Source organism: Spinacia oleracea, chromosome 1, assembly GCF_020520425.1.
Source record: "Spinacia oleracea cultivar Varoflay chromosome 1, BTI_SOV_V1, whole genome shotgun sequence".
Lineage (NCBI taxonomy): Eukaryota > Viridiplantae > Streptophyta > Magnoliopsida > Caryophyllales > Amaranthaceae > Spinacia > Spinacia oleracea.
This window is the reverse complement of record NC_079487.1, coordinates 97576375-97639643: the sequence shown is the minus strand read 5'-3', so window position 1 is coordinate 97639643 and position 63269 is coordinate 97576375. Positions and strand designations below refer to the sequence as shown.

Sequence of the window (63269 nt, the reverse complement as noted above, 5' to 3'; positions counted from 1 at the left end):
TGTTAACAATTTACATTGGGGTTATTTTCATTAGAAATGTGTCTACACTTTTTGTTTTTATATACTTTTTCTTATTGATGTCTTCGTCCTTTTTCTTTTTGAAGCAAGTTCTCCATCGAGACTAAAAGTTGGAGAACACGTTACTGGATGGAGGTTCAGTTCCTTGCTTGAAGAATTGTGGTTTTGGGTACTCTAAGGTATATTTCTTTTGACATGTGTTCATGTTTATCTAGGGGGTGTAAGTGTGTAACTGGGTCAGAGATTGAAGTACACAACATTAAATTGATGTTCTTCCAGGTGTATTAAAACCTCAACTTCATATGATTTGTGTGCTGCATAACCTTACTCGGTTCCTCTGAATTGGTGTCGCTCGTGTATCCCTTGTCAGTGCAGCATTTATCATTTCTCAGACCTGATGGGTAACTTGCTACGCTCTATTTGTTTTCTTTTTGGATAATATTTGTCTATGTTGTTGCTCATGTATGTCTTTCTGCTGATAGTTGTTTATTCTCCATGGATATCAGATAAGTTGCTGCTGAGCCAGTCCTCACCTGTAGCTCAGCAAAGTAAACGGTTGAGAATTACTCAAGGCTTGTCACACATCGGTTCTCACAGGTAATCCATTTTTTTTAGAATTCTGTTTATTAGTGCAGCCTAGACTCGTCCTTATAAAACAAGACTATTGATTGGTTATGCAATGCGTAGTGGATCGACTGCCAGTAGACAATCCCAATCCAGTAACGCACCTACAAATTGCACATCGAGTTCTGCTCCGCCCTTGGACCTTCCATCAGAAACTATTTTCTCTCCATACCCACTGCAGGTTACACGCTGCAGTAAAGGTGCTAGAGCTGTTCAGGCCATATCTCACATTACTCCACCTAGGTAATCTCACTAACTGGACAATTTCTTTTAGCATTTCCCGCAACCAAGCTTATGCTTTATCTACACATACAGTGCAGTGGGTAAGGCCAACCAGCAGTCATCTGGGAAACCGAAGAAAAAACGCCAACCAAGAGCACAAAGTGAGTATACTTGTACCAAATCGTTTCCATCTTCTAAGTCTACCTGATTTCATAACACCCCATGCCTAATATTTTGGTTGTGAACCAGAGGTACCCCGGGCAATAATTGGTCAGCCATTGCCACCTGGCCCATTGAAATTAACTCCGCCTCAACATTGCCCAAAATGCAACGCTAAAAAATTTGCGTATGAATCACTACATTTTTTTGTGGCGATGGAGAGATAGAGATAGCTTCTAACGCATTTCCTGCTGAGCTTGCGAGGCTATACACTTATGAAGAGAAAGATGCCTTGCATTTCAGGAAATATGTCCGTCTCTACAACAATCTTTTTGCTTTTAGCTCCCTCGGAGGAACATTTGATGCCAAAACTCATAAAGGCATATATGTCTTTAAATTGCATGGCCAAATTTATCATTACATACCTGATTTGCTTCCTAATGACCAAAATCCTAAATATCGCCAACTATATTTCTACGATGGTCAGCATGAATCTGAAAACCGAGCAAACTGTTTCCCAGAGTTAAGAGAAGATATTATAGATAAACTAATCGAAATTACTCAACAAAATCCGTATGCTAGATTTTTTTCGATCTTTGAAAGAATTGACATTACTGAAAGTACACATATTGTTCTAAATAAAAACATGGTGCCTGATCAACGTGTTTATAATGCCCCTACATCAGATGAAGTTGCTGTCATATGGCCTGAAATAACCTCCTCAAGCGAGTCTAGCAGCCCACATATCCTTGTGTCAGGGAAATCTAACGAGTCGCATCGGATCATGCACTTTTATGGTTGCTATGATCCATTGCAGTACTCGTTGTTGTTCCCATACGGAGACTGTGGGTGGAACTAGAGGCTTAAAAAAATGCCTACTGGTGGCCGGCGGCAGCTGGATAGCCAACAGGATCCTATAATGTCCTGTGCGGTTCACACTGCCGAGAACCTTTGTCTCCGAGGAAGCTACACGTATGCCAGCCACATTTCTACTCACCTAATTTATATTGCCTTCTGTGTTTTTCCTTACCATTTTTTCCCTCTTTTCAGGTGCAACATCCAGCCATTCTAATGTGGACAAGCACATCTCTCCAAGGCAATACTACGCGTATAAGCTCCAGAGTCGTCCTAACAACTTGCTACTCAGAGCATGTTGTTGCTTTCAACAGTACATTGTGGACATGTACATGAAAATCGAAAATACTCGTCTAGATTTCTTCCTCAACAACCAGGAAAATATACGGCGGATCTCTACCAAGGAATTATGGATACCGTTGTGAGTGGGGAGAATAGGTGCAGCTAATGTTGGTCATCGCGTTATATTGCCTCCAACTTTCCTCGGGGGACCTCGGGATATGAAGAAATGGTACTTGAATGCAATGACGCTGGTTCAATGGTATGGAAAGCCTGATTTGTTCGTCACAATGACATGTAACGTTAATTGGCCAGAAATCCAGGCAGAATTGAATGCTGGGGAAGAGGCCCAGAACCGGCCGGACTTGGTCGCGAGGATTTTCCGTGCCAAGTTGCTTGCTTTGAAGAAGCAAATTATGGACAAGCATGTGTTCGGTGAAGTTGTTGCGATGATCTATGTTATTGAATTCCAAAAAAGGGGGTTGCCTCATGCTCACTTCCTCATCATTCTGAAGCCCGATTTCAAGATAAATCCCCTCCTGACTTCGACAAATTCGTCTATGCAGAGGTGCCTCCCCCAAGTGATATTCGTCTAAGAAAGATTATTCTAAAGCACATGGTTCATGGACCTTGTGGACACTTGAATCCTCAATTTCCTTGCATGACGCGTCGAGGCAACAAAAGTACTTGTAAATCTGGGTACCCGAAAAAATTCACCAATGAGAGGACAAATACAATTGATGTTATCCAATGTATAGAAGAAGAGATAGCGGTGAAGTATTTTCCATTCACAAGGCTACTTTGGATAATATATGGGTTATCCCGTATAATCTATACCTTCTTCACTGTTCGACTGCCATCTAAACGTAGAGATTTGCTCTTCAATTCAAGCGGTTAAGTATCTTTACAAATATGTCTACAAAGGCCATGATAGGGTAATGTTCAACGTATCGCAGGACAGTAGCACTGGCACTGTGAGTGTTAACAAAATAGATCAGTACCAATCAGGGAGATGGGTTTCCCCGTGTGAAGCTTCTTGGAGAATCTTTGGGTTCGACCTGTTTGAAATGCATCCATCTGTTCTGCCCCTTCCGGTTCACTTGCCTAATATGAAAACTGTTCAGGTCAGGCCTCATGAGCAGCTAGATGCAGTTATTGCAAGTGACAAAAGAGCACGTACTCCCCTGACAGAATTTTTTAAATTGAATGCTACTACACCTGGCGGGCCGAGATACCGGTATGGTCAGTTCCCAGAGCACTATAGATGGGATGCTTCTAACAAGCAGTGGCTAAAAAGGAAGAACAATGTGGTGGTTATCGGTAGGCTGGCATTTGTAGCCCCGGCTGAAGGAGAGCGGTACTATTTGAGATTTCTTCTTACCCATGTGTCTGGGCCAAAGTCTTTTACGGATCTGTTAACTGTTGATGGCCACAGGTGCACAACATTTCAAGAGGCAGCTCTTAAACTCAAACTTCTTGAAGAGGATAATGTAGTTGATCTATGCTTGGCTAAAGCATGTGAAGTCCAAATGCCCGCTGCTTTACGCCGCCTCTTTGCAACAGTTCTGATGTTCTGCCAAGCCAGTGACCCAACTGCAATGTGGTTTAAATACTATGCTGCCATTTCTCAATGTTACAGCCACCAGTTTCCGGAATCAGGAAATCGGGTAAAGCATCTCACAGTGAGATCCATTGAACAATATTTAGAGGCAATGGGTAAGTCTCTGAAAACATTCGGTTAGAACACTTGATCGGCTGTGAAGATGACGAGTTCACAAGAACAAAGGACATTATCGATGCACTTGATGCGCCAATACCTCAAGAATGTATTTATTGTCGTGATAGACTGAATCCGGCACAACAAGAGGCATTTGACTGTATCATTGACCATGTCGTAAGAGGGAAAGCTGGTGCATTCTTCATTGATGGCCCTGGTGGTACCGGAAAAACTTTCTTGTACAATTCACTTTATGCAGAGGTTCTCTTAATGAAGAAGGTCGTTCTTCCTACTGCCACATTAGGTATTGCCGCATCCAACATTCCTTTTGGAAGGACTGCCCATTCAAGGTTCAAAATACCGGTTGATTCAGAATCTTCCTTGGCTTGCGATGTTCCAAAACAAGGCAGCCTCGCCGCATTAATAAAAGAAACAACTTTAATCATCTGGGATGAAGCTTCAATGGCAAAGAAAGAAAATATCGAGTCCTTGGATTTGCTTCTCCGGGACTTGTGCAATCCAAATGCCCTCTTTGGCGGCAAGCTTGTTGTGTTTGGTGGAGACTTCCACCAGGTGTTACCTGTTTTTCCACGCAAAACACAACAAGAAGAAGTGGAAGCTAGCTTAGTGAACTCTTCCCTTTGGCCTCAATTCAAAAAAAATCGCCTCACTGAGAACATACGCGCACGAGAGGATCCGGAATTTTCAGCATTTCTCCTCGCCCTAGGAAATGGAGAGTTACAAACATCAGAAGATGGACTCGTGCGATTGCCGGAGCAGATTATCAAACATGTTGCCCCTGGTGAAGACCCGGTCACAGAACTAACGGGAGTTGCCTTTCCTGAGCTTGATTTAAATAGCTTCAACTCAGATATCTTTACAAAAAAAGCTATACTGACTCCTTTGAATGATGATGTTGATTCGATTAACACAACCCTCATTGAGAAGTTCCCTGGGCAGCCTGTTGTTTATAGGAGCTTTGATATAATGTTGGATGATAATTGCAACATATATCCTACATAATTCATTAACACTCTGTGCCCAGGAGGAATGAGCCCACACCAGCTTTTCCTGAAAGAAAACAGCCCCGTGATATTACTCCGTAATATATTACTGTCTTCTGGGTTGTGCAATGGTACAAGGTTAATATTCAAGCGCTTCTTTCCCAACCTTATTGAATGCGTTATCACAACTGGCCACCATAAAGGGGAGCATGTTCTCATACCACGCATTAAATTACGGCCCTCTACTTCTTCAAAGTATCCCTTCCAGTTCCAAAGGAAACAATTCCCTATCAAGCTCTGTTTTGCTATGACAATAAACAAGTCTCAAGGGCAGACATTAAGTCAAGTTGCAATCTATCTTCCTCGGCCATGTTTCTCACATGGGAAATTATATGTGGCTTTATCACGTGCCAAGAAAGCATCCAATGTAATACTCATTTCCACAGGTGACTTGCAACAGAAGTCAGGCGGCCACGTTCGGAACATCATGTCTTATATATGACGTACTACGAACGGCTGACACAACATAGCCTGCTGCCTCCACATATAGGTTTCTTCGTATGCCTTTTCAGCTTTTCAATTGCTTGTTACACTCATTTATAGATCTCTAACCTTATTCTACTTCTTTTTTGCAGGTTACTGGAACAGCACAGGGCTCAAACAAGCAACATGTGATCTGAATATTTTGTCTCTACTTGTTTTCTTTTTCGTTTCTTAAAAAAGTAACATGAATAATGCCATTGCTACTTGTAGACACCTACTTTTGTCCCCATTCCCGCAAGGGAAAGGTTCGATGATGAAAGCATAAAAACTCCACTTGACAACGCATCTCCTATAAAATAAACGAATCTCGATTCCCGATTTCATTTCACCCGAAACCTGCTATTTATGGAAACCTGCTAAAAATAGTAACTGCCGTAAAAAGTAGCTTCTAAAAGTGGCAAAATCATAAAAGATAGAAACCTGTCAGAATTAGGTGTTGCATTCCAACATAAATCCTAAATGAGATAGAAAACTGCGAGAATCCTATTCCTAATATGATTCGGAAATAAGAGTTACGTATTAATTGAAATCCTAACGAGCCTAGAGTTCGTAACGGGCCCAGACGCATTCCGTCACAAAATTAATACGCGCTAAAAGACTCGAATTAATCTCAAACTCTACAGATTTTAGGAATCCGAATCTGACAAAGAATTCGGCCCAGACATCACTTTCAACGCCCAGAGCTGGGCGCCGAAATCTTTGACGCCCAGCCCTGGGCGCTGAAATTGCATGGATCTCTATTTTCAACGCCCAGCCCTGGGCGCCGAAATCTTTGACGCCCAGAGCTGGGCGCCGAAATTACCTGGGACGTGTTTTTTCCTAATTCTTTGCGGATTAGAACTCTGCAATTCTATCTTTCCACAAACTCTCCCCTATAAATAGGCCGCTAGTTTCGACGTGAAACACACAACAACACATAATATATTCTGAGTATTGACTCTAAACCCCTTAGCCTAAGCCTCTCGCTGCGAAACTGTTCACGCGTTCTGTCGCAATCGATCCATAAATCGAACAGAACGTATCCTGTCCCATAATTGAGATTCGTTAAATAAAAAGGAGAAATAGCAAAGTCAAAGTGGTTAGTTTTCTGAGAACCGTGACGCACCTCTCAAGGGTGCGTCGTAATGTGTCCCTTTTCGATGATTTAACTGCTTTCCTCGCCCTTTTTATGAACTGTTAAACTAACCTAATTTGATTGTTTTATCACGCCTAATAAATATAATATTTTTGGGAAATCGGATTATCATGCTAGGTCCCTTAATGTTATTTAAATCAGATAATCACGATCGAATTAGTATTATATGCTGCATGTTGCTAAAATCAATTCATATTAGTTTAATAGTTAACGCATTCAATTATCTATGCTGAGCTAGTAAGGATATCCTGCCTCTGGAGTTATCGACGAGCGAATTACTCCTCTCGGTAGTTACAGTCCCCCGAACCCTCAATCTCTACCTTGCGGGTGTATATTGAGAGATCCCCACACCAGGGATCACAAGGGAACCTACGGCCGTCGTGGTCAAACATAATTGCACTCCCTTTATGTCACGATAACCGGGTTTTGTCAGTTTTTCTCATTGTCGTTAAAAACTGAATGGCGACTCCTATATTACTAGTCAATTGAGTGTATACTCACAGGGAATCCAATTACACTTGATTGAATAAAAATAATTGTCACACCCACGAGGGACAGGTCACGCATTAGCCTCGCGCTTTTTCGACCCCCTCACAGTGGCGACTCCACTGGGGATAGTGAAGGAAATACTCGTGCTTGTAGGTAATCAAAATAGCCGAAGGGTGAAACGATCCTACCCCGCGTTTATTATTCTGAGTATTGACTCTAAACCCCTAATCCTAAGCCTCACGCTGCAAAACTGATCACCCGTTCTGTCGCAATCGATCCATAAATCGAACAGAACGTATCCTGTCCTATAATTTGAGATTCGTTAAATAAAAGGAGAAATAGAAAAGTCAAAGTGGTTAGTTTTCTGAGAACCGTGACGCACCTCTCAAGGGTGCGTCGTAATGTGTCCCTTTTCTATGATTTAATTGCTTTCCTCGCCCTTTTATGAACTGTTAAACTAACTAAATCTGATTGTTCGATTACGCCTAATAAATATGATATTTTTGGGAAATTGGATTATCATGCTAGGTCCCTTAAAGAAATCTAAATCAGATAATCGCGCTCGATCTAGTACTATATGTTGCACATTGTTAAAATCAACTCAGATTAGTTTAATAGTTAACACATGTCCCTTCAATTATTTATGCTGAGCTAGTAAGGATATCCTGCCTCTGGAGTTATCGAAAAGCGAGTACTCCTCTCGGTAGTTACAGTCCCCCGAACCCTCAATCTCTACCTTGCGGGTTTATGTTGAGAGATCCCCACACCAGGGATCACAAGGGAACCTACGGCCGTCGTGGTCAAACATAATTGCACTCCCTTTATGTCACGATAACCGGGTTTTGTCAATTTTTCTCATGGTCGTTAAAAACTGAATGGCGACTCCTATATTATTAGTCAATTGGGTGTAAACTCACAGGAAATCCAATTACACTTGATTTGACAAAAAGAAACGTCACACCCACGAGGGACAAGGTCACGCATTAGCCTCGTGCTTTTTCGACCCCCTCACAGTGGCGACTCCACTGGGGATAGTGAAGGAAATACTTGTGCTTGTAGGTAATCAAAATAGCCGAAGGGTGAAACGATCCTACCCCGCGTTTATTTCCCCATCAAGTTGGGACGACCTGAAAATCGGCATATTAATGTGAACGGGCAGAACATCATAACGAATCTCGGCTCCCTCGGGAGTTGGGACTAAGGATACCTTTTTTCGCCAATAGGGGGGTGCATACTCCGCGCATGTTTCCCACTTGGTACTTGTGCAGGTAGTACACCTATCCCGAACCCAATCGCTCGCCCATTAGGTCCCTCTCGCCTGCACGCCCCCTTGGCTTGCACTTGCGGGTTGGCCTCTTGAGCGAAATTCGTCTGTTGAAGACACTACCTCGACCGGGGCATGTGTTGGATCTACGATAGAAGCGGTACCAAGCCAGGCGCAAATAAACTACCCATAGAAACCTATCATAAACTACGTGGCATATTTAATTTTCAAATCCATGTTTGTAATGTAGTTATGTGTAGCGAAATATGTGATTGTGTGTGACAAACTATCCTAGAAAACCAACGACCTTAAAAATTGCCCAAACATTCATAGACTAATTTGCCAAAGAGTTATACCAAAATACGTGTTCCGCAAGCCCGAACGATCGCCACAAAAATAAGCGACGCTCGGGATGGCCTGTAACGAATCCCACAAACGCTGCACAACGCGTAAAGGACGTTATAAGGCAAGCACGCAAAATTAAAGTCGCAAAAACAAAAGTAGAAAAAAACTGAAAACGAGTACCAGTCAGGGACGCATTTTCAGCGCCCCTGGCTGGGCGCCAAAATTTCTCACGCCCACTTCTGGGCGCCGAAGTTGCTGCCTGGTCTTTTGGTCAGGCACAGCAGCCTCGGTGCCCGCTCATAAAAAAATATGTACGTAGCAAAAAAAAAGACTTTTCGAAAAAATTGCTACGAGGGCGTAAGAAAAGCACTCGATTTCAAAAGCGACTCGTAAAAAATTAATAACTCTTTACGTCGTTGTTAGGCCTCCTACGACGACAATGCTCGGCACTAAAAACCGAACATGCTAATAATTATGAATGTCACATGGGCAAAATATTCAAAAAATAATGTTCGAATAAAGTCTTCAAGAAAAAAATAATATTCAAATAAAAAAAAAAAATCCGAGTCTAGACTAGGCTATGCCAAGGTACAATCTAAATCCTAAGTCCTAGTTGTCTTATCCATAGAACCGGTCCTAATACTTGGTGTCGTTATGCAAACTAAAAGGTTAAACCATATTGAGTCTCCCTTCCTAACATTTAAATCAATAAGCACCCATATGTAATTGTCATCCCTTGCTAAGAGTCTACGGCCTCAATACTTCTCACCCATAAAAAGAATATGTTATGTATTTGCAAAATGGAAACGGTCACATTCTGAAAATCATTCCCACATAGTCGCACAACCCCCAAAGTGAACCTAAGGTATCAACACCATTGGCAAAGAAAAAATTAATGGCCTCAAGTCTTATAATCACATTGGGTCACGACTATCATAGTCCTCTCGAGTCACTCGCTCCTTGAAATACTACTAAGTACGGACTAAAAGATTTTCCATGAATGCAACATGACCAACCATGAAAATATCCAAATCGGCATACCATAAGGCTACCATTGGGGTAAAAGCAATACACACTGAGAGAGAAGCCGCACTAATTATCCTAGTCTTGCAAAAATAAAAATTCGATCTCCTCAATTAACTACCTTGCCAACATTAAGCAAAATGGCGCATGACAAGTGAACACCCAAGGGTTAAAATCTAAAGTGTCAACCAACGAAAGTTATGGTCCAATTAGCCTAAGTCTGAGAGTTGCTTGGTCAAGTATTATAGGCTTACGCCACGTCATTATTTTGAGTCTAGGCCACCTCCTTGTATTCATACACGGGTTATAATCAGAAAGATTAATGAAAGTTTGAGTCTAAATCACAACTTCCAATTAAATCCCAGAAACTGGAATCTGAAAAGAAACAAAAAATTATTTTCAATGTAATTCTTTCGTTAAAATTCAATAAGGTAAAAACAACATTTTGAATCTACGCTATTTGCACATTTTAAGAAACGACTAAATACGCTTGCAAAGTAAGACAATTTAAAGGTCCACCCTAGGCCTACTAAAGTTAAAGGTCCACTATAGGCCTACCAAACGAGGCTCATTCAGTCTCGCCTCGTGACTCAAAGACCACAACCATCTACCTTTTAGCCCAAATAAAAAAAATTGATTAAAGGATTTATGTTGGGGAGAAATCCCGAGCAAAAAGAAAAAATAGAAAGAGAAAAGGGAGAGCGAAAAGAGCCATGAAATACTTAGCCCGTACCTCCCAAAGTGCGAAATCTACCCAAGTAAATGAAGGAAAAGAATTGAGTCAACCAATCCAAATCATAAAATTCTACGATGTCTACCCTTTCCAATCCTTATGCTCTTAGACGCCTTCGCTCTGGGGTCCATGTTCAGCTCATTTAACCCATCCATGTTCTCATTGCCATAACCCAAGAAACCATTACCTCAACTCTTGTTTTTGAACTTGTTATCAACCGCAAACCACGCACGGCCATTGACACGTGCGTCATGCCCACTCCAAAGCCCAAAACCTGTTCTTACACCACCATTAGCATAATGACCATATAAGTTGTGTGGATACATCCTGTTGATATACCTTTAAGCCGTCCCCATACTACTCATTGACCTTGGTTGATTTAAACTCATGACACTAGCTTGAGGCTGCAAATTGTGAGCCCTAGCAGGTGTAATCCTCATGCTCGACTAATACCTATACAACTTATCCTATCTCATTCAACCCGTCTTTCAAACCGTCTTGAGTCACGAATAAAAAAGAAGACAAATGAAAAGTACAGAACGAACTTTGCAAAGCGCCTCTAAAGAAAAAGAAGCATTTAGCGCACCAAAAAAGATCCGCCCAGAAAACATTTTCAGCGCCCAACGCTGGGCGCCGAAATCTTTAGCGCCCCAGCCTGGGCGCTGAATCTCCTTGCTTGCTAAATTTTGTCCAGAAGTGCTCGTCATTTTATCCGCACATGCACGGAAAAATAACGAACACTTGGAGGGGTACAACACGTATTCAGATATACGTACCACCAAAAAATACATGTACTCAAAAAATACATGTGCTCAAAAAATATATAAAATAAACAAATTTTTGGCTTACGGCAAAGCAGCAAAGGGACATGATAATAAACTTCACTTATTCTACCGTTTCAAATAATATGTTTCCACCTCAGAACGTACTTGTTTAAAATCGGCATTCTAAGAAACCATTTTCTAGGCTAAGAACTACGCAAGACCTGATTCCAAATTAAAATTATTTAAGGCGGATACGTAGGCAATCCATGATTCGGTCCAACCAATTTGCAAAAATATTAAAGCCTATAGAATAACAAGAATAAAAATAGAAGTCCCTTGTTGAAATTTAATTACTTGTAACCCAAGTCGAAAGAAAAATTTAAGTCAAAGGAAGAATCCAAGTCACCAAAATGCCAAAATTAATGAGCACACATCGAAAAATAATAAAGGCACGTACCTTGCCAGAAGGAGCACTCACACTCCTAGGCGCATAGCCAAGACTCAAAAGATCGCTCTGCCTCAATTGAATGGGGGCTAGCGCAAGCGCCCATGACCTCTAAAGTACTCGACTTGACCCTCCCTAAAGCGAACTAACTCACTTAAAGACTTTCTTTCACCACTAGACATAGTCGTTCGCTTAAAGACCTTCTTTCACCACTAGACACAATCATGATCGCCAACAAATAGTAAGGGCAGTAAGCTTGCAATAAAGAGGATTGTTCTACGGCATCGCCCCATCGTTCCTCCGAACTCAGGGTATCCGTTCGTGGTAATTCAAATGCTTGCTAATCTCCTTTAAAAACAAATCAGACATTGTCAATAGGACTTGGCACTTAACCAAGGCTCACCCTACTCAGACATATGACACGGGCATCTAAAATCGAAATCTAAAAACATCATTGATGGGAAGACATAACAGCAACTGGGGGCTAAAAATTGAAATGAAAGAGATAGGGAAGGAACTAAGTATACCTCGACCTTTTATACAGACATACACCAAGTAAATCTAAGTCAATTTGAAAACGGTTTATATTCCCGCAATTTTGGAAAAGATGGCCCTAAAAGCCTAAAGCATATGCCAAACGGGCACAAGTATGTCTTGACGCCTGCACCCTGGCTTCCAGCAAATCCTTAGACAGCATTCCAAAAATCGTAACAGTATTTTGATTCACTCATGTAATCTTGTACGAACCCTTCTATAAGTCAAACTTACTTAGGACACCTCGGATTGTACACAGTAGGACTCGGATTTTAAATAATTTTCAAATGATTTTTAAAGACTTCTTCGAACATAATAAAGTGTCGTTGGTTTAAGCTTAGTATGCGTCTATCTCAACGTTGCAAGTGGGTCAAAAAGATTTTTCAAATATGATTATGGGTAAAGAAAGGCACCTAGCTATTGGTCAAGGCACACTTCGACATGTGACTACCTTGACCATGGCAATGTCGCACAATACGACATTTACAAGAGAAGTAGCAAAATCACTACTCGAACGTACCTCGCACTAAACGAGTCTGGTTCAAACTATTCATGATCCGTGTCACCATGAATGCATAAAGACGTATGCAAAGCATTATAGCACCAAGCCAATCCCGTAGCTACAATTGGGGGCTTGAGAAAAAATACTCTAAAAATGCTCGAAATGACGATTTTATCACAAATTCTCGACGCTAATGCTATACATATGTCATAGGGGCTCAATCCTAAGCTTTAAATCGTGTAAAACAAACCTTAGAATGGCTACGACCCCTCCCAAGTTCTAAGCACTACTTAGAATATATAAAGTCACCCCACTATCAAGGGTAACTGAAAATCGCGAGTCACCAAAACTCTGATCAAGCTACTGCACATAACGCTCTCCCTACAAGCGCCCGTTACATAGTCTACCTCGTTCCAAAGCAAAAGCGAAAAAAAAATCATCAAAATATACCCAGAAATCAATTTCAACGCCCAGAGCTGGGCGCCGATATCTTTAACGCCCCAGCCTGGGCCCTGAATCTTTCTGCTAGCCAAGTTTTGCCCAGAGATAAAAATAAGAAAGAAACACCTATGAATCCTCGCATCGAACGAAGTAATAAGCCGTGCAAACCCACGCAGAAGGTGCTGCACTTGTTCGAGCACCTGAACGATTCAGCACGATGAAGTACTCCAAATAATGATATCCCAACACTTGGAGGAATATTCTAAGACACGCCGTTAGGCCACACACGCCTACGTTGCACCATGAGTTTAACCATCCCACAGTACAAGTCTAAAAAAAAGAGTAAGGCATATTGCACTAATGTAGGCACGACCAAAGAGCATGTGTAAAAGAGGCAAAGACTACTTATCGCCCAAATTCAAAATGCAAGCCATACGACTTCTACATTAAGGATTAAAGGTAGCAAAATATTACCTACCACGGAAGGGATAGCTCGCACCTACACGAGCGGAACCCCAAGGCATCTTTCTCGAAAGAACCTACAAAATCGTACGCCAAAAGGAAGCATCCCAACATGCATACTTGGGGGCTCCAAGCTACGAAATAACCATAGCAAAATAAAATAAAAAATCTCGAAGCAAATGTTTGAACAATCGAAAGGGCACGATGTTTGAGCCCACTTCATGAATGGACCTGACCCCTATCAAGCTTCTAAGCAAACTATTCAAAAATCAGTCATTGCTCAAAAAAAATGATTCAAGCAAACTGATTAATGGACCGCACACAACGGCCATTCTATGAACGCTCGTTCGCACAGACATATCATCATTCTAAGTATCGAACATTCACGAACGCGTTCAAAAGGAAAAAAATATACAACAACAAGAGCGGTCAAAGTCTTACGCCTCAAGGTATGTTCCTCTGGCCATATAGACTCGCCCAACTTTCGCAATAACTGTACGCCTTAAGAGCAACAATTTCTTAAAATAATCGCCCCAAAGCGACAAGCACCGTAGTCCACCAATCGGCTACGGCTTCTCAAGAAAATCATCACGTTCTAAAAACAAAGAAAAAACAAAAGAAAAGAGAATACATAGAACTTCCAAGTGAAATAAATGAATGAACAAGAGGCTGACTGTGTCATCAAAAGACCAGCCCAAACAACACTTTCAACGCCCCACCTGGGCGTGAATTATTTCAACGCCCAGGCCTGGGCGCCGAAAATGAATCCAGGCTCAAAAAAAAAGGCCCTAACTTCTATTGGGCCCTGCCGCATCCATTCGACTCGAAAATTGCCGATTTCCTTACTGAAAGTCGCACCTCACGACTTTGTCAAGAGTAGCACACCACTACGAAGATCGCTCGCACTTACGAGCACGACCCCAAAACATGATTACAAGATGCAAAAAACAACCGACGAGCCCCAACGCTTGGGGGCTCGCGAAAAGTGGACTCCAACAAAGAGCGCGCAATCAAAATCACATTCCCAGACTGCGCCACGCACCATATCATGTTTGGATATCTCAAAAAATATATTGTTAAATATACACAGTGTGGACCCACTTATAGGACACATCTAATCAGGAAATATTACGACCCACCAACAGGTTGTAATCACCAAAAGCTCTTCTACATAGGCAAAATAAGAAATTCAAAATGGGCTCGCCCACCCTCAGCGGGCGGGGTCTGCGTCACTAGCCGCGCAGGTCCTCAGTTTTTCGAAGAATAAAGTCTTCAAATTTAAAATATGCTCGCCATCTTCAGCCGGCGGGGTCTACGGCGCAAACCACGTAGGTCCTTATTTTCAAAAAAAAAACAAAAATTTCAAAACAGATTCGTCCACTTCTATCGGACGGGGGGTCCACCCTCAGCGGACAGGTTCGCCATCTTCAGCCGGCGGGGTCTACGTCACAAACCGCGTAGGTCCTTATTTTCAAAAACATCAAACAGATTCGTCCACTTCTATCGGACGGGGGGTCCACCCTCAGCGGACAGGCTCGCCATCTTCAGCCGGCGAAGTCTACGTCACAAACCGCGTAGGTCCTTATTTTCAAAACAGATTCGTCCACTTCTATCGGACGGGGGGTCCACCCTCAGCGGACAGGCTCGCCCACCTTCAGCGGGCTGGGTCTGCGTCACTAACAGCGCAGGTCCTTAGTCGCTGCAGCGATAACTTTTGCTGGATTTTCCTTCGTTTTACGTCCTATAAAAACAAGGGTGCTGGATTTTCCTTCGTTTTACATCCTATAAAAACAAGGGGGTTTTCTCGTTTAGCTAGCCCTGAAAATGAGAATCTTTAAAAATGTTTTACCTCGTGATTGGGCTTGGCCAGGCCCAATTACACTTTATAGCTTTGATTTTGAAAACTCTGTAGCTACTCCCAATGACAAAGTGAGGGAGTTTCTACGCACCTTTAGATCCTTCCAATGACAAAGTGAGGAAGTTTATATACTATCAGTTGACAAATCTCAATGACACGTGAGGGATATGTCGACACTTCAAGTGATGACCCTTAAGTCAAATGTTATCACTCGGGGGCTCGTGAGACCCTCGCAAAACAGGTCACATACACCATGACTTGTGTGACGCACTCCGTCTAATACTTTGACCATCGTCTTACTCCAAGACTCAGTCAAAGTGGGGGCTAACTGTAGACACCTACTTTTGTCCCCATTCCCGCAAGGGAAAGGTTCGATGATGAAAGCATAAAAACTCCACTTGACAACGCATCTCCTATAAAATAAACAAATCTCGATTTCCCATTTCATTTCACCCGAAACCTGCTATTTATGGAAACTTGCTAAAAATAGTAAATGCCGTAAAAAGTAGCTTCTAAAAGTGGCAAAATCATAAAAGATAGAAACCTGTCAGAATTAGGTGTTGCATTCCAACATAAATCCTAAATGAGATAGAAAACTGCGAGAATCCTATTCCTAATATGATTCGGAAATAAGAGTTACGTATTAATTGAAATCCTAACGAGCCTAGAGTTCGTAACGGGGCCAGACGCATTCCGTCACAAAATTAATACGCGCTAAAAGACTCGAATTAATCTCAAACTCTACGGATTTCAGGAATCCGAATCTGACAAAGAATTCGGCCCAGACATCACTTTCAACGCCCAGAGCTGGGCGCCGAAATCTTTGACGCCCAGCCCTGGGCGCTGAAATTGCATGGATCTCTATTTTCAACGCCCAGCCCTGGGCACCGAAATCTTTGACGCCCAGAGCTGGGCGCCGAAATTACCTGGGACGTGTTTTTTCCTAATTCTTTGCGGATTAGAACTCTACAATTCTATCCTTCCACGAACTCTCCCCTATAAATAGGCCCCTAGTTTCGACGTGAAACACACAACAACACATAATATATTCTGAGTATCGACTCTAAACCCCTTAGCCTAAGCCTCTCGCTGCGAAACTGTTCACGCGTTCTGTCGCAATCGATCCATAAATCGAACAGAAAGTATCCTGTCCCATAATTGAGATTCGTTAAATAAAAAGGAGAAATAGCAAAGTCAAAGTGGTTAGTTTTCTGAGAACCGTGACGCACCTCTCAAGGGTGCGTCGTACTGTGTCCCTTTTCGATGATTTAACTGCTTTCCTCGCCCTTTTTATGAACTGTTAAACTAACCTAATTTGATTGTTTTATCACGCCTAATAAATATAATATTTTTGGGAAATCGGATTATCATGCTAGGTCCCTTAATGTTATTTAAATCAGATAATCACGATCGAATTAGTATTATATGCTGCATGTTGCTAAAATCAATTCAGATTAGTTTAATAGTTAACGCATGTCCCTTCAATTATTTATGTTGAGCTAGTAAGGATATCCTGCCTCTGGAGTTATCGACGAGCGAATTACTCCTCTCGGTAGTTACAGTCCCCCGAACCCTCAATCTCTACCTTGCGGGTGTATATTGAGAGATCTCCACACCAGGGATCACAAGGGAACCTACGGCCGTCGTGGTCAAACATAATTGCACTCCCTTTATGTCACGATAACCGGGTTTTGTCAGTTTTTCTCATTGTCGTTAAAAACTGAATGGCGACTCCTATATTACTAGTCAATTGAGTGTATACTCACAGGGAATCCAATTACACTTGATTGAATAAAAATAATCGTCACACCCACGAGGGACAGGTCACGCATTAGCCTCGCGCTTTTTCGACCCCCTCACACTACTATGTTGTTATCTGTTTGTTTAATTTGAAATATTTAGGTTTTTATGGCCAATATCTGTATACTTTACTGTGTTGAGCTGTTCTCCTTTGTTCTTTGAACAATATTGTTGGGTTTCATATGCATATTTTGAAATTCATGTGTGTTGTTTATAGAGTTCTAACCAACAGACCCCTTACTACGTCAGTACTCTGAATTTCTGATGTAATAGCTTTTGTTTTTCGTGATTGTTTAATTGGGCATCTAAGTTGTTGCTATAGTAATGTTTGCACAACTCAGAAGCTTGAGGAAGGGGAGTATAAGGAACTATGTAATTATGCTTTTTGCTTAGACATGAGTTAGACGTGGAACCTATATGGAGTAGCACTCTGGTTAAAGGAGTTTGAAGATTTGTTATCTGAATAGACTGAATATTTGAAAATGTTGTGTCAACTTCCTACTACATGCATAAAATGTCTATCTAATAATTGAAAATTTTCTGCTAATTTGCTGCATAGGGATTGATTAGGATCTCCAACTAATGATAAGTAGCATAAATGTGGATTTCCTTCAAATTTTCTCAACAGCCATTCAACTACATGTTTAAACTTTTCTACCAACTGCCGAGGTTTTGTTCTTTTACCTTGAAAGTACGGTGTGTAAATTTTTGGTGAATATATTTAAGATGATTTCTGACCACTTTAAATCAGATTAGAACTGAGCAGAACTGAACTAATTAGTTCAAAACTGATCAGAACAGAACAATTTAGTTCTGATTATCTCTGGTTTGATCGGTTTAGTTCTGATTAGTTCAGTCTGTTCTGTTCAAAACTGATCAGAACTGAACTGATCAGATTAGAACTAATTAGTTCAAAACTGATCAGAACAGAACAGTTCAGTTCTGATTAACTCTGATTTGATCAGTTCAGTCTGTTCTGTTCAGAACTGATTAGATTAGAACTAATTAGTTCAGAACTGAACAGAACAGTTCAGTTCTGATTAGCTCTGATTTGATCAGTTCAATCTGTTCTAATCAGATAAGAACTTATCAAATCAGAACTAATCAGTTCTTGATTAGTTCAGCCTGTTTTGTTCAGAACTGGTCAGTTTTGTTCTCGACGGTTTGAAGATGCAGATTTTAAATGACTACTTTGCAAATTAAGAAACTTCAACAAACGTAGCTACCAGTACACACAAAAGTTGTTGAATAAACCGAAATTTGCTGAATAAAATGAATAGCTTAGTTTATATTATCTATATCTTCTTCTGCAGGTGTTGTAGTTAAAGCTTCTCTTGCTATTGGGACTTGTGGCAAGGAGGAGAATGCTGACTTGCTCGGATGACTACTCTTCTTTTGGTTCAAAGATTTGCAGCCGATTAATTCAAGGACATTGATAGTTGTTTTTTTCACAGCTTTCTAAGGCAGTCGGGTTGCTTGTATATTATTTTTTGTGCCATCTGCGGGGTTAAAGGCTACTTTGCTGAGTAGTACTAATTAACCTTACAAACCGTTCTTGCATGCTATTGTGGTCAATTTTCTTGTCGTTTTAATGTCTGGTTTTAGCGTGGCTTATGGATAAAATATTACCTTTTCAAATAGGTTCTATTCAGGTTGATACTTACTCTCAGTCCTCTATCACATTTACTGATGAGCCACGATATAAAAAAAACAAAAAAATTACGCTTTCTCTATCAGGTTGATAATTACCCTCAGTCCTCAATCACATTTACTGATAAGCAAAGATAAATAAAACCTTTTTCATGGAGGTTTCATTCTGATATGGTTCTTGTAAGCATTGGGTTCGAGTTTGACACCACGTTTTTTCAACTGAGGTCCCTTTTGTTACGTTATAATGAGGTCCCTTTTTTTTTGTCCACCGTACCTTGTTTTGCTAATGTTTGTTATTAATGATGCAGGAATCAATCTTTTGACACGTCGGTTTAGAAAGAGCCCCGACTCATGTATAGCCACAAGGGCAGTTGACAAAGTTGTTGGGAAAAGCTTAAGCATTGTGTTTGTAGCTTTGGGCAATGCATGGAGATGTTGAGCAGACGACTACTCTAACAAATTTACCAGTAGTGCAACATTTCAGCAAACGGCTTATTTTGCCATGGTAAGTTTAACACTGTTTAAGTACTACACTTCACCTAAAACCGTGTGTGATCAACCTGGAATGCAATCCATTTACTTGCTAATTTGCTGTATGACTGCTATTCCTATAAGCTGCACACTACTTTCTGAATGTAGTTAAACTTTGGATTGCTCATCAAGTTATTAGCGTCCAATTTTAGCCCACTTTGATGCATCATGATATTTAACACTTCCAAATGTTCCTAGCTTGAATGAAATCATACAAAATCCCTAGAAATAACCAATTGGAACCCCTGGGACACAATGATACTGACTTCGAACATGGAAAGTTCTAATTGGTAAGAGTAGTGTACGATTCTGATTTTCGATACATTTGCTCCATCACTCCATGTATATGCGTAACATAGTTATGAAGCTTACATACCTGTAAATCTCACATAATGGTTAGGTGTATTCTTAAATCTTTTATGTAGGTTGTGAAAATGTAAGTGAAACCCTTCTTCAAAAAAGGAATTAAGGTTTCTTGTTTAGGGTAATAATGTTCTTCATGCCTCTTTGGCTTCTGGTATATTATAATAAAATACACTGGGATATTTTCTCACTCTTATTAGACTCCTTGGTAAACTGCAAAAGAAACCCACAAAAACCGGCCACCTAATGTACTACATATTCTTGTATGTGGATATTATGTCCTGGATCTGTTTAGAAAAGTTAGAATATAGTACTACTATAGACTATAATATTGGTTTATAAGTACTCCTATAGACTACTAGAGTGTGCTGCAGCAGGTCTTTCATCAGTCATGCTTTGGACTCAAAAAGATTTCACTACTCTAAGCACTGTAGTAGTACCTTTTACTGTTTGTAGGCAGATATTATGTCCTCATATTGGTTTATATGTACTCCTATAGACTGCTAGAGTGGGCTGCAATATGTCCTTTATCAGTCATTTTATGGCATGAAAAATATTTCACTATTCTAAGCACTGTTGTAAGTACAATTTACTGTTTGTAACTTCCTTTGCTTTTCCAGTCCACCAAATTGTTTGCCAAACTGTTGTTCTTGGACCACCCGTTTTTCACTTAACCCTATATATATATAATATATGCACTCTATTGCATTTTGTCTAATTTCTTCCAAAGGATAAAAGCTCTACTTTGATATCCAACTGCAAATTCTTAAAAGCTTTGTTGCACTTCTGTCAGGTAAAACAAAATCCTTTCTTCATGTTCTTCTTTTTTGAGCTTTTATTTCAATCATGGAAATTCTTTTAGTATATTCTTCACATGTTTTGTAGTAATTTAATGTCATTTTGCATGCATTTCTGCTAGGTTATCAGAACATAAATGCTTCTTGTTTTTCCCAATCTGTACTACATAACAAAATCAAATAAATTTGAAGCTTATAACTTTATAAATGCTTCTTGTTGTTTTGTTACAATTGTGGTATTATTGCAAGTACAATGTCCTTAGAACTGATTTCTCTACATGTGTAACAAGAAACTCTATGTAAACTTACAGCTTACATAAATGGAATCATCAATCTGCTAGGTTACTCAGAATACAATGTGTTATATTACTTTTCTGGTTTCCTGCAGTTTTATTCCCAATTTAATAGCATTTGAGAACATAAATCAAGAATGTCTAGACTAAATAGTTAAAACCAACCAAGCTAAAGCATGAACCAAATATCTTTAAAGATTTTTGTGTGGCAATTCAAATACTTGTACTATGTCAAAGAAAATGTATCAACTTGGGAATTTGAGTTGGGATATTTAAATATTAATAATGGCCTGGATATGCTAAGATTTGTAGAACATGATGTTTCAGAATCTTAAGAGGTGAACTCTCAATTTTATTGATAATGTCATAATCAAGTAGCGTATACAAATTTTAACCCATACATCAACGATCATGTAAAATCCCGAGTCATCAGTTTACATCCCCCCCAATGGATAGTGTGGGATTCTGGACCTGTGATGAGTGACATTTATGTCACTCATAGGGTAGTAATTTAGGCATTATTTGAGTCGATTTTATTCTATTTTTAGCATTTTTAGTCTTTATTTTTATTAATTTATCATTTTAATTATTTATAGTTTAGTTTAGCGTTTCTAGCTATTTTTGTTAGTTTATAGATCTTAATTTCGTACTTTATTTTATTTTATTTGTTTTATAATTTTATAATTTAATTACTTTAGTTTTCGATATTAATTTTCTATTTCTATTTATTATTATTATTATTATTATTATTATTATTATTATTATTTATTTTTATTATTCTTTAGTTTCGTTTTTATTTTTGTTTAGTTCCTCTTGTCTTTATTTATTTTGTGTAGGTGAACGTGTTTGAGTTCCGGGATACTAATTCCAAGGGCCAAATTAATCGTACAACAAAGCCAAACCTTATCCTACCCTACACTCTTCCTTATCCTTCACCACACACACCCAGCTCGTGCCTCGCATCAGTGCAACAACATCCCTGCTTTTGCCCCTCCACCTAGCTGATGCGCTGCACCCTGCTTCACTACACAACAACAATTGCAACAAGCCACATACAGCCCCCTTCCTCGCCAGCATCAAGGCAAACGCAGCTCCCTTCAACCACCACCGACAAGGCGCAACAACAAACACCAAATTATCCCAAAAACAGCAGTCCAAATACAGAGAAAACAGAGCAAAAACAGAGGAATTGGGTTCGTTCGAACCCGTAATTATGTTCGACCGAACCCGAAATTTAGAGTTCCTGATTGTATGAGGTTCGGTCGAACCTCAATGGAGTTCGCCCAAACCGACAAAAGTTCGCCCGAACATCACAAGTGTTCGTCCGAACCTATTTAGCACTCAAATTGGTACGGAATTAATGATTGCACGTGACGGTGGTGGTGCTAAGCCGTTCGATTCGCCGCCGTACATTGCTCAATTGAGGGCTACGATTGGTTTGATTGACGATTATTTGAGCAGATATTTGGGACGTCGATTGAAGTCGATGTTCTTGATTGAAGTATGATGACCGTTGATAAGGTGGGGATTGAAAAGCTCCATGTGAAACGAAGCAGCGAAGTCTGGGCAACGAAAGGAAGATGGAGCTGCGGGTTTAATCCATTGATGAGGATGATGGACGATTATGATTTGTGGTGATGGGAAGCTGCAAACCGAAAAGGATAGAGATGAATTGATTTTTTTTCTTGTGGGGCAAAAAGGAGAGCTACGGGGTGGGATAAAAAAGGGGGGTTTTAATTTCTTTTTCTTTTTCTTTTTCTTTTTCTTTTAAATTTATTTTCTCCTTTTTTTTAGTTCTTTTTCTTTTGTTTTCTTTTACCTTTTGTTTTCTTTTGTTTTCTCTTTTTAATTCCTTTATTAGCATTTAGTTTAAATAGTCCTAGCTATTTTATTTTGAGGGGGTGAACAATGTATATAATTAGTTTAGTTCTTCTTTCTCTTAGGGTTTAGGGTTTTAGTTAGGTTTAGGGTTTTAGTTAGGTTTAACTTTTAGAGAGAGAAAAGTGATAAATTATCATTGAAAATGGAGGATTATGGATAATACAAGAAGATTTGAAGCATTCATTCATCAATCAATGAGAATTTTCTACTCTCTCTCCTTATTTATTGCTTATTTATTACTTTATTTATTGGTTTAATTAGTTTAATGGTTTTTGTTTAGTTTAATGATTCATGTTTAGATTAGTTGTTATTAATATTTAGAATCATGTTTTTAATTGTTAATTTGTATAAATTTCATATTTTTATGATTATGGAGTAGTTTATTGATTAGGGTTTGGGTGAAAACTCAACATTGATTGGTTTGGTTGTTTGTGATTGGAAATTAGGGATTTTCATGATTAAATTATTACATGTTTAGGCATTTCCAATACATGTTGCATTTAACTTGATCAATTAAGTGTTTCATGATTGCTTGGAGTAGTTTAGTTGGGTTGGAAAGGGATTAAAGACCTAAACTTGACTATTTGGTTGAATTGGGACTTTGATTTACCCCGGGTATGATAGAGTAGAGCGGGAGTTCATCCTTGATGCTTAGGCAAATTGCTCGCATGTCGGGAGATAGTTGGAGCTATTTGTGAATTCAACGCTTATCATGTAGTGCTTGTGAATCTTCCCCGTTTTCAATTCTTTTATGTCCATTCCATGATTTGTTGTTGTTTGACCCATTCCCTAATCTCGTTTACTTTTGGTTTCTTAGTTTAGTTGATTTAGTTTAGTTAGTTAGTTGACTTTCCAAAACCACGTTTCGACCTAACTTGTTGTTCGATTAACATAGATTAGTGCACCTTAGTCCTTGTGGATTCCGACCCTTGCTTACCGCTTTACTTGTGTTTAGTGGTTAGTTTAGGTAATTTGTTTGATTAGGAGAGACTAGTAACGACCTAGTTTTCCCCTCGATCAAAATGGAGGCTTTTCTCTCTATTTTTCTAGGGTTTTAGTTAGTTTTGGAGAGAGAGAAATTTGAGAAATCATAAATGAAATTGGGGGTTTTGATGATCAAGTGTGGCAATTTGGTTTGGATATCTCCATCAATTAATCAATGAGAATTTCTTACCTTTCTCTCTTCATTTATTGTCTTATTTATTGTTTTATATGTTCCCTTGATTAGATTAGTTTCATGTTTAGTTTTATAATTTAATCTTTAAATTAGTTGTTGTTTTTGCTTAGTATCATGCTATTAGTTATTAAAGTCTTTAAATTTATTATTTTTATGTTGATTGAGTAGTGTTGTTGGTTAGGGTTTGGGTGAAATCTCAACCATGATTGATTTGGGGATTTGAGTTCAAAATTAGAGATTTTGCATGATTAAACTATTCTATGTTTGAATGTACTCAAGCTTTGTTGCATATGAATTGATCACTTGTATGTAACATTGAAATTGGGGTAGTCGGCCTTGGAAAATCAAGGGATTGTGACTTTGTGTTGACTATTTGTTGGTTGATGTTTAATTTACCTAAGAATGATAGAGTGTAGGATGAGAGTCCGCATTTTGTCATCCTAAGAAAGAATTCGCCTCGGGAGATGATTGGAGTCCATAATTGAACCATCATTTCACTCATGTAGTGTTATGCATTATTTTCCCTAGTTTCGGTCCTCTTATGCTTGTATCATGATCGGTTGTCGTTTGATCCCCATTCCCTAACCTCGTTTTTCTTTGATAGTTAGTTTAGTTAATTTAGTTTTAGTTGACTTTCCAACCCGTTTCGACCTAGTTTTTCCCTCGATTAAAATGGCGCCGTTGCCGGGGACTACGGTTTGCATTAGTTTGTGTTAGTTAGATGAGTCTAGGTCTTTGTGCATAATTTTGTTTTGGTTTGTTCTTTTTCTTTTGAAATTTTCATAAAACATGGCAACTATTCATATCCCTCAAAATGATGAATCGAGCACACTTGATGATTTCACGTCTCTCCACCATGAGCTTCTCCATAATGAGTTCCTCAATGCTTTGCAATCCGAGTCGGTCATTTCTTTGTCCGAGTTTCGTCTTTTTATAACTCATTTGGATTATCAAGAAAACCTTAAAAGGGATTCTTTTATTAGAGATTTTGAGGTTGCTTCCCAAACATTTGTAAAACGCATGGGAGAAGTCTCTAACCTTCTAAATGAATCCATTCGAGATGCTTCATGTAGAAGAGATGAATTTGAGGCTAACTTGCCACCTATGACGCATGGCATTGAGGAATTGAGTATTGGGAATTATATTCCTACTCATTCCTCCTTGAGTGAATGCTTCGATGATGGTGATGAAAAGCTCTTTGCTCCATTTTGTTTTCAAGTGTTCAAATCGATTTTAATTGAGCGTGAATGTAAATTTGCCCCCCAAAAAGAGTTTGTTGAGGAGAGTTTGCCGATTATTTCTTCTTTTTCTAATTCTTTTGATTTTTCTTCTTCTTATTTTCTTGTTTTTTCTTTTGATCCTTCTTCTTTTAGGCATCATTCTCCTCATTGGCATAGAGTTGTAATGCACTTTATGCACACATTGCCTCTTGTCATTGCATATGTTTTATCTCATGAAATGTGTGCTAGTGCATATGATAAACTCTTGCGATCATTAGCTTGTTATTTACTAGAAAGGTCATGCTTAGGACCTTAAATATGCCTTTCTCGGGAAGTAACCCGTGTTTTATTGTTTTCATTTTCTTATTTCATTTGAATTTTACTTATTTTCCGTTTCACTTCTTGATCTTGTTTTAGGTACCTAAGTGGAATAAATGGTCATTCTCGATTGCATAAGGAAAGTAATGCACAAATTTGGAGAAAGTTGACTACAAATGGAGATATTGGATCATTTACGGGTATTTACACCCACCTACTACCCGGTAGTGTCCTTCCTCTCCCTCTTTTTATTACTCCATTGATTGATTGAGCATGTGAATTGATGAGGCATGAGGTTGGATGGTTGAAAATGTTGATTCGGTTGCCTCCATTTCTCTTTCTCTAATGTGTTGTGATTTGCGGAACTATGTATATTGTGTTGAATGCGTGTTTTCTTTTCCCCCCCACCCTTCCCTTGAGTATTTGTTCCAAGCATCGAGGACAATGCTTAATTCTAGCTTGGGGGAATAGCTTACGCTAGCTTGGGGGAGTTTATTTTTGTTTCTTTATTTTCTTTTTCTTTATAAAATTCAAATCCAAAAATATTTTCTTTAGGAAAATTTGTAATTATTAATCCAACCTTTGCCCGATTTTCTTTAATTAAGCCTACCTATGCGATATTTCTAAATAATCCAACCTTTATGACCCAACTACTATTATTAAGCCTAGATGACCGGTTACCTGCTACAAAGTCAACGTTAAAAATGTTGACAACCTAAAGTTGGTTTCCCTCCTAAAATATTGGACACGTCATCATCACTTGCCACCTAAACAAGGATTTTATTTTTTTTTCAAAAAACCCTTAACCCTTCTCTTCTCTGTACCGTGTTTCAATTCATCTCTCTTCCATTACTGCTGCTTTAACCACAATTGTACTGGTTCATGACATCATCAGCGATTTTCTTGTGGAAATAGGTGACTTCATCCACGCGCATTCAAATTTCGTCTCCAAAATCATACAATTGAAGGTGAAAAGCCGCCGCTCGAACGAATCTTTTTTCGCCGGAACGCTCGATTTTTCAAAGATTTCTTGAACTTAGCGTTTTTGTTCCTTTTTTGGTAAATTTTGAATTTTGGGCTTCCTTGATGGTCAGTTCGTAAAAACCCGAGCTGTTGCAATAATATAGGTTTTTTTTTATGTTGTGGGATGTTGGTTATTGTGGTCTTGTTGAAAATTTAGAAAGAAAAAAAAACCTTGAATTTGAAGAAGATCCAGATCCAACAGGCAATTGCTTTACCCCAGCCATAGCAATTGCTGATTATTTTTTATGAACTTCGAATGAAGAGGTATGACCGTATGAGGGATCGGCAATGGTGGAGAAGAGGTAGAAGAGAAATAATGGAGAGGAGTGCAGAGATGAAGCAGAAAATCGCAGAGGAGAGAGGAACGAAAATTAAAATAGCAATTAAAGAAAATTAGGGGAAAAAAAATTTTAAAAAATTTATAATTGTTATATGCCACGTAAGGGTGAATACCGCCTATAGCAGGTTAGTAACTTGTTAGGCTTAATAATAGTAGTTGTGTCATAAAGGTTGGATTATTTAGAAATATCGCATAGGTAGGCTTAATTAAAGAAAATCGGGCAAAGGTTGGATTAATAATTACAAATTTTCCTTTTCTTTATTTATTTCTTTTATTTATATTTTCTTTCAAATTTTTGTTATATAATCATTAAAAAAAATCGAAAAAAGTTTAGAAAATCCAAAAAAATGTCTCAAGTTATTGAATAAAAGCACTAAAATGATTTTCTTGTCCAAGGAAAGAATCTCGATGATTTGTAATGTGGGTTCCCTTGCTTGTCATTTGGATAATTGAGTAGATGTATTTCCGTTGGATATTTGCATGTGTGAGTTAGGGCGATTAGGTATAGCTTAATCTTTGTTGCTTGAGTCTCAACTTGAAATAGGTTTTGATGATTCTAAATGATAAGCTTTGGTTTGAAAAGAGTCTACTTTGTTATCTTTTGGAAATTCTTTGCTACCTTAATTCCCTTTGATGCACACTTCATTCCCTCGAATAAGCTATGCTAAGAGTTAATTGGGTTGTAGAACAAAAAAGATTGTGATTAATGTTTTGATTCCAATAAATGGTGCCAATGAGCCCACAAGGCAAAAGCCAAAGTGTCAAGTCCGAGTCAATACGTGGCGCCAATGAGCCCACAAGGCATAATAAGCCTATTAAAGTTTACAAAAAGAAAAAAAGAGTCAATAAGTGGTAAATACCACAAGTCCTTGAGAAAGTGGGTTAGTTTAGATGATTGAGTGGGAGCTTGAAGATTTATTAAGTAAAGTTTTCCCTAGTGATGATGAATGTCATTGCGGCTCAAGAATCGAGACTCTAGACCCATTACTCAAGTTCCTTAATCTTACAATCCAAGATTCTTTTAGCAAAAGTCAAGTTTGGGGGAGTCAATGTGCATTTTAGGTGGTTGTGATCATATTTATCCATTTGAGAACAACTTTTGACTTTTCGATGCCTTAGCGAACCTAATTGATGATTCGATGCTTTGATTGTGATTCTCTTGCACCTTAGATTAGTCTATCCCTTATATTCCTAATTCATGGATGCATTTTGATGATAGTTATGCTTTGAAATCTTGTTTGAATCGACCATGTTTTGTGAATCGTGCTTGATGAGATGACTTTGGGAGAAATGTCTTAATTGTGCTAATAAGAGTTATGGGTTAATCTTGTGGGAAACCCTTGCGAGATCTCACTCGCCCTCTAGAGCGATTTAGGGGTTTAAAGAGCTTATTGCATGTGCTTAAATGCAATTGTGATTCCTGCGACAGTGAGTTAGTGTATATTCTATCTCAATTTCTATTTCATATGTTGATTAGCTTCTTAATAACTCGTTTTGCTCAAATTTTCTATCCTATTTCCCTTTGTGTTCCATTGTTTTGCTCGTGGACGAGCAAAAGCTCAAGTTTGGGGGCATATAAGATGGTTTCGAAAATGGTTAATGAGTTTCCTTTGATCTTTGACCTTAAAATGTATGACTACACTGTCTGAAATTACTAGATATAATATGGGACATGTTCCGATTTTCCGAACATCTTTAACCTTAAAATGTATGACTACAGTCTGAAATTTTGTTATTTGAGCTTGATCTGGAACATGTTAAGATTTTCAGAACATCAATGCATTTCCACATGTTTTTGCGATCTTGATTATAAGTAGCCTTAACTGCGTGTACATTACGCTTGGTCTTGTTAGTACCATTCTTTGCTATAACTTACACCTTTGCTTTTTCCCATGCTTATATTGTCCAGGTCTGCAAGATGAAACATGAACACACCTTTTTGGATGAACTGAACAGTACTAGCAGGGCATACAAAGTGAAGGTGAAGGTCATTGAGAAGGGCCGACTTACAAAATCTCCTAAGAAAGGAGTTCTGTACCAGCACCTACTTCTGAAAGATGATAAGGTAACAATCCAGTTCTATTTGTTTCCTACCCTGTCAAAACGCACATCGATCAAAAGTACAACTAGCAAATGATTTTGGCATGTAAAAATATGCAAACCCTTTTCAGTAAATACGTAGTGTCTTCATAAACCCTCTCATAACCTAGCTCACCCTTTACACCGACCACTGCTTATATTACAGACTCCTAATTCGCCTTACTTCATGTGTTTCATTTTCAGGGAAACAAGATGCGCGGTGCGCTTTTTGGAGATTAGGTTGAGGCATACAAGGATGTTCTCGTGCACAAGGGGGGATATGAAATAGCAGATGCTCCGATCCGGCCTTCCGATCAACAGTGGAAGAGAAGCGAAGATGAGCTCGACTTCCAAATGAGTTTCGGTCGCCAAACATTTGTCCAATTAGTGAATCCTGAAGCAGGACCTATTTTGCCAGACTACCGCTACCTTGCATATGTTCCAAGGGTTGGGGATCCGGATGATAGATACGGTGCTCACCATCTTTGCTTTAACAAACTCTAACACGTTGTATATACGCGGATTTTATGGACCCTTATACTAACACTTCCCTCCCCCCTGTCTTTGTTTATCTCCAGATGTTCTTGGTGTCGTTCTGTACGTTGAAGAAGAGGCACGGGAGATTAAAACAGGTCAGCACCGCGTTGCTCTGGTCCGTGAGATTTTTATCACTGACCACGGGTATAAGAAGCAAACAAAAATCACTGATTCGTTTTAGTGTCATCAACCACTCATTTACAAATTCACTCATTTGTTGGTCGTTCCTCATTTCCAGCTCTGAACAGCCAATGGTCATTTTTGCTTGGAGTGATCTTGCTGCGGCTGACTGTGAATATCTCTCGCCTTGGGCAGAGAAATTCAAAGTGGTTGGGTTCACTTCTCTGCGGGGTACTTCCCACAAAGGTACACCTTTCCCAATATAGTCACCAATGTCATGTAAAATCCTAGAAAACCACTTCATACTTACTTTCTCTTGCGTAGGCTTCTCCCTCTCAACAAGCATGTCCACTGTGATTATTCGTGATCCAATCGGAGCTAGGGCAAATGCGCTCACAGATTGGTAATACTATCTCCTATCTGTTGTACTTTGACATCAAACAAATCTTTGCTCAACTCATTAGCATCTTTGTTTTTTCAGGGCACTGAATCACCAGGACATCCTCGCTAACAGACAGGCTAGAGTCTTGGATGTTAGGAACCCCTCGCCAATAAGGGTGATCATAACCCTTGATGATCTCAACCAGAAGACAGTAAGAAATCTTTTATTCGAGTTTGTTATGTAACCTTTTACTTGTTACAGTAGATTGGCTATCTGATCTCACCACTGCCTTCATATATCCAGCTCTAAGACCCCACTATATTTACATATAAAAACCACAACTTTGCAAAATAAAAACGCACTTACTTTCTAATATAATGCATTGGTTGTAACAGAACATTAATACAATGCAAGAGGAGCGCCTCTGGGTGAAAGTTGTTGTCCCCGAGCTGGACTTTGATAGGGTGCATGCATACATAGGCTGTTGTAATTGTGGCAGACGCACAGATGTTCCAGTGGGGAAAGCCTACACATGCACCAACTGTTCACATAAGGGATCTATGTCTTGTCCCAGGTTCGTTGTTAACAACTCAAAATTAGTCATCCAAAACTGCCACTTCTACTAATGACATTTTTCTCGGTTCATGAATGCAGGGTAACTACCAACTGTGACATCTCTGACAGTACAGGGACACGTTCAGTAACCATGTTCACTTCGGGGACAATCCCCAAGAAGAATCAAAGGAGTAGCAATAAATAAAATAAACAAGGAAAAAATGGGAAAGGAAAAAAATTACAAGGAACCTTCTTGGATCTACTGTGCAGGTGAGAGTGAAATGGTGAAAGGTAAGTGAAAGTAAAATGGAAAGGAAGTAGAAATAGATGCTTTGTTGGTATTAATTTGTGGACAGAATTGTAATTTCACATGACCTAATGCTATCCTCTAATTAGAAAAGATGACAGGAGCAACCTTTTTGGAATTAGCGGAATCATCTCAATCCGCTAACAACCAAACACCTACATTAGAGGATTGAGTTGATCATACCTCTAAATGGGTTCAATCCTCTAATTTTTTTCTCAATCCTCTAACGACCAAATAGGGTCAATTCCTTATTGGAAAATTAGTTTACACCCTTGCCAAAACAAACAACGAAAATGATTGAAAAAAAAAAATTCATTTTTCAGGAAGATATTGTATTATACACTAAATCAAATTCCTTAAATGACCAATTCAAATACAATATCAAAAGAATTACTTCCTATGTTCTATTTTAGTTGCAACCTTTACTGTTCAACCCGATTTTTGCAATACAAGTGGAAATGAAGTACATTATATTCATGCCCCCATTTTCTAATATATTTAGGGGGGAAAGTGGGTTATTAAATATGGATATGGGTAATTTGGTAAACTCAAGTGGATAAACTTACCAAAAATAGAAAGATTACAGCTTAAAAAATATTCTAAATAGAAATGTAAGAAGTATGATTTTCAAAGATATAAAAAAACTTAGAATTACCACCAATGAAGGACCCACTACGGGGGCATGGGGGCACGTTCCACCTGTTAGGTTATGATACATATGACACTACATAGATCATGCGGAAACAACCATTAACCCAGGACAACATATTATTTACACATAATCATATAGCATAATTTAGATGCATACTCTTTGTTGCGTGCCCTCCCTAGCTGCGCCCGAACCGAACAAGAACAAGTCTTTTAGGACTCCAAGTGTCGTCCCTCCGTAGATAGTCCACAGCACGTCCGGATCCGCCTTAAGATTGACCAACTAGAATCGCCCTTAAGGTACTAGAAAATTTCGGCACTTTTGAGCAAGATGTGTGTTTTAATTTTCTCTCAAAAAACTCACTTTTGAATACTTTGAAACTTGTGTATAAATTATGACCCCTAGGCCTTTATTTATAGAGTTATGGAAAAGGAATCGTAATCCTAGTAGGATGCGAATTAATTGGAATTAGAATCCTACATGAATTCTATTTAATTAATTTATCCAATTAGGAATAGAAATTTAATCATACACTGACTCTTGTAGATTCAGGAATCACGCATGAGCACAAACTCACACACACACGGCAGCCACAAGGGCTGCCCATGCGCGTGCGAGCAGCAGCCCGCGTAGCACGGCCCACGCAGCCGTGGCCCTTGGCGCGCGCTGGGCCTGCCTTGCGGTAGGCCTGGGCGCTGCCTTGGCTGGGCTTGTGGCGCGCATGCTTGCTGGGCGTTTGGCCCCGGCTTCGTGCTGGGCCTTCGTCCGGCAAGCCTCGTCCGATGCTAATTCGTACGATACGCTTCCGATTAAATTTCCATTTCCGGAATCTATTTCCGATACGAACAATATTTAATATTTCCGATTCCGGAATTAATTTCCGTTTCGAACAAATATTTAATATTTCCGTTTCCGGAATTATTTTCCGATTCCGGCAATATTTCCGATTCTGACAATATTTCCGTTTCCGGTAATATTTCCGATTCTGGTAATATTTCCATTTCCAATAATATTTTCCGATACGTACCATGTTTCCGTTTCCGGCAACATCTACGACTTGGATAATATTCATATTTCCGATACGATCCATATTTCCGTTTCCGGCAATATCATCGTTTCCGGAGTATTCATTTCTTGCCTGTGACGATCTTAGCTCCCACTGAAACCAAGATCCGTCGGTTCCGAATATTCATAGATAGAGTATCTAATGCCATTAGATACTTGATCCGTTTACGTACTATTTGTGTGACCCTACGGGTTCAGTCAAGAGTAAGCTGTGGATTAATATCATTAATTCCACTTGAACTGAAGCGGCCTCTAGCTAGGCATTCAGCTCACTTGATCTCACTGAATTATTAACTTGTCAATTAATACTGAACCGCATTTATTAGACTTAACATAGAATGCATACTTGGACCAAGGGCATTATTTCCTTCAGTCTCCCACTTGTCCTTAGGGACAAGTGTGCATTTCCTAATTCCTTTGTCGCTCGATGCTTGCTCTTGAACATAAGGTAAGAGTTGTCATCCTTATTATGTCCAGAGGTGTTCCTCGGTTTCAGAGTTCAACTGATCAAATAAACAGATAATCATAGCCTATGATTCATCCGAGCACGGCCATGCATTTCACAGTTTCTAGCTCTCCGAGTGGCCTTGTACAACTTTTAAGCATCTCATCCCGATTTATGGGAGGACAATCCCAATCTTGCGATCTTAAGATTAGACTTCGTTTGATAGGTGATTACCTGAGCGTTGCCTTTATAGCCTCCTTTTACGGTGCGACGGTTGGTCAACGTCAAAGCAACCAGTTCTCAAACAAGTAATCTCAAATCACTCAGGTATTGAGGATTTAGTGTCTAATAATTTAATGAAATTTACTTATGACAGACTTTCATCTCTTACAGTAAAGTTTCATAGGTCTTGTCCGATACTAGTCTTCCCAAAGTAAGTATCTATGCAAATGATTATGACATTGCCATGTCCACATAGTTCAAGAAACAGAACTACTAGTCATCTTGCATTCTAATCGTCTAACGTTTTCTATGCGTCCAATTTTATAGAAAACTCCGATTAGGGACCATTTTCAACCTTTGACATTCAAGTTCACTTGATAGACATTTCTTAGTCACAGGACTGGTCCTGACAGTCTATCTTGAATATATCGTCAAATTGAAGGGACTCATCATTTAATAAACCACAAATTAAATGGAAAAATGAATTCCTTTCATTTATTGTGAATGATTAACCAATAATGTTTTACAAAGATTTAAACTCTAAAACTTTAAAACATTAAACAGAGACATCAAAGCCATTCTCCAATATGCTTGATTCCCATAGCTGCAGTGTGCGAGTTGTGCTTCGCTTGCGGCAGAGGTTTAGTTAATGGATCTGATATGTTGTCATCAGTTCCAATTTTGCTTATCTCGACTTCTTTTCTTTCAACGAACTCTCGTAGAAGGTGAAATCTACGAAGTACATGCTTGACTCTCTGGTGGTGTCTAGGCTCTTTTGCCTGTGCAATAGCTCCGTTATTATCACAATACAGGGCTATTGGTCCTTTAATGGAGGGGACTACACCAAGTTCTCCTATGAACTTTCTTAGCCATATAGCTTCCTTTGCTGCTTCATGTGCAGCAATGTACTCCGCTTCAGTTGTAGAATCCGCAATGGTGCTTTGCTTAGCACTTTTCCAGCTTACTGCTCCTCCGTTGAGGCAGAAGACAAACCCAGACTGTGATCTGAAATCATCTTTGTCGGTTTGGAAACTTGCGTCCGTATAGCCTTTAACAATTAATTCATCATCTCCACCATAGACCAGGAAGTCATCTTTGTGCCTTTTCAGGTACTTCAGAATATTCTTGGCAGCAGTCCAATGCGCCTCTCCTGGGTCTGACTGGTATCTGCTCGTAGCACTGAGTGCGTACGCAACATCCGGGCGTGTACATATCATAGCATACATTATTGAACCAATCAATGATGCATATGGAATCCCATACATTCGTCTACGCTCATCAAGTGTTTTTGGGCACTGAGTCTTGCTTAGAGTCATTCCATGAGACATGGGTAGGTAGCCTCGCTTGGAGTCCGCCATCTTGAACCTATCAAGCACCTTATTGATATAAGTGCTTTGACTAAGTCCAATCATCTTTTTAGATCTATCTCTGTAAATCTTGATGCCCAATATGTACTGTGCTTCTCCTAGATCCTTCATCGAAAAACATTTCCCAAGCCAAATCTTGACAGAGTTCAACATAGGAATGTCATTTCCGATAAGCAATATGTCGTCGACATATAATACTAGGAAAGCAATTTTGCTCCCACTGACCTTCTTGTATACACAAGATTCGTCCGCGTTCTTGATGAAACCAAAGTCACTGACTGCTTCATCAAAACGTATATTCCAGCTCCTGGATGCCTGCTTCAATCCGTAGATTGACTTCTTTAGCTTGCATACCTTTTTAGCATTCTTTGGATCCTCAAAACCTTCAGGCTGTGTCATAAACACAGTTTCTGTTAAAACGCCGTTTAAGAAAGCAGTTTTGACATCCATCTGCCATATTTCGTAATCGTAATATGCAGCGATTGCTAACATTATTCGAATAGACTTTAGCATTGCAACTGGTGAAAAAGTTTCATCGTAATCCACACCGTGGACTTGCCTGTAACCTTTTGCAACCAATCTAGCTTTGAAAACTTCAAGTTTCCCATCCTTGTCCTTTTTCAGTTTGAAAACCCATTTGCTTCCAATGGCTTGGTAGCCATCTGGCAAATCGACCAAATCCCATACTTGGTTTTCAGACATGGAGTCTAATTCAGATTGCATGGCTTCTTGCCATTGCTTGGAGCTAGGGCTCGTCATAGCTTGCTTGTAAGTCGCAGGTTCATCACTTTCAAGTAATAGAACGTCATAGCTCTCGTTCGTCAAAATACCTAAGTACCTTTCCGGTTGAGATCTATATCTTTGCGATCTACGCGGGGTAACATTTCTAGATTGACCATGATTCTCACCAGATTCTTCTAAAGATCTCTGAGTTTCATCCTGAATGTCATCTTGAGCATTCTCTAGAGTTTGTTGTTCGACTCGAATTTCTTCGAGGTCTACTTTTCTCCCACTTGTCATTTTGGAAATGTGATCCTTCTCCAAAAAGACACCATCTCGAGCAACAAACACTTTGTTCTCAGATGTATTGTAGAAGTAATACCCCTTTGTTTCCTTTGGATAGCCCACAAGGATACATTTGTCAGATTTTGGATGAAGTTTGTCTGAAATTAATCGTTTGACGTATACTTCACATCCCCAAATCTTAAGAAAAGACACATTTGGAGGTTTTCCAAACCATAATTCGTATGGAGTCTTTTCGACAGCTTTAGACGGAGCTCTATTTATAGTGAGTGCAGCTGTATTTAGTGCATGTCCCCAAAATTCTAATGGAAGTTCGGCCTGACCCATCATTGACCTGACCATGTCTAGCAAGGTTCTGTTCCTCCGTTCTGACACACCGTTCCATTGTGGTGTTCCAGGAGGAGTCAATTCTGATAGAATTCCACATTCTTTCAGATGGTCATCAAATTCATAGCTCAGATATTCACCGCCTCTATCAGACCGCAGTGCCTTAATCTTCTTGCCTAATTGATTCTCTACTTCACTCTGAAATTCCTTGAATTTGTCAAAGGATTCAGACTTATGCTTCATTAGGTAGACATAACCATACCTACTGAAGTCATCAGTGAAAGTGATAAAGTAGCTGAAACCACCTCTAGCATTTGTACTCATTGGTCCACATACATCTGTATGGATTAAACCCAATAGTTCATTTGCTCTTTCTCCGACTTTAGAGAAAGGTTGCTTTGTCATTTTGCCAAGTAAACATGATTCGCATTTACCATAATCCTCTAAGTCAAATGGTTCTAGAATTCCTTCCCTTTGAAGTCTTTCTAAGCGTTTCAAGTTTATATGGCCTAATCGACAATGCCACAGATAGGTGAGATCTGAATCATCCTTTTTGGCCTTTTTGGTATTTATGTTATATACTTGTTTGTCGTGATCTAATAAATAAAGTCCATTGACTAATCTAGCAGATCCATAAAACATCTCTTTAAAATAAAACGAACAACTATTGTCTTTTATTATAAAGGAAAATCCCTTAGCATCTAAGCAAGAAACTGAAATGATGTTTTTAGTAAGACTTGGAACATGGAAACATTCTTCCAGTTCCAAAACTAGCCCGGAGGGCAACGACAAATAGTAAGTTCCTACGGCTAATGCAGCAATCCGTGCTCCATTTCCCACTCGTAGGTCGACTTCTCCCTTGCTTAACTTTCTACTTCTTCTTAGTCCCTGTGGATTGGAACATAAGTGTGAGCCACAACCTGTATCTAATACCCAAGAAGTTGAATTAGCAAGTATACAGTCTATAACGAAAATACCTGAAGATGGAACGACTGTTCCGTTCTTCTAATCTTCCTTTAGCTTTGGACATTCTCTTTTGTAATGGCCTATTCCATCACAATAAAGACAGCTTGATGTGGACTTGTCCTGCTTTGATTTAGCATTGCCCTTGGACTTTCCACCTTTCTTGAATGGTCTCTTTCTAGCCTTGAGTAAATCTTTGGCTTCACAGTCCAGTACTATTTCAGCCTTTCTGACAAGGTGAATAAATTCTGCAACTGTTTCTTCTCTTGGTTCACTTAGGTATAGTTGCTTGAAGCGACCAAACCCACTGTGTAGTGAATTGAGCAAGACAGAGACTGCCATCCTTTCGCTTATTGGTGTTCCTAGTAGACTCAGGCGATCAAAATATGAACACATAAGATCCACATGGAACCTCAGTGGGACGCCTACCCTCTGTTTAGTGCGAAGGAGCTGAACATGTGTTTCTTGGAACTCCATCCTATAACACCTGTTGGGAGAACTAACCTTTAGACCAGACATTGATTCAATCAACTCATGGACGTTCAGGTCCCTGTCCTCCGTACTTCCACGACAGATATCCCTCAGATTCTTGATGAGCGTAAAAGGTTCATAGGCTACAAACCTTCTAGCCCAATCATCAGGGATATTGTTCAGCATGAGACTCATAACCTTTTTGAGATCCGCATCCCAGGCGTAAAACCTCTCAGGGGTCATGTCTCTGGCATAGTAGCTTGGCATGGGATGTGACAGTACATACTCAAGTCCATTGAGTTTGACTATTTCAACTAGCTTAGCTTCCCATTCAAGAAAATTTGTCAGGTTCAGCTTGACCATAAGCTCAGAACCCATGATGATGTTTTGATTGTTGTTTGCCATATTAAAACTACAATTGAAAAGAATAAACAAATAAATAACCATTCACAGTTTCTCTTAATAAACTTAAATTCTAGCATACATGCATAATTCAATGTTTATTAAGCATTTTATTCAAGTTATGTGTTCCGGCAGGTGTGAATAAAATGATTCCAAGATCCTAAAATCATTGAAGAACTAAGCACAGTTTGACGACTTAATCCTAGAACATCTTAGGTAAGCAAAAGCCTTTTGCTAATAGTCTAGAAACTATTCTTGGTTGATAGGTACGTCTAAGAACTTATTAGGTAAACCTATCGAATTTGCCACGACATAAAAGGACTCCTTACTTATATCGTTGAGTTTCACCAAAACTAACATGTACTCACAATTATTTGTGTACCTTGCCCCTTTAGGACCAATAAGTAACACCTCGCTGAGCGAAAACTATTACTAGATTGATGTAAAGGATATCCAAGCAAGTGTATATTTTGGCATGGCACCTTTTAACTCAATTTTTAAGTTTGGAACTTAAGGCTCTTACTATGTTGGTTAGATTTTAAGTGAACTAAAATCCTTAATCATGCAACATAATCAAGCTTATGATCTCATGCATTTTAAGACATATTTAAAACAATAAATAACTTAAAACATGCATAAGATATTTGTGATCTAGTATGGCCCGACTTCATCTTGAAGCTTTGACTTCAAAGTCCGTCTTGAAAATCTCCGTGGGAGGCACCATTTTCTTCAAATAGGATAAGCTATAACTAATTACAACTATTTGATGGTACGCAGACCATTTTGAATTGAAAAATAACTTTGGTGCTTTAGACCAATTACATTCAAATTAATGGTACGCAGACCATATTTTCTATCCTATTTGGGCCATACTAGTCACTTCATAACCTGCAAAACAGTACATATATAATATATACCATTCACCCATTCATTATCATGAATGGCCCACATAGCTGGTTAGTAAAACACATTATGCATCACGTAAACATTTGCAGCAATTAATCAAGGGCACCAATAATCTACCAATTATTCAGTCCTTATTAATTCTAATCGAGTTGTTTTAACCTTAAGGATTTGTAGACCTAATCAAGAGTTTATGACTAAAAAGCGCTCCCACTCAAACCAATAAATTCATATGCTTTACTAATTTTAAACATAAAATTGTATTTCTAGTCTAACCGGAAACATACAAATTTAATTAAAATTTAAAGCTCATATAAATTTATAATTGAATCCAAAAATTTAATTTAATTTCAGTCGTATTTAAACTAATTCATGATTTTAATTTTAGTAAAATAATTAGAATAAATTCCATTTATTATAATTATAATATTCAAAATTAAAATCCAAGAAATTAATTTAAATTATTAATTTTAAAATTAATTAAAATTACGTGAACTGAAATTTTCAAATTAAACATTCAAAACGATCTAATCGTAACGCAAACACCCTACGCGTTGCACGCCCATGGGCCGTACGCACACAGCCATTGCTGGCCATGTGCGCGCAGCCCATGCGCTCGTCGCATAGCTGCTGCTGTCCTATCGCAAACCTCCGCACAGCGCCCCATCGCACGCGAGCTATCGCTCGCAGTGCGCGCGCGCGAGATCGCTCGCTGGGCGCGCTGGCTCGCTCGCTGTGCGCGCGAGCCATCGCTCGCTGGGGCGCGACATCGCACGCTGGGCGAGCGACATCGCGCACTGCGCGCGCGAGCCATCGCTCGCTGGGGCGCGACATCGCTCGCTGGGCGAGCGACATCGCGCACTGCGCGCGCGAGCAGTGCTGGGCGCAGCGCTCGTGGCACGCGAGCTTGCGCTCGCTGCGCGCGAGGCTGCGCGCACTTGTGCGAGGCAGCGCGCGTTGTGGCGCAGCTCGCTTGCTGCCCACACGCGACTGCCTTGGCTCGCCCTTCGCCCATGCCCATTCGTTCATTGCTCGTGGCACACGACACAAGGCAGGGCTGCTGCCTTGTGCTCGTGCACTCCGCCCTTGCTCATTGCATTCGTGCCGCACGGGCGACGAGCTCCCTTGCTCGTCGTCGCATGCCCGCATTATACAACACCCCTTAAGGGTAACACGAAGCGTCCATTGCTTCGTGCGTGCAAGTTATTTGAACGAATCGCATAAAATTTAAAATTTATATTTAAAATTAATGACAAATTAATAAATATTATTAATTTCATAATTTTAGGGCGAAAAATCGAAAATTTATTATCCAATTGATTTCCGATTGATATGGATTCAAGTCTAGGTCATAAAAATTTAAAATTTATCGTAAATTTACAATTTTTATGGTGGTTTTTAATCATAGGTTTCTAATTAAATTACAATTAATTATGAAAATCAAATTAATTCTAAATTATTCTAATTTTCAACAAATTAATCATAATTACAAATTAGATTGCATAATTAACAAGACTAGGCATTCAAACTTGTTAAACTTATGCAGTAGGTCAATCAAAAATTCAAGATTTATCAACAAGAATCGCAAATATTTAATTTAACATCTTAAATTTACGAAATTTTGCATTCGAAAAACTAAAACCTTCGAAAAGTCATAGTTAGGCTTCGAATTTGAGAATTCTGGGTTCGGCATGCGGAATTGACACAAAAATCACTCAATTCGGATGAGTAACGAAGAAACTGCCGAAAAACTGCGTACATATAATTAAATAAACGCAATTTGCAATTAATTAACAATTACGAAAATTAATCACCCCTTTTAATTCTTGCAAATTTGTAATATTTAACCATGTTCATGCAATTTAGATTATGAAAATAATAAGGGGCTCGTGATACCACTGTTAGGTTATGATACATATGACACTACATAGATCATGCGGAAACAACCATTAACCCAGGACAACATATTATTTACACATAATCATATAGCATAATTTAGATGCATACTCTTTGTTGCGTGCCCTCCCTAGCTGCGCCCGAACCGAACAAGAACAAGTCTTTTAGGACTCCAAGTGTCGTCCCTCCGTAGATAGTCCACAGCACGTCCGGATCCGCCTTAAGATTGACCAACTAGAATCGCCCTTAAGGTACTAGAAAATTTCGGCACTTTTGAGCAAGATGTGTGTTTTAATTTTCTCTCAAAAAACTCACTTTTGAATACTTTGAAACTTGTGTATAAATTATGACCCCTAGGCCTTTATTTATAGAGTTATGGAAAAGGAATCGTAATCCTAGTAGGATGCGAATTAATTGGAATTAGAATCCTACATGAATTCTATTTAATTAATTTATCCAATTAGGAATAGAAATTTAATCATACACTGACTCTTGTAGATTCAGGAATCACGCATGAGCACAAACTCACACACACACGGCAGCCACAAGGGCTGCCCATGCGCGTGCGAGCAGCAGCCCGCGTAGCACGGCCCACGCAGCCGTGGCCCTTGGCGCGCGCTGGGCCTGCCTTGCGGTAGGCCTGGGCGCTGCCTTGGCTGGGCTTGTGGCGCGCATGCTTGCTGGGCGTTTGGCCCCGGCTTCGTGCTGGGCCTTCGTCCGGCAAGCCTCGTCCGATGCTAATTCGTACGATACGCTTCCGATTAAATTTCCATTTCCGGAATCTATTTCCGATACGAACAATATTTAATATTTCCGATTCCGGAATTAATTTCCGTTTCGAACAAATATTTAATATTTCCGTTTCCGGAATTATTTTCCGATTCCGGCAATATTTCCGATTCTGACAATATTTCCGTTTCCGGTAATATTTCCGATTCTGGTAATATTTCCATTTCCAATAATATTTTCCGATACGTACCATGTTTCCGTTTCCGGCAACATCTACGACTTGGATAATATTCATATTTCCGATACGATCCATATTTCCGTTTCCGGCAATATCATCGTTTCCGGAGTATTCATTTCTTGCCTGTGACGATCTTAGCTCCCACTGAAACCAAGATCCGTCGGTTCCGAATATTCATAGATAGAGTATCTAATGCCATTAGATACTTGATCCGTTTACGTACTATTTGTGTGACCCTACGGGTTCAGTCAAGAGTAAGCTGTGGATTAATATCATTAATTCCACTTGAACTGAAGCGGCCTCTAGCTAGGCATTCAGCTCACTTGATCTCACTGAATTATTAACTTGTCAATTAATACTGAACCGCATTTATTAGACTTAACATAGAATGCATACTTGGACCAAGGGCATTATTTCCTTGTTAATTGTTAGCGGAATATTTAGGGGGTGGGGGGGAAGATCCAAATCGCTAAACCCAACTCAATTTGTTATAGACGAGTCTTGGACTTCTATTGGAATTATACATTTATACACTCTCGAAAGAATTTAAGACGTTGGTGTTTAGAGTTTAGACAGTTGACTTAATTAATTAAGACATTGATGGAGTAGCTACATTTGATATGTTTAGGGTGTTTCCAAACTCTTGATTAATGTTACTTTGACTTACAGTTTAGACCACTTTGGTGAAGTCATTAGATTTTCCATCTTAATATCTCCGTGTAATACTTTGTATTATGTAATTTATGTTAATGCCTCTCATGGGTTATTTATCATGTTTGTCACAGGCAACTCCAAAGTTTTGCCTTGGTATCTAACTGCTGCATTTTTTGTGGATAATTGTTAGTCGTGTAATTTATAGCAAGCCTTCATGCAACAAGGATTATATATATCCTATTTTGATTTATTTTGTTTAGAGATTAGTGATGTAGACTGGTAGCTTATTTAAAGTCTTTATTATGTTGATTCTCTTTTTCCAGTTTCTTTTTGGTAATTCACTAATGGAATGAACATGTGAGGGATCCACAACTTTGTATTATCTGAGTACATAACCAACAATACAAATATTTTTCTTAGCTAAGTTTGCAATTAATTTGTAATATATTTCAGGAAAGTAATTTAGAATCATGAAAAGATTACATGAGAGAAATATTTCAAGTTTTTTTTCAAAAAAGGCAAAGAGGAAATGAAGATAACGTTGTTCCAAATCCTCTTGGATCTTCTCCACCAAATGTTGGTGATGAACCTGAAAGTCATGAAGCAAAAGTGGGTGCTACTTCAAATCACATTGCCCAAGATTCGATTAATCAAAGAAGAGTAACTGTAACTAAAGTTTCAAATTTCCTCATGACCCGAGGAAAAGGAGAAAAATTATACACTTTCATCCATATGACAGGAATGATGTTGTAAGAGAATACATTCAAAGGGAACTTGGTCAACCCAAAACATTTTCTTTTCCTTTTGGTGCTTTTGGGCAAAGAAGACGCCGATTTAACCCCTAGTGATTTGATGATTGTGGAGATTGGCTTGAATATAGTATTGAAAAGGATGGAAGCTTATTGTTTTGCTTGTTATTTGTTCAAAAAAGATAACGTACGTTGGGTCTGATGCTTTTGTTAGCACGGAGTTTCGAAGTTGGAACAAACCAGAGGCGTTAAAGAAGCATGTTGGTGAACTCCCCACGAGTACTCATAAACAAGCTAAGGAAGCTTATACTTTTCTCAACAAAAAAGGTTCTCTTAAATCTTCCTTTGTCAAGCAAACCTAGGAATTCACAAGTCAATATAAAACTCGCTTAGAAGCTTTAGTTAAATGTACGCAGTGGCTTGCACTTCAAGGATTGTCTACTTGGGGTCATGATGAAATTCAAGATTTATTAAATCGTGGTCAGTTCATTGAAATTGTTAAGTTCCATGTAAATGCTAGACTTGATGTTGAAAACGTTGTGCTGGAAAAAGCCCCTAAAAATTGTCAAATGATTTCCCCCAAAATTCAAAAGCAAATTATGAATGCATGTTCTAGAGAGACAACAAAAGCAATGATGGAAGAAATGGGTGATGGCTTTTTTGCTATTCTTGCGGACGAGTCTGCTGATATATCTAATAAAGAACAATTATCTATTTGTTTGTGATTATTGACAGAAGAGGGGAGGTAAAAAAGCACTTTCTTAGTATTACGCATGTTGCTAATACTGTTGTTGATACTCTTAAAGATGCAATCGAATCATTACTTATGGAACATTCTCTAAGTCTTTATAGTATCCAATTAAGGTGAAGGATATTGGTGTAGGTAACATCCAGGTTCGATTAATGGTCTCAAAATACTAATCTTGAATGATTCTCCATCTGCATATAGTGTGCATTGTTTTGCTCATCAACTCCAATTGACGGTTGTTGCCGTTGCTAAAAAGAACACTAATTGTAGTTGGTTATTTGTCGATGTCCTGCCTCTTTTGTTGAATTTTTTTGGCGGTTCACCTAACAAGAAAGAATTTTTTTGAGAGATACAAGCCCAACGTGTTGTAGATGTTTTAACATTAGGTGAACTTGAAACCGGAAGCGGTTTAAATCAAGAACTTTGCTTGAAGATGCTTGATGACACTCGTTGGGGGTCTCATTTTAGAACAATTGTGAATATGTTGGATTTGTATCGTCTTATTTTTGAGTCACTTGATGCCATTGTTAATTCTGCCATTGATAAGGCTGACCAAAACAAAGCTTGTGCAATAATAAACTTGTTGATGTTACTTAATTTTCTTTTTGTGGCACACTTGATGGTGTTAATCTTTGGGATTACAAATGAGTTGAATTTGGCATTACAAAAGAGTGATTAATACATTGTGAATGCAATGAATATGGTTGATGTAACCAAGAGGAGTTTGCAAAGGTTGAGAAATAATGGATGAGATGCTTTCTCGAACAAAGTTACTTCATTTATGAGGAAGAAGGGCGTTAAGATTCCTGATATGGAGAGATCGTATGTCAACCCAGGGAGAAGGATGTATCGTGGTAATATGCCACAACCGACAAACCTTCATCATTTTCGACTTGAGGTATTTTTTAGCGTCATCGATCTACAAATGCAAGAGCTTGAAAATCGGTTTGACGAGGTAAGCAAGGAACTACTTATTTGTATGTCTTCATTTGATCCTTGTGATTGTTTTTCATCATTTGACGTACAAAAGTTGCTTCGACTTGTCGAGTTTTATCCAAATGAATTTTCAAGTGCTGATATGTTTTCCTTTGAACAACAACTCGAATGTTCATTGATGATCTTCTATATAATGAGAGGTTTTGGAACTTGAAGACTCTAAATGAGCTCTTCATGAAACTAGTTGAGACGAGAAAGCATGGGCCGCATAAGAAGGTTTACATTCTTTTGAAGTTAGTATTGCTACTCCTCGTGTCGACGACAACTGTTGAAAGAACATTTTCTGGAATGAATCAAATTAAAAGTAAATTGCGCAATAGCATAGGCGATGAGTTATTAAACGACAATTTAGTAACATCGAAAACCGGTTCCAAAGTATGCAAAATAGAAGAGAACATTTGTAATAAGTTCTTTTAGGTTGTAATTTTGGTTGTACAACTTTTTGAATATATTTTGGTTTATTTTGTTTCGAACGTAATTGCAATTTTTGTGCCCCTGTTTCGAATTCCTGGGTCTGCCAGCGACTTCCCCTTATCTTTTGTACTTTCTTAATTTTTTATCTTAATTTATTACACCTTTGATAATCTAGTACTCCTATTCATAAAAATTGCCCCATATATTATAAATTTATGACCCTATTTATTTACTTCATACCTTATTTAGTTTATAATCTTCGTATATTTTACTTCTCAAAATATTATTTATTCTAACCAAAAGACAAATTTACCTATCCATTACTAACGAGGCAACAACAACACAAGTGCAGTATACTAGTCAAAACATTTGATCGTCTCCACACAAATAAGATTAGCTTCAATTTGCATACTTCTATCACTAAAATGCCCACATATATTTGTATCCACTAATCTCCTTCCACGTACCCCCTTTCCCCCACTCCATTAGGGCCGTATCTCCACCTCACTCCTCTTCCTTTCTCACTCTCTTTGATACACTCCGTATAAAGAAACTCCTCGTATCTTCTCTCTTTCTTTCCCCACTCTCACAACTCCTCTCCCTCCAACCAAACACCGCCATGTCATTCTCCCTACCAATAAAATCACACGTTCCAAACAAAGCGCGTAAACCACCTCGTATCTCCTAGCCCCACCACCACAACTCCCTCTCTCTCCTCCTCAAAACTTTCCGCCTCTCACGATTTTCGTAAATTCACTCACCAAACTTCCGCCCAACTCCCCAAAAAATCTCCTACTTTCCCGAATTACCCCTGCATTGAGGTTAAATTTTCACTGTCTACCTTCTTTCTTACCTACCCTGGCTAGTGGCTACCCCTTCTTATTTGCATCTCTACTTAAACGGAGTCGAGTATCTCAGTACCGCGTAAGTTTCAGTGAAATAGGAGAGGAGAGAGAAAAAATGGGGGAAATGGTGAGACTGGACTTACGTAACGAGGACGCTTCCGACGAACGCTTGCTAGACGGCGCGAGTCCCACTGGCTACGATAATGACAGTGGTGGCGCAACCGGTGACCATTCATGGCGGTTGAATTTCGACTGTTATCAGTTGTCTCCTGAGCATAAGGAGAAACCGCCTCGGAAACTCCATGATTGTCTTGGCGTTTTAGGTAAGTTCACTAATTTATTTTATTTTTTTGTTGTATAATTATTTGGTAATTTATAGTTCTACTTTTGTCTTATTAAAGATTTTCTTAGTTTTTGTTAAATTTGGTTAATTGTAGTGATTTTGGTGGAATTGATTGTTTTGCATGATTCATTTATTACTCCTTTTGTTAAATTTGAGTGTTATTTTGGATAGATTCTTATGTTTTAGATCTTCTGTAATGTTTACGGACGTGTTGGAATAGATTCTGAGTGTATTATATTTTCACATGTGAAATTATCTTATACAGAGTAATGGATTATGCTTTTTGTATCCTTTAGCCAACAGTTTTGACTATATTGTGTGCTTGTATCTGTAGCGCTGACATGAGTATAATTAGAAAATAGAATTCGAGAAATTTTGAGTGGTCGACAGGGAATTCGACTTTTCTGGTTCGATTCCGGTCATGTCTGATGAATACATAGGCTTTGTAGGTTAATTATTACACCTACATAGAGGTATTAGATGCTAATATAGTCACTATAAAGGGTGTAGCATAAAACTGCTTTATTTGTCCTTGTTGAAGTGTAAACAAGAAACAACCACAGGCAGCTCTGGTTGTGTAGGAGAGGCTAAGTTCTGCTATGACATATGGTAATTTTAAATTCGGTTGATTATTAGCAATTGAATTTGATGAGTTTGTGTGCTGTTGCTTCTTGTTTCTAGTTAGTTGCTGTGTAGAGTTTTGTAGTTTTCACCTTCTGGCTGGAGGAAGCGTGTTTTGGAACTAGGTCAAGTTGTAGCCATACCGTTTTATGTTAGAACAATTCTTTTACAAGGATTGTTATTTGCTATGTGCTTTTATTCCGTGGAGGTTTAATATTTGTATTCCAGAATTTATCATTTTGCTTGACTTATAGACTAGGTTTCAGAAGCTTGTTTGTGTGGGAAGTGTAGTAAGTGATGAAATTGGTCAAGTGGTACTTGTTTACCTCGAGGGTTGAATTGTTGTCAAGCTACTGAAGCTGATATAATTTTATGTATTTCTTTATTTTAATGTATCCAGGGCCAGAAGATGATGTGGCCGAGTATTATCAGCAGCAAGTAGAAATGCTGGAGGGTTTTAATGAAATGGATGCTTTGGCCGAGCGTGGGTTTGTTCCTGGGATGTCAAAGGTGTGTATACCAACAATTTGACTGTCTCTACCTGAGCATGGTTTATTCTAGTTTCTGCTCTTCTTGAAGTAAATTATCTTACAGACTTGGTGTAAGCTCACTGTTTGGATGTTCTTTTGCTCCAGGAAGAACGAGAAGATTTGGCTAAAAGTGAAACATTCGCTATCAGGATATCAAATATTGCCAATATGATTCTTTTCATTGCCAAGGTTTACGCATCCGTCCAAAGTGGTTCTTTAGCTATCATAGCGTCCACGTTGGATTCACTTCTTGATCTTCTATCAGGGTTTATACTGTGGTTCACTGCATTTTCTATGTCAACACCTAATCCATATCAATACCCAATTGGAAAGAAACGTATGCAGCCACTGGTGAGTTCCATTTCTTAATTTGCTTTAATCATGTTTTTTCCACCTTTTGTTATTTTGTGCATGTCGAAGTATCATTAGATCCATCTATGAATTAAGGATAGAGTGGGTATGAAGGTAGTAGAACTATAGGAATGAGTTGCCAGTCATTATTTGAATCTGATAGACATATCTCTGAGAGCAAAGTTCTCTCTTGAAGGCATTTTCGGATGTTTTTGGCATACATAGAGCATCTTAGACATATCTAATCAAACAGGGGATATTTCGGGGAGAAATACATCCTCAGTTGTAAAGTATCTTTGATGCTTTAAGTAACTAAAGGTGTTTATTCCAAATTTATTAGTGCGTACGGCTTACCTATTGAGTTAGGTGGCTGTGCTTTGATTGGAAAGCTTTCACAATTCACTCTACGGAATATATGTAGGCTGTATAATCTCCTCCTGTTGAATGGAATAATGCAATCTTTCCAAATCATAAATATCTGACCAGGAATCCCGAGTTCTTTCTCATGTAATAAAGATGATATTGACTGACGTCAAACGTGAATCTTCAATGAACAAGAACGGACGGGAGTTTCATTTTTATAAATTTAACTTCATTGGTGGCCACCAGAAAGATTCTCTCTTTTGTCTTTGATAACGCACTGGTCTAAAAAGTTTAAACTGCAAAATATGAACCAAAGAGCTCATGACAAAAATTATACTGATCCCCTCCCCCCCCTTATGGACATCACTAATTCCTACAAAACTTCTCTAGTTCTGGTTGGCCAGTAATGTTTTGTGTTTGTTTCATGAGAGTCATGAGACATAGTATAGTGAATGCCTAGTCCCATTTGGTTGATTAGTTAAGATAGAAATTCATGCCCTGATTATGTATTACTCTCTCAACTACGGAGTATGCTGGACTAGTTAGCACCCGTGCAATGCACGGTTCCATTTTTTTTTTAAACGTTTAGTTTGTTTAAATGCTACATTAATGGGGGTGGCATAGGGTAATTTCAAAGTGGACATTAATTGAGAATTTAGATTCCAAATTTCCAATGTCAGCAATGAAGAAAAAAGGTAGTTTATTTCGTTGCAACAACAAAAATAGGGCCACCTTTGTAATTTACTCCACAATAAATACTTCAAGGTCTTATTATTTCCAAGAACAATTAATTAGTGGTTGTACCTTAGATTCTAAAAGAAACATGTGAGGTTTTGGGTGTGCTTTAGTATAAGATATAGACATAGATGGAGACCACTTATAGAGCTGGTTTATTACTGTTTATAAAAATTGCAATATCTGCCGAAAAAAGTTGCTGTAAAGCTTCCCACTTGCGATGGACTACCTCAATTGAAATGAATAGGTTTGTCATGATACTGCATGCATCTACTGGATGCTACACAAAAGCCCAAGATTGTAGTTTATTGTTTGAAAGATTAATATTTTACTGTGATAATTTTTGTTCACAATTATCTTGGATAAGACCTCGCTGCAGTTGTAGGGGTTAAGTTGTGTACGTCCGAGCCCCCTCACTCCGCTTGTTGTTGGGAGCCTCTTTGAAGGCACTGGGGTAATAAACTAATAATGATGGTTTATCTTGGATAAGCTCATGTCAGTTTCTGCTCTTAGGGAACTAGAAATGTTAGGTTGACTTGTTCAACATGAACCTAATTACCATGGAATAGGTATTCCTTTGAAATCTACTTCTACATTGTTCTTTCCTGACTTCATCAAGAGGAACATTAAACTATACATGTACTTAGCAAGAGATGCATATCAGCATATGGAATACAGAAGAAAGAAAAGGGATGGGGCATAATAAACCCGCCTTAGCAAGAAGAATGAAAAATTATTTCACTTTCTCTGCCAAATAGCTTATAAAATTGTGTTTCTTTACTCCTATTGCCCAATACTAGTTTTTTTTTGGGTAGGTAAGGAGAAGACGCTCTACCGGGTTGGAACCTCGCACAGGTGAACCCGGCTCGGGAGGCCTCTTAGGAGTGCTTACAATCCTTTCCACTAGACCAAGTATTGTTTGGTGTTGTCCAATACTAGTTATTTTAACCTCTCAGCATGTTTTTTTTATGCTATTTGATGCCGGAACTTAAATTTGAGCCCAAAGACTGGTAATATTTTGAATTGCGCGTAACATCTCATTCCATTGTGGTCTAAAATGCTAGACTTCACTTCTGGGACAGAATTGCTAATTTCCAGTTCTTTTTGAAATGTCTTGTGCAGGGAATTCTTGTTTTTGCTTCCGTCATGGCTACTCTAGGATTGCAGATTATCTTAGAGTCAACTCGGCAGCTTTTATCCGATGTAAGTAATTTGCCTAAGAATTCCTTATCATGAATTACATATGTAGGTCACTAGGTGAATTTTGACACATTCTGGATCATCATTTTTTAGTCTAATAAACTTCTCACAACTATGTCTTCCTTGCAAATGATTTACTGTACATTTTTGTCTGTTTCAGGAGAGTGATTTTAGCTTGAATAAGGAACAAGAATTCTGGCTTGTGGGCATTATGCTGTCAGTTACTTTGGTTAAACTTCTATTAGTCCTTTACTGCCGCTCTTTCACCAATGAGATAGTCAAAGCTTATGCCCAGGATCATTTCTTTGATGTGATTACAAACATTATTGGCCTTATTGCTGCTCTCCTGGCTCATTACGTCAGTGACTGGATGGATCCTGTTGGAGCTATCATTGTAAGTGCAATTGTTAACGTATTTCCTCATATTTCTGCAATTTAAATTTGGTTAAGTTCGAGGTTCTGGTGACTCAAGCTGGGTGCCATTGCGTGCTTCAAGTTGTTGCAAGTCATAGTAACTATTTGGGAAATATCTTGAAGAGCTGAAAGGAATTTTAAAGGGTTAAAAAGTATTGGTGTCGAATAGCAGTGGATTTTTGTACTTTGGGTTGTAACTTGTTGTAGCTTGTAAGTAGTCACAAATACGAGAAGTTTTTGAGGAGCTGAAAGGGATTATAGATGGTCAAAATGATTGTTGTCAAATTGCAATGCATGGCAAGAAAATAAAAAGGAATCACTTTGATGAAGTGCAAGCTGTACAAATAAGGCTATGTTTGGATTGGATGAAAATGTTTTGGTGGAAAGCACTTACTTGCTTTCCGTTGTTTGGTTTAGCACAGAGAAGAGCTGAAAACTGATTTTCCATCCCGAAGAAAAATTTGACCAGTTTCAGAAGGGAAGCCATATTTCCATTCCTTGACCATCATCCTCTCTCTCCTTCTAGGATTCTTAAGTAAATTGTTGTAGGCCTGTAGTTATCATCGACTGGTGAAGATCATCGGCAAATAACCATGTTCGTGCCCGCAAATAGTGTTATACTCAAGGTTCATGTTGGCATAAACTACCTCCTTGAGGGTTTATTTGGCGGACGATTGAGTTTCTGCAGTTGTTGTGAAGATGAGAGGGTTGAGATAGGATCTGATAGTGGAGACGACGTAGTTGTTGTTTTCATTAATGGTATTTGAGCTAGGTTTGACTTTTGATGATGTTGATCAGATGATGGAGATGGAGGGGTTAGATGTTTGGCATTGACGTTATATGGGAGGCTTGACACTTCTACCTTTAAAAAAATAATTAACGCTTATATAGTATTCCATTCAACCAAACAATGGAAGATTTGTTTAGAATTGTGTTTCCCTTGGAGAATATTTTACAAGGAAAATCATTTTCAGCTAAAAATCTTCTCCATCAAACCTAATAGAACCTAATGGGATTGGCCTCTGGTATTGCATCAACATTTTGAGTGTTGGCCCTTTTCTTTCAGGGCCAAGAACTTTATTAGTTTATTTTGTATTTGCTTGGTTACAATATTGACTACTTGATTTCAAGGGTAGAAGACCTTGCAGTTTGTTTTCTTGACATGAAAAAAACATACTCCGTTGGACGTATTAGGAGTTTAGAACTAACGAAGTTTGTTTGACAAAAAATCTGGAGGTATTTCCAGAAACTTTCTCCTTCCATATTGGAGGAAGTTGCTAACTTAGTTTCCCTAGAGAAGTGAAGTTTTTATATCCTACAACAAACATGACAGTTTTTTAATACACTTCCAAATAATAAAACTTCCTAGAAACTCTGATCTTTTAGAAAGTTTAGCTTCATACCTCCCAAACAAATGAACATTTAATCTTTCCAAAGTTTAAAGGCAGTTTTGCACATGCATTTGAGAATCTGTTCCATATTTTTGTAATCTGCTTAGCTCCCTCCATTCCATATTCGATGTCCTCTTAGCGGGTTTTCAGTCTTGAAGGTTGAACTTCTGACTATTGTTTAGTACTATTATGGCCTTGTTATTTCCCCCTTGAAAAACAAGTTTCAGGAAAGATAAGCTCACATAACTACATGAGGGTGAATAAGTTCATACAAGGGGCCGTTAAATTTAGATAAGGGCCGAATTGTTAACTTATATAAGGACCACTGGACCAGTAAGCTCAATCAAGAGCTGAATAGATAAAGTGGGCGTTTGGTTACGAGAGGTATGGAAAAAAGAAACCTTTTTGAGGTGAAATAGGGGTTTGACCATTTTAAAAAAGCTAATGGGAACTTTTGGTTTAGAAGACTGTTTTGGGATGAAAAAGCTAATTTTGGAAAAGCTCAACATAAGAGCTGTTTGTATTAGAGGTTTGAAGAAGCGAGTGTAAATTGACAACTTTGTCCTAATATCGTCTAAAACTGCAACCCTTCCCAACCTACCTCACTCTATGTTGATGTCGTTAATGCTCATTTTACATGTTAAACATCTATCGTTTAATATCTAATTTACCAAACACTTTACACAAACAACTAATTTAACTAATTCAACCGGCTAGTCAAACCAGCTAATACAAATAACTAGTCAAACTAGCTAATACAAACAACTCGTTGACTAGTTAATACAAACAACTAACAACTAGTCAAACAACTAACAAATAATTGCCAAACAGGGCCAAAGGCTAATAAGTAGGGATTTACGGGGAGAAGACGAAGCCATATAATAGTAATCTTTATTAATATACACTGTTATACAACCACTTTTTCAGATGAAATTAACAATATACTAATGTAACTTAATGTATTGATAAAGATATTAGATTTATGACCCAACAAAAAAAAAGTAGTATTAGATTCATATATCTCAAATATATCATGAAACCAAGTGATTTAACTGTTCTCTTTACTTTCTAATGTTAAGTTCAAGCTATTATGTGATTCTTGTTTAAACTCTATGTTATATTCTTTCTGTTACTTCGTATCTAGCTTTATAATTAACTAGTTTGAGATCTTGGACAATGTAATTGTGGCCTATATGAAAGAAAGTTCTGAACTTCCACTTATCTTCCTTTTCAAAATGATTTTGTTCCCCAGCCAAAGTTTGTGATGCTGATATGTCATGGTTCAGCATAGAGTAATAGGGATTCTTGTGTAATCGGAATGTTTTCATGACTCTTTTGAACATGTTTGAGGGGCATCTTGACGTTTGGAAAACCTTGACATTGTGAATATGATGTTGTAGTAGGAGAGATAAGGTGAACTTATTTGGAGAAGACAGGATAAACTATCTAAGCACTAGGTTTAGGGTTGGATCTACTCCAACTTCTTTTTTATTTAGCAAAATAAGACAAAGCTAGAAGTCATGAACTATATATGAAAGATTGTTATGCTGTCAGCAAGCATACGTCTCCAAGTTCTTTGTCACAAAGATACTTGTGCATGAAGATCATACAACTCACCTGATTCATAGCTTTATCCAGTTAATATTTTGCAATTTTGAGCATTTGCTTATATTGCTTTTGTCCTACCCCCACCAATTTTCTTATTGAATGTTCTTGAATGCTGATGAGCAGTTCCCTCTTGCAGCTTGCTTTGTACACTATACGTACATGGTCAATGACGGTGTTGGAAAATGTCAACTCATTGGTTGGTAAATCTGCTACGCCAGACTTCCTGCAGAAACTAACTTACCTTTGTTGGAACCACCACAAAGCCATCCGGCACATTGATACAGTTCGGGCATATACTTTTGGATCCCACTACTTTGTCGAGGTTGACATAGTACTTCCTGCAAGCATGCCTCTGCAAATAGCCCATGACATTGGGGAAACTTTGCAAGAGAAACTCGAACTCTTACCTGAGATTGAACGTGCTTTTGTTCACCTTGACTATGAATACACTCACAAACCTGAGCATGCACAAGCCCATCTGTAATTGTTCGTGGCTGAAGAAATGATTGTTCGCTGGATTTTATCTGCTGTAAGTACGCTGGACATGCTTTACGAGGAAGTTTTGAGAGGAAATTCGAGTGGATTTGGAGGGTAAGTTGTCTGACACTAATGAAAGTATTACAGAACAGTGCCGTAGATAATATTTTGAAGTAGGAGTTGGCCTTGAATTTATGAAATGGGTATTATGCATTCTTTAACACCAAAAGATCAATGGTCTAATTTTCGTTTTAGCATCATCTGAAGCAGTATTGTAGATTGGATTGAATTGGCGTAACTCTGGGCTGCGAAGTTGTCAAATATCTGAACATCCTCGTTTTCAGGGAGTTATGGTTGATATGTATGGTGAAGTAATCTGCTCTGTAACTTTTCATAGTTCTTAACCGGTTAACTGGTTTCGATGTGTACATGTTATCCCTGAATTTCCATGTATCCAAAACTAGTTCCTTGGTATGTATAAATTATTTTACTTTGCATTAACTGCTTTACTAATGATGATCATAGTTTACTTTCAAAACAGCCATCATGCATTCATGCAGCATGTCACTTGACCCACATGCTAATAGACAGGTGAGATCTTTGCACTACCCTTTTCGGTACGTTTTTATGCTTTTGACTTTTGCACTATTCAAGCTTGAAAGATTCAAAAGTACAGAGTATAAAGACATGTAATGCTTTGTTTTACAACCTTTGATATATTATACCTAAACCAACTTCTGACTCATTTGATTCATGCAATGATTATGATTTATGGATATGAATTGATGAATAAACATAGGGGGACGTTTGGTACGAGAGATATGGATCAAATGGATAAAAAAGAGGAATAAGAATATGGAATTAGTGAGTGAGATAAGGATAAGAATAAGGATATTTCGCATGTTTGGCATGAATTGAGAATTAGGATAAATGGAGAAATTATGAAAACGTGTCTTACTAACTTTCTTAATTTCTTCTTTCTTTTCATCAAGGGTCTAGTCTTTTCTAATTTATTTCTTATGCCTTCCCTTCTATCCTTCACAAGTAACAAATTGGTGAGATAAGGGTTACCCCCACCACCCCTCTTATTCCAATCTCTCCAAACAAACACTATACAGATTACAGAGTATTTGTCTGTCCCGCCGCTCTTATCCCTCCAAACAAACACCCTAAAATCAATGAAGTTATACTCCATAGAGTTATACATTGGGAAAACTACGCAAAAAGACAAGCCTTATCATTCCAATCGTTCACAGTTCATCAGTTCATGCGGTGCTTGGAAACTGTGAAGGACAACAATGACTAATTAATCCTGCATTTTTGCCCAAAAAAAATAAGACTACTTCTACGTCTTTTCTCCATGTCAACTCTATTTTACAATGCTCGATCTTCATTTTTCAACTTTGTTTCATTGTTTGTACGTTGTATTATTGTACTATAAATCTTTTGCATGCTTAAAGAAATATACTTCGTATAAATATTTTGCGTAAAAAGTAGTTATAAACAAGGTATGTCATAAAAAATTGTGACGATTTTTTTTGCTGCCTAAGCAAAAAGTTAATGATATTTTTCTATCGGAAATAGTATTTGATGCATTTTCTCACTATTTGCATACTCCACGTTTGCTCAACTCACATTCAAAACTACTTGCATCACTCCCCGTTTTTTTACTTGCATCACTTGTACTGTTACATGTGTCAATGGATTATTTGATCATTAAAATATCTCTAATGTTGTATTAGCAAAATTTATAAGAAGTTGATATTATGAAAAATATGTATTATGACTAATCTAATAATGTTTTACATTTATATCGGTAAAACATTCAAGTCAAACTTAGTACTTTATCCGTTCCTTAAATGTTGCATGGTTGACTTTACGCTTTCTAACACATGACTTTGATTCTTATTATCTCGAATTATATGTAAAAATTATTAAAAATACATATTTAGAAAATACATATCGATGCGAATCTAACAAAATTTTACGTGATTAAATTTTTTCAAATGGGGAGAGAGTAGCTTTCAAATGTGTTTTTGTTGAAGTTAGTAACAATATTGTATTTTATTTTTAAGAATTTCCTAATTTGTATTTTGGGAGAGGAATAAAATAAAATACATGTTCCTACATCTTGTGAGCCATTGATGTATTATCAAGCATAGTCAATCATTTGAAAAGGAAACGAAGACAAGAGGCATGTCCAGATTCAGCCAGCTACGGTTGATACTCAGGTTAATAAGTAGACTTTTTTTTTCTAGGGTTTATTTGTTTGGGCATCGTAGGCTTAGAAATGGTCTAATATATTTGGAAATTACACTATTTTCGATCTTTTGTTTTCATTTAATTTAGCTATTGTCTCTTAATTTAATAATTTTTCACTATACGGGCAGAGTTTGTCCTTGTTCGTTAGTCTTCCTATGGTAAAGTTAATCTTAGTATGTTTGGTTTGTCGTTCACTGCCAGTAAATTTATGTAGAATTGGTTCGTTGGTAAGGTTTTATGCGGGACCGCAACATACATCAATTTTTCAAGTACATTCAGATGAATCAAGTGGATATCATTATCGCTGCTACAATTAGACCCTCTCTCGTTAGACGTTCTACAATGTAAGATCTATTTAACAACCGTAGTTTTGACGAAGAAAACCTTTATTTAATTCAATTTATCATATACTCCGTATTTGTTAGTCTATATTTCTCTTTTAGATCTTGTATGACTCTTCGGCTATAATTTAATTTCCTTTTAAAAAAACTTTAATAAGCAAATAGACGTGCACATATTTGGTGACACTGACATCAACATTTCCCCCTTCTTCCCCATATTCCGTCCTTATTCTTCATTGTAAATCAATTATTATTTGTTATTAATAATTGTTCTACTTTGTTTATCAACCGTATCATTTTATTTTCAGCACTAATATCCTTTTATACTACATCTATTCAACAATAGATGTATCGTTTCTTATTTGAGCACTATTCATCAACTAATCTTGACCATCATTATTTCACATTATGTAAATCTAAACATATTCAAGTGAGATCTTGTTAAATTCGTATCGATGTGAGGATTCCAAATATCAAGTTTTTATAATTTTTACTTACACACAATTAAAGATATTAATGTTCAAAGAAATGTGTTAGAATACTTGAAAAAGAAAATGATGCAAGTATTGTGAAATGGAGGTATTATTACCACGTATTATAATTTTTGCAACGTGTACCGTGCATCACATTTTACGTATTATTACCACATATTATGCCAATGATATCTTGGCCTAGTGGTTAAGACTGAGGGTTTGTGTATAATAGGTCTCATGCTCAAATCTCCCCGCCCCCATTTGTAATTTATATTGCCTCATGGCTTATTCGCACAAAAATATAAAAAAACACATATTATTATGCCACCCATCTCCTAACCACCTTGCATGTAGTACTTAGATGTCAGACGGTCTAATAAAAGACCGAGCTAGTTGTATACTTCTTCCGTCTTTTAATACTCGCAACGTTTGGACTTTTGTCACTATTCATATAATCTACTTTGACTATTTGTAGTGTTTTTTATATAAGATAAAACATAGTCATGTGAGATCTTGTTAGATTCGTCTCAATGTGTATTTTCAAAATATCAACTTTTTATAATTTTTGCATATAGAGAATTTAAGATATAAATGATCAAAGTTGTGAATCGGCATGCGTAAAACTAACCAACGTTGCGAGTATTAAAAGACGGAGGAATTATTTGATTACTTACTAATTAAAACTATAAGATTTTGATGCATGTGATGCGTACACGTATCTCAAAGTTCTAGTTATAAACGGGAGAAAATGCTCCAATATTTTGTACTCTCTCCATTCTTAAATGATCTTCCTATTTGGTGTTTGGGGTGGAAAATAAGAAAATGGAATCTTGTAATGATTGGGTGTAAGAGTAATGATTGAGTGTAAGAGAAAATAATAAATAAATGAAGAAAAGTAATAAAGAAATGAAGGAGAAAGAAGATATTTTTATTAAAGTAATAAAAAATCATAAAGGTGGGGTTGGGTGGGTGAATGGGGAAATGTGAATGAATTAAATAAGGGATGATGGGGAAATTTATGGTAAAAAGTGATGTCCAATAGGAACAGGAAGATCAAATATAAACGACATTTATAGAAACAAGAAGATAAAAAAGGAATGGAGGGAGTACTCTCTCCATTATTTTTTAATTGTCGTTGTTTTAACTAGCTTATCCCTTTCCTTTTTAATTAACACTTTTAGATTATCGATATAACTTCCACATTAAATTGCATATTATAAAATTGTGTGAAAAATATATATAAAAAAAATATGCACATGAAAAAGGTAAAATTAGAGTTTTTACAAGATAAATTTATGGCGAATAACAATCTCTAACAGAACTTCAACAATTATGATAAATTGAAATATTCATGTGTTCAATTAATGACTTTAGGTAAAAGACAAAATTTACATCTCACTTTTCTCCCCTAAATTACCGTGCAATCTCTAGACCAAAGGGAGTAAATATTTTATTGTTCAACAATTTACTTATATAAAATAGAGATAATAATAAGGAGGCAATACTCATATAATAAACAAAAAATTGACTTTGTAATTATTATTTTTTACTTTGTAAATTAGTAGAAGGTCAGAAAGTAATTAATAAAGTAAAAACACGCACAAAACAAAATCTCCTTCCTTTCTATCAATTTTCTCCATCTATCCCTGTGAAGTTCATACAAATTGTATCTTATATATATCCAACTTACAGTTGGAGTATTACTAATTTACTAGTATTGAATCCCGTGCGATGTACGGGTTTGTCAATTTTCATACATATTTGTCTTATTATATCATCGTATACAAATAGGTGTTTTATAAATTATACATATAATAGAAAGTATAATTCTATTGTATATTCCGTACTTTGTAGTACGGAGGACAAGTAAATTCCGGCACGGAAAAAGCCCGGTCCGGGCCAAAAAAAAAACATGACCTAATAGGCCGAATTTGTAGCCATGGACCGTATTTTTCAAATATTCAGCGAATAAGACACAAATATAAGCAGACTTGGTATTGACCGGGCCTGCTCTGTAAACGGTCCGATACACAACCATCTTTAGTCACCTTTAATGTCTAATGTTCTAATACTTCCTAACAATAAGGCGAAATTTATGGGATGACCAACTATTCTAGGATCAAGTTAATATAAATCATAGCATGTGATTATGGAACTAATGGAGGAAGTAATAATAGTAATCATAATTTAAATTTATGATATGAATTAATTAAAATATCAAAGGTTTAATGTAAATAAAACTCTATTACAAATTTGTTTTACATTATTACGAATATGCATAATCTCTATTACGAATAGGAAAATTTGTAATTATTAATCCAACTTTACCCGGTTTTCTTTAATTAAGTCTACCTATACTGTAACACCCCGACAATTCCCATTTTCTAAAATAACCCTTTTTTAAATATAACTGTGGGGAATTATCAAAGTATTATCGCCCGTGTGAAAACGTACGGCTTATTCAGAATTTTGCAGCGGAAAACATAAAACTAACTTTTAGGTTCATAAATAATCTTATTACATATTAGGTCCAAAACCAATTAACTGAAATAAGGAAATACGAATAGTACGACAAATTTCAAATTTAAGTTAACAAACCAAATCACTTAATAAAGAAAATATAACTACAAGCTCTCTAATCCCGATCCCAATGATGCATCATCTTCAAACCTGTAGATGGGCAACGCTTATTGATCCTTAGAGACTGCTCATCAAAGATGGGTCATCACAGGATCAATAGGCATAGCCATGATCAACACACACAAACAAAGCACGTAATCAGCAAAGCTGAGTACTACATACTAAAGCAATAATAATCCTAACATGATACTATTAAACATAATTAAGGGCAGACAAAGCATGATAATCTGACGACCATACTTAACTAGACTAGGCTAGACTGGACTAGACTTTATAACAATAATATTATTTTAATTGAAATAGGCAATGGACCGAGTTTTCTAGCTAGGCGAGGTACGGGCGCGACTCCGTAACCTCAGTGACCTGCGATATCGAGGAACGTTTGACTGAGAATAGGACGCGGTGATCAATCCGGTCCGAATGAAAGGCCATGGGCTACCACCATGAACCCCAACTCCTGTTTGTCCGTCACTTTAGACGTGCACAGTCTAAAGCTATTGCTACTCAGTTTCACTTTACATGATTTACAAATTGACACCCTGTTATGACTCAACAATCACATAAGGCATGCAACTCACACTTATTTATAACCGTTTTTATCTTGGAATTGAGTAAGTGATCACAAAGGCATCAAACAAGACTCATTCCAATTAACTCCAATCTTTTCTTTAATACTGATCAACCCCTGAATATGGGTATAAGGTTTCAACTTACTAAATAAGGTCCTCCGCCCTCATAAAGTAGTGAAAAGCTAAAAAGGGAACAACAATTAACTGATCTGAATTAAATACTAAATAATCTAGTGTTCCCAATCAAACATGTTTGCATCAATCTTCCATACTAACATGTTATAATCCTCAAAATGCAATAAAGGTTTAATATGTTCATCCAACAGTATCAAACACGCAATTTCAACCTGACTAAGTTCATCAACAACATTAACATAACCAAGTTCATCAATAATTCAACATGGTTTCAACAATTAGCACACATTCCAAGCACACAGGTATGTACGTACCTTGTGTAAACAAACTGATAGGCCACTTTAACACTTTCAAAAGTCGCCTAAAGAGAATTCTCCGCCTAAAACAACCAACAAGTAATCCCAATCAACTTCTAGTCATTGGCAACCATAATAAAGCATTCTAAACGTATCCTAAACATATTTAGAGCTTTCCCCGATCTCAAAACTTAAACATTTGCTTTCCTAGCATCATAATTATTGAACTAGTGATTGAAATTCGTTGAAAACTTTTGCAAACATCGTACTTTTAAATTTTCAGCAATATAAATTCATTTAAAAGCTTCCCCAAGGTCAACCTACGTTCCTAGTATCTCAAAACAATCAATTCAATAATCCATACTCAACCTATCATGATTAATAATTATAAAAACCTTGAATTTCATACTTTAAACAATCAAAAACCAATATTTCAATGTAACTTGATAATCTGAAAATTAATAACTTTATTATAAAATCCATATAATCTCAAATTTATAATTTAAATCACAAAACCCATAACTTTAATTCAAGAAAACATAATTCAAGTTAATAAATTATGATTAAGCCCTAATCTTAATTTTAATTAATCAAAACTGAAAATTAATTCGTTTTTAATCTCAACATCAAATCTGAAAATCATATTTACCATAAAAATTACAAATTTAATTTAAGAACATAATCTAAATTAACAAACTTTAATTTAAATATAATTAGTTACTTAGGGTTTAAGAAATAACCAAGAATTAAGGAGAGAGAAGAGCTGGACGGCGGGACGGCGGTGGCTCACGGCAAGGGTTCACCGGCGACGGTGGCTGGGCCGCGGTGATGCTGCGAACAAACGAAAAGGCTACGGTCATGGACGAAAAACAGAGGGGAGGAAAGGAACGAAAGCAAAGAAAGAAAGAACAAGGGGAGGAGGAGAGATACCGCACGGTGGAGGAGGAGAACGCCGGTGGTCGGTGGCTGGGACGACGGCGCAGGTCGAGGGGTTGAAGGAGCTGCGGTCGAGAGGTTGAAGAAGGCTCCCTTTTCTTTTTTTTCTTTTTTTTTCTGTTTTACGTGAATCAGGAAGGAGAAGAGAAGAAGGGTTTTATTTTTATTTTTTTGTTTGGGCTTTGCCCAATTGGGCTAGGAGTAGGATTTAGGTTGATGGATCCACAATGGGTTAGGACTTGTTTTCTAATTTCAATAGAACATGGTAATGCAACTCGAATTCGTTTTAAAGTAAAACTCGAAATTACATTTTGATTTCATAATCATTAAAAGTGTTCGAAATGAAATAAAATAATTATATTTCAATTATATTCGTTTCTAAAATCCGTAATTTATGTTTAAATATATATTAAATATATTAAATATTCGTTAAAATATATAAATAAAAGGTATAAAATTACGGGGGATTACAATCTACCCCTCTTAAAAGAAGTTTCGTCCCGAAACTTGGCACGAAAATTCACATATTTTTCCAAACTTTTCAACTTATTCTAATTGTAGAAGAACTTTGTACCACTCTTGTGCATTCTTTTGCCAACTAAGAGTTACTTGAAATACTCAAGAACACATTTTCTTATGCGGAGAATCTATTTACTTGCATCAACATGTATAATTTGCTAAAATAAGCATAAAAAATGCATAAAAACACCATAAAAATAGGTAAAAAGCGCGAATTTCTATCGCATTCTACCCCTCTTAAAGAAAACGAGTTACGCCCTCGTAACTCACCTCAGAAAATAACTCTGGATACTTGATCTTCATTTCAGCTTCGGCTTCCCACGTTGCCTCTTCGTACTCGTGGTTTGACCAAAGAACTTTCACTATGCTGACGTCCTTATTGCGTGTACTACGCACTTTTCTGTCAAGGATTTTTACAGGCCTTTCTTCGTATGTGAGGCTACTATCAATCTGGATTCTCTCAGGCTCTAAGATGTGACGCTCATCAGGGATATAGCGCTTTAGTTGGGAAATGTGAAACACGTCGTGCATCTTTTCGAACTCCATTGGCAAGGCTAACTTGTATGCTACTTTCCCTATTCGTTGCAGAATCTCATATGGTCCTACATACTTGGCACTTAGCTTGCCCTTCTTCCCAAATCTCATCACACCCTTGGTTGGTGATACTTTCAAGAACACTTTATCACCTACTGTAAATTCATCATCTCTTCTTTTCAAATCAGCATAACTCTTTTGCCTATCCTGGGCAGCTTGAATTCTAGTCTGAATCATTTTTACATTCCTGACAGTCTCCTCAATGAATTCCGTTCCCAAGACTATATTTTCACTGAAATCGTTCCAGCAGGTGAGACTTCTACACTTTCTCCCATATAGTGCCTCAAAAGGTGCCATCTTAATGCTTGCATGGTAACTATTGTTGTATGAAAATTCGATCAAGTCTAGATGGTCCTCCCAACTACCCTTAAAGTCAATCGCACAAGCCCTCAACATATCTTCCATAGTCTGGTTAGTTCTCTCAGTCTGACCATCGGTTGCAGGGTGGAAAGCAGTGCTCATTTTCAAAGTTGTCCCAAGGTTCAACTGGACCTTTTGCCAAAATTTCGAGAGGAATCTTGAATCACGGTCTGAGATAATATCGGTTGGGACCCCATGCAACCTCACTACATGCTT

General features: G+C 37.9%; 4 protein-coding genes and 1 long non-coding RNA gene across 6 annotated transcripts; 4 read left to right on the top strand and 1 right to left on the bottom strand.

Moving 5' to 3' along the window:
- The first annotated feature begins 3095 nt into the window (after positions 1 to 3095).
- Positions 3096 to 4897, top strand: LOC110798828 (uncharacterized). The gene is made up of 2 exons (XM_056834343.1): positions 3096 to 3873; positions 3921 to 4897. Exons 1-2 carry the CDS (start codon positions 3096 to 3098, stop codon positions 4895 to 4897), a joined length of 1755 nt encoding a protein of 584 aa, XP_056690321.1.
- Positions 4898 to 4924: 27 nt separating this feature from the next.
- Positions 4925 to 18600, top strand: LOC130465543 (uncharacterized). Its single transcript, XM_056834342.1, has 3 exons — positions 4925 to 5324; positions 5514 to 5549; positions 18530 to 18600. Exons 1-3 carry the CDS (start codon positions 4925 to 4927, stop codon positions 18598 to 18600), a joined length of 507 nt encoding a protein of 168 aa, XP_056690320.1.
- Positions 18601 to 24697: 6097 nt separating this feature from the next.
- On the top strand, positions 24698 to 31692 carry LOC110798835 (uncharacterized). The gene is made up of 11 exons (XM_056834340.1): positions 24698 to 25179; positions 25282 to 25425; positions 25546 to 25646; positions 28663 to 28874; positions 29129 to 29360; positions 29467 to 29569; positions 29664 to 29791; positions 29870 to 29948; positions 30027 to 30138; positions 30323 to 30501; positions 30582 to 31692. The coding sequence occupies exons 1-11, from the start codon at positions 24698 to 24700 to the stop codon at positions 30685 to 30687; spliced, it is 1878 nt and encodes a 625-aa protein (XP_056690318.1). The 3' UTR covers positions 30688 to 31692.
- A 13944-nt stretch (positions 31693 to 45636) lies between these two features.
- LOC110798833 (metal tolerance protein 11) lies at positions 45637 to 54429 on the top strand. 2 transcript variants are annotated; one of them, XM_022004032.2, is made up of 6 exons: positions 45637 to 46218; positions 47260 to 47369; positions 47495 to 47740; positions 49961 to 50041; positions 50199 to 50432; positions 53588 to 54429. In XM_022004032.2, exons 1-6 carry the CDS (start codon positions 46011 to 46013, stop codon positions 53933 to 53935), a joined length of 1227 nt encoding a protein of 408 aa, XP_021859724.1. In that variant the 5' UTR covers positions 45637 to 46010; the 3' UTR covers positions 53936 to 54429. The 2 variants fall into 2 exon arrangements, with proteins under 2 accessions (XP_021859724.1, XP_021859725.1); XM_022004033.2 differs by lacking the exon at positions 45637 to 46218 and adding an exon at positions 46697 to 46847.
- Positions 54430 to 59481: 5052 nt separating this feature from the next.
- Positions 59482 to 60727, bottom strand: LOC130466050 (uncharacterized). Its single transcript, XR_008926069.1, has 2 exons — positions 60663 to 60727; positions 59482 to 59708 (listed from the first exon to the last, which is right to left on the bottom strand). It is a non-coding gene; the product is annotated as an uncharacterized lncRNA (long non-coding RNA).
- Between the last annotated feature and the right edge of the window lie 2542 nt (positions 60728 to 63269).

Bases quoted from the DNA above. Each gene is read 5' to 3' on its own strand.
- LOC110798835 (XM_056834340.1), top strand. From the start codon at position 24,698: ATGGCAACTATTCATATCCCTCAAAATGATGAATCGAGCACACTTGAT. The intron at 25,180-25,281 runs GTTTGTTGAGGA...TTCTTCTTTTAG, and splicing joins AAATTTGCCCCCCAAAAAGA to GCATCATTCTCCTCATTGGC. The intron at 30,139-30,322 runs GTAAGAAATCTT...TGGTTGTAACAG, and splicing joins ATGATCTCAACCAGAAGACA to AACATTAATACAATGCAAGA.
- LOC130465543 (XM_056834342.1), top strand. From the start codon at position 4,925: ATGAGCCCACACCAGCTTTTCCTGAAAGAAAACAGCCCCGTGATATTA. The intron at 5,325-5,513 runs GTGACTTGCAAC...TCTTTTTTGCAG, and splicing joins TGTAATACTCATTTCCACAG to GTTACTGGAACAGCACAGGG. The intron at 5,550-18,529 runs GTGATCTGAATA...CTTCTTCTGCAG, and splicing joins AGGGCTCAAACAAGCAACAT to GTGTTGTAGTTAAAGCTTCT.
- LOC110798828 (XM_056834343.1), top strand. From the start codon at position 3,096: ATGTTCAACGTATCGCAGGACAGTAGCACTGGCACTGTGAGTGTTAAC. The intron at 3,874-3,920 runs GTAAGTCTCTGA...TCGGCTGTGAAG, and splicing joins ACAATATTTAGAGGCAATGG to ATGACGAGTTCACAAGAACA.
- LOC110798833 (XM_022004032.2), top strand. From the start codon at position 46,011: ATGGGGGAAATGGTGAGACTGGACTTACGTAACGAGGACGCTTCCGAC. The intron at 47,370-47,494 runs GTGTGTATACCA...CTTTTGCTCCAG, and splicing joins TTGTTCCTGGGATGTCAAAG to GAAGAACGAGAAGATTTGGC. The intron at 47,741-49,960 runs GTGAGTTCCATT...TGTCTTGTGCAG, and splicing joins AGAAACGTATGCAGCCACTG to GGAATTCTTGTTTTTGCTTC.